Here is a 70,294-nt window from a genome sequence, read left to right on the forward strand (position 1 = left end):
CGGTCGATGAGGCCAAAGCATGTCTCGCGATTATTTTAGGCTCTATAATATCCATCGGCTGTACGTGCATCGGATAAGTACGCATGCAGCACAGCTGCATGCACAAGCAACAACTCCATGCAAAAGGGTGAAAAGGCAGTGCCAGGAGAGAAACAATCAAGTGTGTGAATGATGTGGATCTGATCAGTATTTTATGCCCCAGTTGTTGACCATTGTCATTACCCTCGACACCGTGTCACTCTATGTCGCCGCTGCCGGTAGTAGTTCAATGTACTCCAGTCTCTCCAGATGTTTTAGACGAGATTTTTAATAAAGGAATCCAGATGTTCAGAAGACCTTTTGCCCAATTTTCTAAAAGAAAAATGCCAAAATTGAGGGTCAATAAGTTTGTGTGGACTATGGACGCAGCATGGCACTGTCCAAAGTGTGCAGCTTTAACAGCGAGGACCTCTTGCACATCCACGCAGCAAGCTGCTGGCGGCTCCATGCATGCCAAAAATATGGCAAGTTAAAACAACCAAGTACGTGGTGGAGATTCTTCAACCTCCGGAACGAATCGATCGGTCCAAGAAGAAGGGCCAATCAATGTTCTTTCCTGTCTGGTACATGTGTGCTGGCAGTTGATGGACTCTAATTTCATGTTATGTTTAAATCTAGAGACTGAAATTTAGAGATGTCACATTGGGTTAGGTGTCACATTGAATATTCGGATAGTAATAAAAAAATAAATTACAGAAGTCTTCAGTAATTCATAAGACGAATTTATTAAAAATAATTAATCTACTATTAGCAAATGTTTACTAGCACCATATTGTTAAATTATGTACTAATTAGATTTAAAAAAATCATCAGACAAATTAGTCACAGTCTATGTAATTAGTTATTTTTAAGTCTATATTTAATATTTTATGTATGTATTCAAATATCCGACGTGATGAAAGCTAAACTTTAGAAGGAGGAACTAAACAAGGCTAATCCAAGGACTACACTCTCCGTCCCTACATCTCGTATTTCTCATCCCTACATCTCGCATTCGCATTTTGAGAAAACGATCAATCTCAAATTCAATAAAATATATAAAAATATTAATATTTATGATGCCAAATAAATATAATTAAATTAATTGTGTAACATATTTTTAGAATAAACTTATTTGAATGTACAAATGTTGATATTACTTTTCATAAATTTAATCAAGTAAAATTTGTTCTTCAAAATACGAGACATGCACTTATTTTAGGACAAGTACAATTCATTTTACACACCTCAATTGTATCATAGCTCAGTGCGGCAGCTGAGGGCACTCTCTGTGTGTTATGAGATAATTACTAGCTCTAAAACAACTTCTTCAATAATATTAAATTTAGCGCATAACTCCATATAACAACTTCATATGATTTTGGAGTGTTTGCATAAGATTGGTATATTTTTTCTCTCTTCTATCAAAATATGTTTAGAGACAACTCACAAGTTAATAGTGGGAATTTTTATTTTTAACACTTTTTTAAACAAAATTTAATTTTGATACCATTTTTTTAAAAATAACACTTTGGTCGCGCGCAAAAAAACAAATGGCTCGGCTCTTGAACGCTGACACACCATGCATGGTGGCGCGGCTATGGTGCGAGTCCGGGCCGTGGCCACTGACGTGGCATGGCTTGCCACAACGTAGATCTTGGTGTGGCTATGCCGCACCACACATCTTAGCGCGGCAGTGCCTCACCATAGTCCACTGGCCAACGCTGACGATGACGTTCACCACCCTCCTTCGTCGCCATTTCCCTTTCTTCCGTGGTCGCCACTTCTGGTGCCCAACCCCGCTGTTCCCTTCTGTTGCCGGCCTTCACTGCTCCCTCCGCGTTCATTGGCTAGCCATTGCATTGTTGTGGAGGTACTCGCCTTCTCTTGTCTTTTATTGATAGGGAACATTGTTATTTGGGGTTAAAATTGACAATTAGTTGTTAAGGTACTCTCCTCTGCGGTCGATCAAAGATGGAGGGCGCGGCCGACTGGAGATGGAGGGGTGCTGCCGGCCAACCAGGGGAATAGGGGTGTCACCGGCAAAAGATGGAGAGGGGGAGGGGGGCGACACAGGAGGGAGGCACGACCGGTGATGGATAAGCAAGGGAGGGGGCAACGGGCTGGAGTGAAAGAAAGCAGAGAGGGAAGAGGAGGCCGCGCTTGGGCTGGTATTTGGGCTTGCCATGCCGTGGGATAGGGCGCGGCACTGTTGCGCCAAGATCTACGGTGTGGCAGTGCCTGCCAAGTCGGTCGGGCCCTGTGCCACGTCAGCGGCTTTGTCGCGCCACCATACATAGTGCGTTAGAGTTGGTATGCCGCGCCAAGATTCATGGCACGGGCAAAAGTGTTAGTTTTTTTTTAAAAAAAAATCAGTGGTAAACGTAGAATATGTTTAAAAAACGTGTTAAAATAAAAAAAATCATAGTGGAGGTACATGAGTAGTTGGCGTACTAGCCAGATCTAGACCTCCTGGGTCCGTGTATCGTAGCCAGCATTTTTTTTTGGTCAGAAACTTGCAAATTTGGGGGGTTCTCATCTCACAATTGGAATGTTGATTTAAGTTGTGATATGATCCTAGTGTTTAGACACTGACAGTAACCACAAGCACTATCCCAATTCCCAACCGCTAACCCCCTTTAATTTGGTGTAAGTGCAGGTATAGCCAGGAGCACACGTGCATAGTGGGAAGTTCAAAATCCACTCAAAGTCTCAGACTATAAAAGGAAATCCTCTCTGTCTGATAATTTTGTCTCCTTTTCGTAAAAGAAAAATATAATGTTTTCTCCTTTGCATAAACAAAACGTGTGAAATATCAAAGTATGACACGGTCAGTTCGACTTCGACTTCGACAAGGTGGGAAAATATGAGACATGGTGATGGTACTGCCACCTAAGAATGGACATCCAAATTTTACATGTGAAAAATGAAAGCCTCGGTATTTCAAAAACTCAAACCAAAAGCACTGTGCCACCAAACTTACACTTTATTCCTCATTAATTTTTTAAACGAAATTAAGTAATCGTAAAATCACTGCTGCACAGTACTATATATTCCAACCAGTGGTCCAATATATATCGATAAGCAACAAACCTGTAGCTAATCTAAGCTAAGCTAGCTTCTCTCGTAAGTGAGCTTAGTCTCAGTCAGTGATCGTGATAGGCCCGCAGCACACCTACGTACGTGTAGGGCGAAGGACGACTAGCAATGGCTTCCTCCGATCAGCACGACACCAGCCGTCACGGCACGCCGCTGGTGTTCGACGAGGTCCGGTGGGTGGTCCAGATCCGGCAGTCCCTGGAGGAGGACGCCCCCGGCGACGACGACGACGACACGGGCATCCCGGTGTCCGTCTTCAACGTGCCCAAGCCGCTGCAGGTGTACAAGCCGGAGGCCTACACCCCTCAGTTCATCGCGCTGGGACCCTACCACCATTGGCGGCCCGAGCTGTACGAGATGGAGCGCTACAAGCTCGCCGCCGCGCGCCGCGCGCAGAAGCGGCTCTCCGCGGCGGGGCTCAAGCTCGACGCGCTCGTCCAGCAGTTCGCGCGCCTCGAGCGCAAGATCCGCGCCTACTACCACCGCTACCTCGACTTCAACGGCGAGACGCTCGCCTGGATGATGCTCGTCGACGGCGCGTTCCTCCTCGAGTTCCTCCAGGTCTACGCGGTCGCCGCGGCCAACGACGGCGGCGACGTCGCCACCGCTGCCGGCGACGGGAAGGCTCTGCGGAGGGTGACGTCGAGGATGCAGCACCTCGTCGACTTCGCCGGGAGGAAGTCGGCGCACAGCCTCATCCTCCGCGACATGCTGATGCTCGAGAACCAGGTCCCGCTCTTCCTCCTCCGCAGGATCCTCGAGCCGCAGTGCGCGTCGCCCGGCGAGGCCGGCGAGCTGCTGCCGCGGATGGTCACCGGGCTCATGAAGGAGCTCTGCCCGTTCAAGATGCTGGACAAGTTCCCCGCGATCGACGTCGGCAAGCACGCGCACCTGCTCGAGGTGCTCTACTACCTGCTTGTGCCCAAGCCAGCCGGAGCCGATGACGGCGCGGCGGCGGAGGCCGACGCCGATGCCCACGGCAGTCGCCGCGAAGACGGCTACGACATCGAGGAGCAGCAGCCGGTGGACGGCGGCGCCGGCGACGAAGAGGAGAGACCAGCCGCCGCCGGCTGCGAGTACGTGAAGCAGCTGCTGGTCACCGTGTCGAGCATGGCGTCGGGGCTCAACAGCGGCCGGATGCGCTACGTGACGAGGCCGCTCGCGTTCGCCGTCAAGGCGCCGTGGAAGATGCTCACGGTCGTGCCGGGGTTCTCGGCGATGAAGCAACCCGTGGAGGCCTTCTTCACGTCCGGCGCCGACGGGGGGAGCACGCATCCCCACGACGCGAACGGCGGCGGCGCGGGGTACCTCACCCGACCACCTCTGATCGAGGAGATCATGATCCCCTCGGTGTCGGAGCTCGCCAACGTGGGAATCCAGTTCTGCCCGACCTCCGGCGACCTATCCACCATCGCGTTCGACGCCAGGACGGTGACGTTCCAGCTGCCCGTGGTGACGCTAGACTCCAACACGGAGGTGGTGCTCCGGAACCTGGTCGCGTACGAGGCGTCGGCGGCGTCGACCCCGCTGGTGCTGGCGCGGTACACGGAGCTGATGAACGGCATCATCGACACCGACGAGGACGTGGCGCTGCTGCGGCGGCGCGGGGTGGTGCTGAACCGGATGAAGAGCGACGGCGAGGTGGCGAAGCTGTGGAACGGGATGTCGCGGTCGGTGCGGCTCACCAAGGTGGCGTTCATGGACAGGGCCGTCGAGGAGGTGAACCGGTACTACAACTCGCGGTGGCGGGTGAAGACGAAGCGGTTCATGCGAAAGTACGTGTTCAGCTCGTGGCAGCTGCTCACGTTCCTCGCCGCCATCATGATGCTGCTGCTCACCACGCTGCAGGCGTTCTGCTCAGTCTACACCTGCTCGCGGTGGTTCGGCACGGTGACGGTCGCGACGGCGGAGTGATCCATTGCTGATCAGATGATTCTTGTCTGCGTCTTTTCTTGATCTGGCATACGGTTCATGGATAATGTGGTCGGGCATGCTCTTTTGTGTTGCTTGCTATTTGTTCTTGTTCTGATGTGTAAAGGGATTCCTTGCTTGTTGATTGGTGACTGGTGAGATTAATAAAACTTGCGCGTTCGCGAGATTTGTTTGAGAGTGTCATTATTGTTGTGTTCATGTAAATCTTATGATAATAATCAAAACACATCTTCTGTACTACAGGTACTTGAAATCAGACGCTGGTATCCACGGAAAGACAATGAGTTTTGGGTTTGTCTTTAGAATTGCATAAAATTAAAAACCATATTACTTTTTTTTAAAAAAATTGTGCAATCCTGAACATTTTAATCCATGTGCAATATTACTCCAATCTAAATTTAAAACAGAATTTCTTTTTGCGAGACACAACTAGAGACGCAGAGGCTCTGCACTTAAATTCAGACAAAATGGCCATGCAAGGAAGACATAGCTTTTTTGAGGCATACTTAAGTTATGTATGAGCTCTTGTTGTAGTCCATTGTTATGAATCTAAATGTTTGCTGGCATATTTTTATCTTCATATTACGCTGCAGTTTCTTGATACGCATCATAAGTGAAACAAGCTATAGTGCTCATTATATGTTTTATTCAAAACCTCTTTTTTGTATTTAGTAAAAAAATAGTTCTAATCTTAGATGTACTCTTTGTTACTATAATAACTTAAACAATCGTTTGGCAAATTTGCTCATGAGAGTTACTATGTCTGTATAAATATCTTTTATCAATATATTGCACAAACAAGTACACTAGGAACATAGATATGTGATAATATGGTGTTCCGGTCATGCAAGTATATAAGTATATATAAAGTAATGATTTACATAAATAATTTTCATTGAGTATTAATATAATTTAAAATAATTAGCAATGTTGTTAGTATTGATCCGTTAAGGGGACATTTTTCATAATTGCTAAACTACAGGGGGGTATATATCTTTATCACCCATGCATGGATAAAGTGCTTAGAGCTAGTTTTATATATACTAAATGTGGTGGAAGGGAGTGTCCATAAACATATATGATGTTATTGGTTGTTGTTTGATTTTTCCATAATATAATTTGACAAATTAAAAGTTAATTTTTGAGGTATATCTTAGTTTATTTTTTAATAGTGGCATGACTGTTTAATTTATATACAAATTTAGGTGCTCACAGTCACTTTAACGTAGATAACTTCATCCAAATGTCCAATCAGAAACAATGATAGTCAACCTAACAATAGGAAACAGATTAGTCTAGTCAAGATGCTTAGCTAGATAGCTAACAATTCATCATGACATGGACAATTTGATCAGAGAAAAGTTGCTAGAGAGTTATTCCCTTGTGTCCCCACGGGAAGTGCTGGGCACTAAAATGATTTCTGCATGCTCCACACATTGTTTGGACTACAGGGTTGAGATGATGTGTTCCTCACTAAATAATTGTCCACTCTGTAAAGAAGCAATAAGAAAATTTTGTAACTACTACCCATTCTTTGCTTCGAACCTCACCCGTCAAGTAGGAATCCTATCTCCTATCAAACTTAAATCGTTTTTGGTGTAAATAAGTTCGTGCTTTGAGACATTAAAATGCATAAATGAGAACAAAGTGCATGAACAACTCAAGTAATGATGCTTGCTATACAAGAAGATGTCTCAAGAAGAAGGGAACTCTATTGCTGAAGAACAAGGTAGCAGATGCTGATCCCACCAGCATTTTTTTCAAACCCAGTATAATGTAGATGTTTACATACAAGCATGAAGCATGCATATATACTAACTTTTTCCCTTTCCAAATGGCTTAACCCCATTTCCATTAGAATATGGAAATCACTTATGCAAAGTGAGAGAAAAAAGGTCCGAGAAGAGAAAGAAGCCAAAGTCCTTATCATGTATACACGTAGATCAAAGTGCCTATTATTAAATAAGTAGGCAATTTCATGATTAATTCTAAACATAAGTCATAGCGAAAATAGATAATAGTATTTAAATCTATAACATACTATCTAAACCGAACAACATCAACATGAATAGCGACATGATAGAAACAACATGCATATTGAAATAATAGATCAGATCATGGTCTAAGTATACTTCTCATTCGTAGATGAAGATGACATGGCTTGTGGTGAAAGAATTGTTATTAGTGGAGGAGCGGCGATGTTGTTGTAAAGACTAATTAAAGCAGCCAGTGATAGAGAGATGGCATACAACACATGACTTGAATGGAAGACAAGCTATCATGAAACTCGTGAGAAGTCATACAAAGGCGCTTCCAAACAGCATCTCCACTAGCTTCAGGAAAACTAATCCCCTTTCCCTATATTGAAGGAAAAAAAAGCATGTTGCAACAATTCCTCTTTTCCTAATTTGTTTTCTCAATCCCTCAAATAGAGGGAGCAAGCAACATTTTTCCTCAATCGCCCCTTTTCTCCCCCTTCTATCACTAGCATCTCGAGCCAATAGACCCAACACTAGTCATCACCGAGCCACTACAGGCATGCGTGTGGGCTACACCAGCTGCGTCGGACAAGTAGCGAGAGAGAGAGGAGAGAGAGGAAAGAGAAAAAAAGAGAAAATGAAATTGACATGTGGGTCCATGTAATAAAGGGCATGGGGCCAGCACTCTCACAATGCAATTGAACAGCACAACACACCAAAGAATTGGTTGGCTAAGCTAGCCCAAGTTTGAGTCACGACACCATCTTCTTAAGATGAAAACCAGAGGGCATCTCCCCCCCTAATCGAGTCTTTATAAAGGGGATGCAGTTTATGTAATCTGCTGTAGCAGCCTTCCCCTATACCCTAAAGCCTTATTTGTTCTCTCCTGATGTAGAATCGCAAGGACAATTGGTTGTAAAGACTTGCTCTCCCGATTGCTGCTCCCATGGTATAGGATCACAAGGACAATTGGTTCTAGACACCTGCTCTCCCAAACACCACTCCCATAAGGTCACTAGAGAAATTTTGGACCATTCATGCATAGGTGCCCTGTGCCCGTGTCCCATCCTACCCAACCTCGGTGAGGCAAGGCGAGGAAGCACATGTGGATGTGGGTTCCATCTCTCTTTGTGCACTAGACTTGGAGAAGTGGAGGGGACTCTGTATTTAAGTATGACAATCTCTTCAACTAGCAAAAGTGGGACTAAAGTTCTCCACTTCCCCTAGGACATATGAATGGGCCTTTACACATTGAAAAACACCACATATGCCTCATTATTGAGGCACATTAGCCTATTGTTGAAAAAATAGTGTTGATAAATCACAACTTTAATATTAAGATAGTCTACTTTCAACTCATGAACTTAGGAGATGTTTGGTTTGAAGAATGAGTTAGTTCATTTACTCATTCCTCACTTTATTTGTTTGCTTTCTAGATTGGAATGTGATGATGCATCATCACCTAATTCCTCATAAGTCACTAATTAATACTAGTACGAGGAATAGAGCCATTCCACCAAATTTGAGGAATCAACTCATGATGCACCACCTCATTTAGGATGGAGTGGTTTCTCAAAGCAGACACCCTATTAGTGAATCCATGTTTTCTGGATGTCACCTCCATCTTCGATTTCAATTTAGGAAACATCATATTTAAAATACGAAGTTTCAAGTTTTTTTAGCTAGGATAGCCAAAACCATCTGTTTTAATTTTTTTTGTCTTCTTAGACATATAAACTTTTAGCTGGGAAACCACTCAATTTCAAAAATACTCGTCTTCCAACTCTAGGACTTTTCTACATTGGGCTTGCTTTCCTTTCGCCTTGTCTAAACTCACTTTCAAAGATTTTTGTTCCAAAATTCCTTGTCCAAGCGGAATGACCCAAAATTGGGCCCAGGCAATCCCGATGGTGACTACGGGACTTGTGCTAGTTTGGATTGGAAAGGCACATGCATGCTAGAGTTACAATGCTCGGGGAGAATTTTGAGTTCCCAAATACAGATGGCTAAGGGCTCGTTCGTTTCTCGACAAAATTGTTTCCTGGAAAGAATCCAGCTGGATTGGTTATAAGCTTTAACAAATTGGAATGATTCTTGGGCTCAAACCAGGTCTACCAAACGGGCCCTAAACGAGTGGCACGACCCTACACGAAATAGGCCTAGGCACAATACGGGCATGCACAAACTATCTAATTGTCCCATATTGTGCGAACACACAGTAGGAACCTAAGCATGGCACAGTTGTAAGGACCATGTATCCGTGATCTTATTTAGTTTTGGGGCTTTAATATGACAACACAAGTATTAGACTAACATGTGTTAAAACATGTGTTAGATAGGTCAACAAGTCCTAGAGATACAAGAAAAAAGTGGCACAAAAGATTGGCGAAGAAATGGAGCAAAAAGGACTTAGTGTGTAAAAGCTGCACTCATCGAATGATATTGTGTGTCAACAAAAATGCATGTCATGGACAATTTGGAGGAGTTGTCTAGCTACTCAATATGGATCAACGGGTGGTCGATGAGAAGAAAAGAAAAGTGTCAACAATTAAAAAACAGAAGCGCCTAAGGGAATATTTTGTGGCAAAATATACACTGGAATATTCAACGTGTGGTTCGGCGTGAGGACTTATGTTCAACATATCATCTAACGATTTAGCGTGGGAAATGTGAAGGTAGTGTATTATCTGGTGTTGTCCAGAGAGGTGGCCAACGAACACATGCACTGGCGGTCCAACAGAGGCTAAGACCCTGTTTGGGCGATGTAGCGTAGTTTTCAGAAATTATGGTACAACAAACTGTAGCTTTGTAAGCCATAGAGACACAAAACCATGGTTTAGAAAAAAGAGGTCATGAATGGAGTTTTTAAAACTCCAAAAAAAACTATAGTTTTGAGAAAACTATGGTTTTAGAAACTACAAGGTTTATTGTATCTAAACACCCAATAGCTTTTAAAAACTAAAGTATTTTTTTAAATCATAGTATTTCTCTAATACTATAAAAATATTTTGTATCTAAATAGGATCTTAGGCTAGGAGGTGGGCTCTTAATTGGTTGACCATTTTACAATCTTCTGGTGATGGCACTATGGGCCAAGGGAGCGGTCCAAGCATGGACTAGTAAATGGACCATGCCAGTCACACCACAGTGTCAGGCCATTGCTAGTATCATGCTTATATGGGACATGCTCTACATAAATCACTATGGGTGTGTTTGGTTTGTTGCCCCAGTTAGCCTGGATAGCCCAAACTAGCCAGGCCAGCTCAAACATAGCCTCAGGTAGCTAAGATACGGTGTTTGGTTGTTAGGCTGACCCTGGCCTAGTTTCAAGATTGAAGTGTTTGGTTTGATGTAATTCTCCTTGGCTAGCCTAGTGTAGCTCACTTATGGGTGTTTGGTTGCTACTGATCTTGTTGGGTGGCTTCACCAAAAGACTGAAGAGGTAGCCTTACCCCTGCCCTTTCTTCGCTGTAATAAAAAGGACGGCAGACCCCTCCCACTCGTCCCTTCCCTTTCGCTCACCTCCCGACGCCTCCCACTCGCCCCTTCGTCTCCTCTCGCTCAGATCCGCTGAGCCCTCCGTCCTCCGTCGTCTCCACCCACGCTCGACGATGAGCAACTACCAGCCCGCCGCAGACGCCGAGATCCGCCATGGCCTACTCCGGTGCCAGGGGGGTCTGGTTGCGAGTGCGTCTCGCATTCTGCGACCGAACGCCGCACCTCGGCAACTCCGTCCGGCAGCGATTCCGTACGCAGCCACTCCGAGCCCGTCGGTGACTCGTCCGACAACGGCGACTCCGACCACGACGCTTCTTCGGAGGTAGGCCGCTTCAACATCGCTCCCAATCCCTCTATCTGCTAGGGTTTTAGGTTTAGGAACCGAAGAAATTGTTCCCCTTTTCATGGGATTGAGCGATGGATTAGAGTTGTACTTTACTCCGCTTCCGAATCAGGATGTATTGTGCAAAACCGTAACCTACGAACCCTCAATTTCATGATTTTGATACTGGTTGTTTGGTCTGTGTTGTTTGTTCGAGCACGAATCGTAGGAGGAGAGCGACTCGTTCGTTCCCGATGCTTATCTGGAAAGGGAGTGGTCTGGCCTCACTGATGTTCATCTTCCAAAGTGCGGCTGTGGTCTGAATGCTCTTGTGAAGAGAGCCTGGGGAGGCAAGAACACAGGCAGCTTCTTCGGTTGCTGAAAGCCCAAGTTTAGTTTTGGTAATTAATGACACCAAGTTGCTAATGCCTTGTGTTTAAGTGATTTGAGTTAGGCATAGCAACACATGTGATGAAGGTGCATGGTGGCATGGAAAGGTGGCCACATGATCATAAAGGGATGAAGCATGAAGTGGAGATCATGGTGATAGACGAGGAGCAAAGTTATCAAGGCAAAGGTATAAACATAGGGTTTTACTTTTGCCAGTCTAAGATGAGTAGAGAAGTGATTGACCGGGTTTAGGATAGATAGCCGACTATCAAGAGGGGAAATCACGGTCATCTCTCGAATCAAGTGCTACTAGGTCCATATCTTGAGCATATGCATTAGGATCTAGTAAAGTGCTAACTTAACTCCTTTGGGAAAATTATTTGTGAAAAGCTAACACACATGCACTTTGGTGGTGGACACTTGTTGGTGTTAGCACATTTGCAAAGGAGGTGGAGTTTCTAGGGTTGAGAGGGGTTTGGGTTCATCGGCGGGATTCGGCGCTTTGCGACCCTCTCTGCGCATGGGTCCGGTGGTTAGCGTCTGGTGTGCGAGCGTTTTGCGACCCTCTCTACGCATGGGTCCGGTGAGCACCGGACGCTACCGGTGCTTAGCGTTCGGTGACCCGCAGGTTTGCGGAACTCTCTGCGCATGAGTCCGGTGTGCACCGGACGCGTCCGGTGTGGACCTGCAGAGCGTCCGGTGGTCCGCAGGTGACTGTTAGAATCTGACACGCGGGATTCAAGAAGGACACGTGGCCAACCCCAGTGCACCGGACGCAGGGGGTCGAGCGTCCGGTGCTCACTTGGTAGCGTCCGGTGCCCCCGTTTTCAGCCCAGTGAAAACAACCAACGGCTAGTTTCTTTGAGGGGCTTATAAATAGAAGATGGCCGGCTTTGGGAGGTTCACTCTTGCACATTTGAATACTAGAGGCATACTTTGAGCTAGAGAACACTCTCTCCACTCATCTCCTTGCTTGATTGCTAATCCTAGTGAGATTGAGTGAGATTCAAGTGCATTGCTTTGAGAGTTGCATTTAGTGGCACTTGATTCTTGAGTTTCCTGCGGATTTCTTGTTACTCTTGGGTGTTTCCCGACGCCCTAGACGGCTTAGAGCAGCGGTGGTGTTGAGCTCGTGATTGGAGATTGTTTCGAGCCTCACCAAGTGACTTGTGAGGGGTTCTTGAGCCTTCCCCATGGGAGATCGCAATTGGCTACTCTAGTGATTGCTCGTGGCTTGGAGGATCCCCATCTTGTGAGTGGATGTGCGGTACCTGCTGAGGGTTTGGCTTTGGATTGCCAATTAGCTCGCGATCCATCAAGTGGGTGTATCGCCACAACGAGGAGTAGCTTGCCGGGAAGCAAGTGAACCTCGGTAAAAATCTTGTGTCATCTCTTGCCGAGGATATTCTATTGTGATTGTGATTGTGAGTGATTGGTTGGATATATCTCTACTCTACAAACGTTGGTATAACCATCACTCTCCACTCCCTTACTTACTTGTATATCTTGCTAGTTGTGTAGCTTGTTTAGTTTAGTTTTCTTGTTTAGGAGTGTAACTAGCCTTCTCTTGTTGTTGTGCTTTAGTGTTTAGCCTTGTACTAGTTTGTATAGGTAGCTTGCATAACTTAGTTGAGCTAGTGCTAGAATTGCTTCGCCTTTTGTTTTACTAACTCACTTGCTTAGTGAAGTTTGTAGAAATTTTAAATAGGCTATTCACCCCCCCTCTAGCCATTTGGACCTTTCAGTTGCCCAGTGCAGGTGACTCTACAACACATCCATGTTTCTTTTTTGTGTATTTAACCCTCAAAGATCTAATCAAAGCATGTTATTTGTAGGACAACATTGAGTGTTGCCAGTTTGTTGAGTGGATCGATGCCCCCTGGCCACAGCGCCTGCAACATTCCCTCAAGGAGCTTTGGAAAGAACTCAAGACCACCAGGCGCTGTGAGGCAAGGGCAAATGAGGAGTTGATCGAGGCGATCCGCCTCAACTACGCCGTGAACAATGCCAAGGTCGAGCTGGAGCAAGAGGTCAACCGCACCAAGTGCATGGCCGAGATGATCTATTCGCGCTATAAGAGGAAGGCTATCAGCATTGCAGTCGAAGCTGGAAAGCTCAAGTATCTGGTGTACTGTTTGCTGGCAGTGATTGTCGTCTTGGCGCTGGCCTTGTTCAGGAAGAACTGATGCTCAGGTAGCTGGGATTTGCAGGACATTTTGCTCATGTAGGATCGTAGGAATGTTGATCCACTTAGGACTCAGCTCTTAGTAACCATAACAGCTTGTAGTCTAGGTCTTTTGGTTTAGGCTAAGTTAGCTTCACGCATAGCAAATGGTGCTAATATGGTAGTATATCCTACTGGTGTTGGGACTTTGTACACCAATCTCTGGAACTTTGGTGAAAACATTTCAGTGCTACTGAGAATGATTCACCGGCCATGTTGTTAGATGGCACCTTTTGATGGAACCCATGTCAGTTCAACTGAATGCTGTTGTACAAATCTATGAAATGGTGTTTGTTCTACGAAATGGTGTTTCTTCGAGCGAACCGAATGGTGTTTGCACTCATAATCTAGTTTGAATTACACTGTCTTCATGACGAAATGTACTAGTAATGAAATAGGCTTCCTACATTAGAGCTGATCATTAATCTACTTAAACATGAAATAGACTTGTATGATTACAATGGCTATCAGAAAACCCAGCAGACAGTCCTTCACATTGACTTGGAAGACCTTCTTCTCGATTGGAAATTCTTCTGGTACCCTTTCATGTGTCTTTGCCATGCTTGCATTTGCCTAGAATTGAAGCAAGGCCTTTTCAGCATCATCCCGAGAAGTAAAACTGCAATGCAGATTGCCTGGGTACCCTGACACTTCACGGTTGCAGTCCATCCAAGTCGTGTACACACTTGGGTTACGCCCAACAAAAACGACATAGAATTTGGTCTTCATCACTGCAAGGATACAGAATTGTAACTAGCCAAGACAAACATACTCAGTACATCACACAAATTAGAACATATAACTAGCCAGCATAAACATCCTCAGTACATCACACAAATTATAACATGGTGTTTATGACAGCAAAATGTAGCAATCAGACTATGATAGCTAACTACAAGGATAGTTAACTATCATGATCCACCCAGGACTACCCTAAAATGATAGCTAACTACGTGCCAATGGTCATCAAAATGGGTTGAACTGCTACATTGCTTGAGCACCAACTGCCCTCACTGGAAGGCCATGTGAGTCCTAACTTTAGCAAGATGAGTACTGATCCACAGTTCCTTGTCCTCTGCAGTCATCCCCACAAACACCAATGCTAACGCCTTGTTCTGCATGAGATAGTTGAGGCAAATCATCAGATCAGATCTAGCAAAGTTGGGGCACGTCATGACAGCTTTCCATTTGTTGAATGAATGTCCTGCAGGTTGTCGTTAACTCCTTCTGCCTCAAGATCAATGGTCTCTGTTGCTGCAGGCTGGCCAAGTGGTTCATTGGATCCCATAGCAAACTTCCCAGTTGCGACACCACTTCCAAACATAGTTTGCATGTACTGATAATGCATGATGGGCACATTGAGGAATTCTGCATCTTTGGGATGATCCTGCAAAGTAGATGAGTTAGCAACAATTAGACAGTGCAAAAAATGTGATGACTTTGAAAACATTTACCTTGACATGTCCATGGTAGTGTTCAGGATCAAGGGTTATCATGCACAGATCTTCATCCCAGTTGGCTCCACTGAGCTCCTTCAGTTTGCACAGTCTTTTCCACTTTGCACTCCACTTACGAAGATGGTTGTACACTTGTGATGCAGTCACTAGGGCATTGATGAAGGCCTACAGGTCCTTTGCCACACCCTGAACATGGATGTCTTTGAATCCTTTCTCAGTTCTGACCCCATCTGCAACCAGCATCGAGAACTTCTCTAGCATTCTGGCTGCACACTGGCTTGCTGAACAGGTTGCACCTCTGCCACCTCAGCAACATTGGGCCCTGCAAGATCCTCCCCAAAGATGTGGAAGGCATCCATACCCTCCATAGCTACCAAAACCATGGAAAAGTACATAAAAACGAACAAATGGATGGAACACTTTGAAAATTAGACAAATGGATACACAAACATTTCAAGCACAACATAGTTCAAAAAACAGAGTTTGAATTACAAAATACATAACCAAACAATAGAAATGAGACTTAGTTCTACAACACAGGCATCATAGTCTTAGGGATTGGTCTCAGCATTAAATAATACATGTTCATTGGATCTACAAAACATACTGCTGCAGCAATGTCAACTAATTAGCCCCAGTCCTAGTAGCCCACATCTGTGATGCCCATTCATCTCTCTTGGCAGCCCAAGTGGTGTTGTCATAGCCATTGTCATGGGGTCCATGGTGATGAGGAGGGTTGGGCTCCCCTCCAGAGGAATGATCTCATCTTGACCAAACCTAAGAATCCAATTGTGCAGGATGCAACATGCTAGGACTAGCTTAACCTGAGTCTTGTAGGGATGGAATGGTTTGTTGTATAGGATCCTGAACCTATTCTTCAGAGAACCAAATGCTCTTTCAACAGTAACTCTCAGCGAGGAATGCCTCAGGTTGAACAACTCCCTTGGGTTCTGGGGGCTTCTAACACCGAACTCCCTAAGATGGTATCTTGTGGCTCTGTATGGGGGGAGGAACCCAGGCTTGACAGCATACCCAGCATCAACAAGGTAAAACTTCCCTAAACATGAGGGGACACAATATTAGATCTTAGAAGCAGTACCTAGTGGACCATGTCTAACAGATTGTCAAAGTAGGAAAACTATCTGGTGGCACTCTAAGGCCATCCTCCCTCTCCAAGGCATCTCCAAGGATCCTAGCATCATGTGCAGATCCCTCCCAACTAGCCAACACATAAGTGAATCTCAGATCGAAATCCACTGCAGCAAGGACATTCTGTGTAGTAGAATGCTTTCTCCCCATGAAAGCAGCCCTATACTTTTCAGGGACTCTGGCAAGTACATGCGTTCCGTCAATAGCCCCCACACAATCCTATCACAATATGCAAGATTAGGAATAAGGACAACCTACATGATAAACAGATATTGGGTGTAGTGAAGAACTCCAACCTTGAAGAAAGGGTTCCACCTCCTACTGTTGTTAATTTTTGGAGCGACAGTAGTAGATGGTGGTAGTATCATATCATTCCTCAGCTCCCCTACTGCATACAGGACTTCTTGAAAATATCTGCTGATGGTTTCTAAAGACCTCCTAAATACAGGAGTGAGAACCCTGAATCGCTGGTTATGACCAACAACCATCAAGAACATGCTACCTGTTCTTCAATACTCATGTGGATGCTGTCTCTAAGAAGGGCTCGGTTGCGAAACAGGTCACACAGCTGAAAGAAGGGGGCTTTCCTCATCCTAAGAAGCTCAACACAACGACGATCGTCGCTGTGATAGATGAAACTAAGATTCCTGTTCCTCTCTTCATCTCTGGCACTCAAAGGTCCATAGGTAATACCTCGCCTAGAGGAAGACAACCTCCTAAATCTGACAAAAAGCCATGCAGTGATGACTGCAACCAAGGCAGCACCCCTACTGACAAGCTGACGGCGCCTAGTTGAACGAACCATGGTGCTAAACAAGAAATTAGACATGAATTAGAAACCAAGGACCCTGTCTCCGAGGATCAGCTGCACCACCACTAGGTGTGCCTCCCAGATCCGAAAAGAACACATGACTTGAACATGAGAAGGACTAAACTTTTGCTGGGTAAACAAAATTAGGGACATTTGCAGCAGTATGAGTACAACCCTAACAGATTACTCGAATCGGCTGCGTCACCAATCGGTGCGCCACCCAGATCCGTAAACATCATCGACCAAATCCCTAAAGCTCAGCGCAAAAAACCAGGGAAATCGCCATAACAGTGTTCGCGCAACACAAGAATACACGGAGAGGAAATAAAGGGGAAGAGGAGGAGTGCTGCAGCATACCACCGCCACGGGGCCTTACCAGGAACACCGACGAACTTCGCCGCCTGGGATGGAACGGCCAAGAGGAGGGAAACAGGGGGGACGCGAGTGAGAGCGAGGCAGCGAGAGAGAGTGGCGGATCGGGAGAGGGAGAGTGAACAGTAGCCTGAAACCCTAGCCAAGCGGTGAGGCTGTGCCTTTTATTCGGTGGCCGTCCAAGGCCAAGCGGGCCTCGCGCGGGGAGCCGGACGGAGCCTGGCTCTAGAAGAAACACCAACCCCGTGTTTCTTTCTGGGCCAGGCTCCAGCTGTACGGGTGGCCTCCTGGAGCCTGGCTAGATGGGCTGGCCTGCAAACCAAACAAGCGAAAACTGGCCCAACTGAGCCAAAACCCAGCCTAGCAGCCCAACCAAACACACCCTATATCTTGGCCATGCTAGTGCCGAGCTTATATACCATGCTAGTCACTACATTTTGGTCTCTACTACATAAGTCATACACGATAAATTTCATTGCAAAAACTGTTTGGTTCATCTTCCGTTTTTCTTTCTTTTTTTTGAGACAGGGTTCATGTTATTCGCTTGTCTTATAAGTCGTACTTTTTTCTGCCAACCAGCAGTGTTTTTCTCTCTGAAAATCCATTGCTGAAAGTATTGTTCGCTGATTTATTATGAGAAAAAACACTACTACCTAACAGAAAAAGTACGGCTTATAAGACACTGCTGACTAGCTACAATCACTAGCTTTGAAAAGTATGTCTCGTCTAACATAACACATAAAGAAGACTAATAGAATGTACTTTGGCGAGGAACACTGCAGCATATCCGGCAATGCTCAGCCATACGTGACACCGTCAACTGAATCTACGCATACATTGTTGGAGTAAGTACACGAGGCCACACATATTCTTCTGCTCCATAAAGCCGGCCAAGTGAACTACCAGTATCTTTTATATTTGCCCCAATATAGAAGTGGGATATTTTTGCATTTAAAGAAACTGCTAAATAAACTTATGAAGTGTTTGATCTAAAGAATCACCTTATCAAAAATGAAATGCTCCATCATGGAGTCATTGCATCGGATAAATCCATTTCTCGTTATTGAGCTAACTCGGGGGATTATGTGGCAATAGACAAATAGATTTCATTCCTCAAACCAAACAAAAATGTAAGGAATGAGAAGCCCCATTCCTTAAACTAAACAACTCCTTGGACCTTGGTGAATCAAATCCACTTGGACAGTAACAGTTACCCTTGTAGAACTTACCACAGTTGGAACCTGGACACCCAGCTGCAGTTCTTTAGTAATCCTGGAATTTGCTATTTCTTGATTGATCTTTTCCTTCAAGAAGTTTGTACATCAGTGGTGTTTCTTCCCCTCTTCAAAGGGGGCAAAATGAAAAGGGGGAAACAATAAATGAATTACATCTTGGGTATTACACTACACTACTATCTGCTAGAGTAGGCAGTCTCAAGTGACGCGCTCACTAGTTTAAGAGGGTTCATCTAAAAATAGACAAAAATAAAAAAGGAAAAAAACTGAACAGATGAGGAAAATTTTGCTCAGTGGTGTGTAGGCCTATGACCCCTTGGACCATAGTAATCCACATGAATCTCTGGCAGACTGTGGCCAACTCTACCTTTCTCTTCAGAAATGCTTTCCTCCATTTTCCCACCAGATGGCTCATTGTCAGTGTCCCTCACTCCCATCACCCCAGGTTTCTGAAATAACCAAAGAATGCACAACAGTTAGGAACTGCAGAAAGAATCACTGAAAGATCAGTATGAAATGCGCTTGCGAATAGCGGTTACTTACATCAACCATCTGCTTGTTGAATGCCTCATGGCTCTCTGCATCCAGCCGAATACCCTGCACCCTTGCCGTCACCAGGAACAGAACAATGACAACCATCACCAACGACAAGGAGTTCTTCATCATATCTCTGTGTGAGGATCTTGGAACAGTTCAGTAGTGAAGCTCAGTTGGAATAGTGAAGACTGAAGAGCTATGGTCTTTGTTGCTTGGAGCTGAACCATTTGACTCAGAGATGAATATATACATCTTTGCTATGGAACACTACCCTGGCCCCATCCAGTGATTGGTGTACTCATGTCTGCAGCAGAGGGGTTACCTGAAGTACCAATGCAAGATGTGGCCATAGTTTATGTTCTCTGTGCCGGCCTTTGCAGAGGTATGTCTGCCCAAAATATGGTCCTTGTTTAGGCCACTGGCCCCTGGATTAGGTGCTAATGCCATGCTTGAAAGTACCAAAGAGAATTATAATTTTGCCAAGTACTCTGCCTGGTCTCAGGTATGACATACATCTACCCCTAGAGGCCTAGAAACTTGTGTGTTTGTCTGTAGAGAAATGTACACGAGTGCGTATATTTGTTCGTGCATTCCTCCAATAAAGTACAAGCGAACATGCCAATTCGGTTATTTTACTGGCATGTCGAAAAGGCAGTATCTTGACCTTGTTGCAAACAGACAACACTAGTCAGGCGACAACGATCGGTGTTTGCGCAACCTAACCATTTTTGCTTGCATTGTTCTCAACTGTGTTCAGCTCCATAATTTTTGTATCACGAGAGCGAGACCACACAACTGAACAATCATGTGAGAACAGGAAATTTGACCCAGTCTTGACACATTTCAGTCAAGAATTGTTTTTTACATGACGAAAGGCCAATTGCAAAGGCTAGGCAGTGACATTTTTATTTACAAAAAAGGGGGCAAACATTACACAGTGAGCTGGGAACTCACAGCTTCTTTGCCAGATTTACTTTCATCTGCTTAAAATCTCTCACACGATGGAGCTCAAATTTGTTGGTTCAATCACCAACAAGAATAGTATCAAGTTTGTTGGTTCAACTACCAACAAGAATAATATCAAGTTTGTTGGTTCAATTACCAACAAGAATAGTAACCTGTGTCGTAGCAATGGGTAACACCTAACAACAATGAGGAGCCGAGATGACTACATACAATTACAACTCGGCAATGCAACACAGTACCTAATTGTGACAAGAATGTGGTTACTGCCTTCCCAGGAGTATCCTGAGGCTATTGAGCCCTTCAGCTGATATGCTCCGTGCCACCCTACCGGGACGGTCCACTTTGATCTGAGGAGGGGCCTCCAGGTGGAACGTGACCAACACTGCAGTTAAGTTGTCAGTGGCCCCTCGCCTTATTGCCTCCTCAACGATTTCCTTGCAGCATAATTTCACATCGTTGTGCTCTTGGAGGCGCTTCCGTGCAAAGTCCACGGAGTTTTGATTTGAAAAGACATCCCAGATTCCATCACTGCCAATTATCAAGAACTCATCGTCCTTTGTTAGTGTGATCATCTTGAGCTCTGGATCAGCACTCAGGGGACCTCCTGGTTCGCCGACTTCTTTCATACCCTCAAGATGCCAGTCACCAAGCGCTCTAGTGACTCCTAGCAAACCATTCAGATAGCCATCATCCACATAGCCACCAAGCGATTCTACGCGCAATTTTTCACTGAGGCTACAAGGCCTGTGGTCCATAGACATTTCAATTGCAGTGCCACACCGGGAAAGAACTGCCCTACAATCACCAGCATTAGCGACCAGAAGAGACCTGCATGAATCATGCAAATTTTTAGCGTTGACCATAAAGGTTCTAACAGATAACAAGTGCAAATAAATTTAAATGTATAAATAAGTTAGAAAGTGACACATCATACATGGTGTGTGCCTGCTTGGCAATTCTAAAACAAGATTACAAATCTGAAAAATTCTAAAAGAAACTAGTAGATATTGGGTAGCTGCAAACCTTTACCAACCTATGAGGATCCATCAATGGTCTAAAGTTTAAACCATAGGCCTCTAAGCTTCCGAATCCCAAATTCTCATTAAATGGTCGCAATAATGATCAGGTGAACAAACCGTGATTTATGTCGAGGACGAGGACAATCAGTTCAGTTTAGATATCAACTGAGTATCTAAAAGTCAAATCATCTTTTCTGGTTCACAATACCTCACCTAATATTAACTACTTTGCTTAAGTATTTGCACACTTTTTAAAAAACAAGAGCAAGCACACACCATCACACGTTGGCTAATTTTTTACAATTTGATTTAGAATTGTGTTACTTGGCATAAATAGAAGTCAATATTCAAATGTTTGCAATAAAGATTAGAACGCGTTGAAGACTAGACCTAGTACAGCATAGTTGCTGAACAGCCATGGTACTAGCTCTATACAACTTTAAAAGGTAAAACTTAGGGCCTGTTTGGATCACTAGGGCTATTTACTAGTTGGGGCTAAAAAATAGCCCCAATTAGCTAGAGCTAGCTAGCTATTTGGCTTACAACTAGTAGAAACACCTAGTAGCCTTCCTGTTTGGATGCGCTAGAGCAAATTTTTGCTAGCTAACAATTAGCCCTTGTATCCAAACATGCCCTTAAAATGAGATGAAATATTGTACAGACATGATTGAACACTGTAGCTTCAGTTCAGATACATTTTCACCAGATGTCCACTAAAATATTTAATATGTAATCCATCTGGTAGACATTGAACAATAAGGCTTTGTGAGGAAACCAATTATATTACATATACAGCTCATGATATATTAATGCAGAACTCCTAAATATACTATGAAAAGCTGGGGATCATCATACTTATGACAGGAAAGTACCTTCCAAAAATCATTGCTGTAAGTGCAGTTGTGCCAGAGGATGTTGCTCTATGGAGAGAGCATGTCTCAGCAAACTGGCAATCAGTCTGCATAAAGGACTTCCTCACAACTTTTTCAAGCTGAAGAGGGAAATCTGAATCTTCCACAATCACCCTTGGTAAATTATCACGAACGAAATGGGCAGCATCTTTTCCACCGTGACCATCAAAGACCTGATTATTGAAATGGAGAAAATAGATACCTAAGAGGAATATCAAGTTTTTGTGAACCATGCATGCAGAATGACTAATGTGGTTATCTAGGTTAAGCGATGATGAGCAAGCGTGCAACTCAATGAAATTATTGAGAACACAGATCTGCAGATTACTAGTTGTACTTGTACATATGTAGAATAAGTTTACTAAGATATGAATTTGTTCCATTGAACTTAAATAACTTGCCAAGGAAAACAATTGCATACATCGTAAGAAGCAGACTCATTTTCTGAAAGGAGAAAAAAAGTTATAAGCCTATCTTCAGCTTCTGATATTGCAATGAACTACACATATGAAAATACTTGACTCAATGCGGACCAAATTTGTTATTGAGTCCTCTTCTTTGTATGGGGTATTCTAGTGATGTAGTCAGAACTTACCATCAGCATAGACTGCTTGTTAATTTGCATGTTTGGCAATATGATTGGTCTATCAAACTAGGAAAGGTAAAATATAAGTGGGCAAGACGGCAAGTGTTTACCCCATAGAAGGAAACAACTTCATTATCTAATGATGGGAAGCCAAAGTTCTTAGCAAGGTCTGGAATGCACACGTGGGTATCTTCCATGTATTGGCGACCTCCAATATGAGACCAATCACCCGATCGGATTACTGGAACAAAATTGCTTAACTTCTGCCTGAAATCAGCAGAAGTAGTGTTTTCGCAAACTCTCTCCATCTGCATGTAAACAGGATCAGTGCACAAGAATGCAATACAGGAAGCACCAAATGTGAATCTATAGATAAGCTGATCTAAATTACATGAAATCACAAAGTCAAGTTAGCGCAAGTAGCATTGCCATAACTAACTTGAACATACTAATATAAGGAAACTCCATTACTTCAATTGATCATAAACCCAAATCCAAATGCCTATCAATTCTACTTTGGTGCTTGCACTCAAACAAATTCAGAAGTTACTGTCACATCTATTTTAATGAATCAGTTTCCACCTTAGTTGGAACAGTATTTTTTTTAGAAATAATTGTCCTTGATATGCAGAGCATCAATGGCTAATATGATACAACAAGCAGAGCCTGAGTTCGTAAATTGATAAAAAAAACATCTGAAACTACAAGCTTCAGTACTATTTGGTTATTCCTTGGCACAAATTAATGCTGGCAATCGACATTACCAGTCTATAAAAGGACAATCCACCCATGACAGCAACACCTAAAATCCAATTACAGTAGCTCACAAGCCAAGGAAGAAAATCTAGCAGTTTCTATCACGATGTGGGTAGCAAGCCTTCAAAGTCAGTAGTAATCACATGGACCACTTCAGGAAAATGATGCCTTAACTGGTATCAGCACGGAAAAAACACGTTTTGTTTCATTACATTTCCGTCTTGATAGAGAAATCAAGTACATGTGCCCTTGGCAAGTACGTACTACTCTGAAGAAATTTCAGCTACAGTCAGAAATACACGAAAAAAATATGCTGTCCTTGAAATATCCTCTGAAGAAATTTCCGACTTTTCCTGTTTGCTTACGTACAATAGTCAGAAATTAGTTGTACCTGTCTGTCACAGCACCTCAGAATGAGCAAGCAAATGATCGGACAGTTTGACAAATTTAGTATATACAGTACAAAATCGAAGCAACTTGAGAAATGATGATGAAAAGCATGGGCCAGCCGCAAACAACAACTGCCACCGTTCACCAGGAAACAGCTACCGAACATTCCAGCCCCAATGCAAGATTAACTATACAATGCAAGAAACCTACCTCTGCCATATTGAACAGTTCAAATCACCTTCTGATCTACACCTTCATTAGCGCCAACTAAACATGAAATCGCCTAGATTCTTGCAGAATTCAAGAAAAAAAAAAGAGAGACAGATGGATGAACAGAGGCGTGTACTCGAAGCAAAGACAATCATTGTTTCCTTTTGAATCCATCCTTTATACCAGGATCAATCACTCAAACGAACCGACAGAAAAGGGAATACCAGATTCACAGATATGCATCGAAAGTTTCATCCACGCAACAAAAATAACCACCCGAAATCGAATCTTTAATTTTGCACCGAGCAGTCAGACACGAACCTGAACCAAGGGAAACTTAGCGGGCTCCTCGACGCCTGCGTCTCCAAAACCAAGCCTTTCCGCGTCCTCCGGCTCCTCCACGCACATGGCACCGCCGTCCGGAAATCTCTGCTGCCGACGGCGGGCGTTCCTCTAGGCACGAGGCACGCACAGCGCGCAGCTGGCGCTCCGCTGGTGGTATAGGGAGAAGAAACACGAGGTCGGAGGAGAGGACAGAGATAACAGAGAAGCAAAGCAAGTGAGTAGGGAGAGGAATAATTGGAGTGGGAGGCGAGGAGAGGAGGGGAAGAGGAATCCGAGGAGGAGAGCAACGCAGAAGATTCTTTGGGAATATCTGTGGGGAAAGAAAGAAAGAAATCCTGCAGTGGAAAGGGAGATGGTGTGTGGGGGAAGGCAAGGGGATGGAGGTTGCGGTGGTTGTTTGTTGGAGCTCGGATTTTTTTTATGGAGGCAGTCGGGTGAGGACTGTGGGCAGTGGCGAGCGAGCCAAGGAGGAAGAAAGGCACGTGGTGAACAGGCGTCAGATCTGACATGTTTGTAGAGTTGGAAGGTTGTCACAGTTGTCGCTCCCGCCCGGAGTGTCTTCCTGAGCTTTCATCAGTTTGGATGGTATAAATAATAAACTCTAATGACTGTTTGACCTTTAAGCAAAATTCACAATTGGGTAAAAAGTCAAAAATCAAATTTGGTCGTTCAAATCTATCAACCACTGCTTTCGAGTCAGAAGACAATATTTTTCTCTCGCAACAAATTAGCATCAACATCAATGACAGTCTTTTTTCTGCTGGCCGAACAGAAACAATGAAACATCCTCCTGTTGAAATATTTTAGTTTTTTTCAGTTATTTAGTTTTACTATATGCTTATATATACTACTTCTGTTAAACCTATTTTTCTAGTAAAATTAATTTTCCTGTTAAAACTAATAAGCAACATACTTTAGTAAAAATAATATATCTAAAAAAATAAAAATATTTTATAATTTAGAACAGAGAGAATGTTACAAGTTGCTTTGTTTGGATCGCCTAAAGTTTAGAAAAATTTATTAGTTGGTTCAAACAATACATAAAGTAAAATGGTCACATGTGGGGTTGACGTATGAGCCCATCGGCTAGGCTCCACTGTGAAGCTCGTTTCGGCCGTCTCCATCAAGCTAGGATCAGACTGTATTCTGCATGCATTGGTGGATTAAAACTGAAATAGTAGTGGAGTGATGCAACCAATCGAACTCCCATTTTTTTGCATATATAGATGAGGTTAAGGATCAAAACAGATCGGATACGATATCATCGATATCATATTTGTTTTTATATTTTTGGTCAGATCCAAATTCGCATATGGATAATGTCAATTAGGACTAAATAGATCCAGTCGACTCCATATCATGATGCCATGTGCCATAACGATTGGATCCACCCCTTATTATTTGACCAGGATAAGAACTTAATGGCGAAGCAATTGTTCACCTATCTCTTCTGTCTGAGGAGCACTAACTTTGCCCATGCCACCGCCATTACTGATGATGTCATGGTCTTTGATGTGAAGAATGATGAAGACATGAGTTGAGGATGACAAGTTGGTGACTCAAATAGATTGGTAGACGAAGAGAGGGGAGAACATGGAGATGAGGATAGAAGAGAGAGAGGAAGAGTATGTAAATAGAGCGCTAAAGACCAAATGTTGGTTGGTTAAAGCTTGTTTAGACCTAGATAGCACTCGAAAATAAGCTGTATACCTAAAAATGCATTTTGAGATTTACGGGACCTAATTGACACCACTGACATATTATACATTTTAAAAAGAGCCTTGATATATATCGTCCGGATTGACGCCGCCTTTCATCACACGGCCACAACCCCACGGAGGGTCCTCTCGAAGGTAAAAGAATCGGCACCAAGATCGTATCAACCACCAAGTTCGTGCAAGACGTGATGGCCCTGAAGCGATCACGATCTAGGTCACGTGAGCGGTGAGCCACCTGCACCGCCGGCGAAGCGCCAGCTCCCGTGGCCGACGGGGAGATCGCCTTCCGTGCCCAAGGTTGGCTTTATCGCTGCCAGGCGGTCCGGTAGGCTGCGCGGCCCCGCGGCCTCACGGTGGTCTTCGGCGGTCCCGCGGCCCGGGACGCCACCGCCCTCTCAGCAGACCTTGTTCCGGTCGAGTACGTCGCCGTCGCCGGAGCCAGCCGACGAACCCGCATCGCCTACGGAGCCATGCCGCGACGGCGGCCGCCACCGCAAGAGGAAGAAGGCGCTTTATCTAGTCATGCAGGAGCACGGCCACGGCCACGGCGTTGTCTCCACGTACGCCGTGCACCGCGTCGACTTGGCGCGCTCCCAGCACGGCATCTCGGTCTCCGGCGAAGAATTCCAAGAACCGCCCGTTTTGCGCTTCAAGGCGGCTCCGGGCATGGCTTTTCTCAAGGCCAGATCGATGGTCGTGGGCGTCACTGACAGGAACGCCGGCGTCGTCGAAGCCGAGAGCGTCATCATCGACGCGAGCACGTGGGAGGTGTCCACCGGCCCTCCGCCGCCGTCGACCGAGTACGGCCTCGTCGAGGTCTCCGGCAAGATCTACGCCGCTGAAATGCTCACCGAGGATCCGCGGTGCGTGGTCCTCGGCTCGTCGACGACTGGCGGCGAGAGACGCGTCCGCCAGGTGTGGTCACCCCTGCCGCGGCCTCCGTTCCGCGACCGCATCCTGACGCTCGCCGCGTACCCGCCGCGCCGCGGCCTCCTAGCCTCGACGGAGAAAGGCGAGACCTTCCTCCTCGACGGCCGCCGCCGCCGGGGCGGCCCGGCGTGGATCGCGCTGCCCGGGTCGGCGCGGCTGCCGTGGGAGGAAGAGCGCGCCGTGTACTACGCCAAGGACCACGGCCTGTGGTTCGAGGTGTCGGCGAACGACGGGCGTCTCCGCGCGCACGAGCTCGACGTCGTCCTGGGCTCGGGCGCTCCCAGACTGGAGCACAAGACGACGCACCGGGTGTCGGACCCCATACCGGTGATCACGCCGAGCGCGCGCGGCGGGGCGACGCGGAGCGCCAAGCTAGTCTGCCTCGGGAGGAGCATGTTCTGCGTCGTGCAAGCCGACGACGGCATAGGAGCTGACGGCTGTCCTGTCACCAGGCCCGGCCCTGGAGGCGGGCAAGCGGGGCGGCCGCCCTGGGCCCCCAGTTGGACAGGGCCCCACCCCCAAGTATGCAAACTATACAATAATTTTTAATGTATTTGTATATTTATATGAATTGTTGCATATGAATATTGCTTTTGTATGTAGAGTTAAGTATTTATGAGTATATATATACAAGTACTATTTTACACCTCCAAACTATTATATTGAACAGAATTTAGTATCGTTTAGTATTTACGTTTTGGTGTTGTTCAGTTTTTTTTTTTGTCATGGTGTTGTACTGAATGATATTCAACGTTGTTCAATACTATTCGGCATTTTTTCTGCTTAGTTTTGGCTTACGATGTAGAATATTTAGGCCTTATTTGGTTTCTCCTGCTAAATTTTAGTCAGCTAAAACTATTTTAGCTACTCTTGGGTGACTTGTGTAACTAAACTATTTTAGCTCTTTTTTAGTCAGTGTGTTTGAAAGTTTAGCTATTAAAGTGACTAAAATTTAGCGAGGGGAACCAATCAAGCCCTTATTCTATAATAACAACAACTACAACCTTGTTAGTTCCTAATTTTTTTAACATTTTTCATCACATCGAATTTTTAGACGCATGCATAAAGCATTAAATAAAGATAAAAGAAATAACTAATTACACAATTTACCTGTAATTTGCGAGACGATTGTTTTGAGCCTAGTTAGTCTATAATTGGACAATAATTGCCAAATATAAACAAAAGTGCTACACTAGCCAAAATCAAAAAATTTTCCTTAGGCCTTGTTTAGTTCCTAACTTTTTTTGGTTTTAGGTACTAAAGCACTTTCGTTTTTATTTGGCAATTATTGTCCAATCATCGACTAACTAGGCTCAAAAGATTCATTTCGCGATTTATAGGCAAATTGTGTAATTAGTTTTGATCTTGACTATATTTAGTGCTTTATGCATATGCCGTAAGATTCGATGTGACGAAATTTTTTTAAAAAAATTTGATTTTTGGAGAACTAAATAATGTATAAAGGGTCCCAGATTTTTTTCGCCCCGGGCCTCAAAAAATTCAGGGCCGGCACTGCCTGTCACCGTGACGGTGTTCAGGGTGATCGACTCCGAGATGCCGGCGGTGACACCACTGGTGGAGAGGAGGCGTCGTCGGCGCCGGGAACGCGGGATGAACGCGAGATGGGTCGCCGCCGAGCTGGAGCGGGCGTGCGCGGACAAGGCGTCCGGATCTGGTCGGAGGAGGAAGCTGTGCAGGGTGAACCTGTGGAGTCACACGTACATTGCACGGTGTCCATCTCTTCCTGGGGTGCTTTGGATGTGAAGCTCGTCAGTGTTTTAGTGGTCGTTTGGGTTCAAAACGGTAAGGGTTGGCGAGTTGGATTAGTAGTAATGTAGCATGGTCTATAAACATGGAACATGGGACCTGCTGGTTATTCATCATCAAAGAAAACTTCCTACAGTGAAATATCTTGGGGAACTTGAGTTCTAGTAAAACTATCTTTCAAAGTTTCCAAAGAAGTGATAGTCTGTTATTTTGGGTTTTTAAAAATCTTGTAACTTTTAATTCATTGGAAAATAGTTTTGCAATTTCAGTTTTACCTTCATGCCTGATCCAGTTCAACAAGTTTACCCTTGTGGTCTAGTTGGTTTGCACGACCAGTGATCCATAAATAGTAATACAGAGTAAAGTAAGATCCACAACACAGTAAAGTAAGATCCACAACACAGTAACCAACTTTCTCAATTGTGTTCATTGATCTCTAAAATATATTTATACATATGAATGTGTGTCAGACACATTTGAGAGAACAGTTTGGGAAGAGGCAATGGTTGGATGAATGGACAGTTCCACCAGAGACATGATGGTTAACGTATCCTATCTCCAGCTGCTCCTGCTGTGAATGGATGTGATCATCATCACTTGAAAAGGTGCCTGTTGAGAACAGATGTCGTTTCACAACAAATTGCATATAACATCTATTTTCCGTGTTGCAAATTATATGTTATACTTTAGTTTTTTTCGAAGTCAAAAAATTTAATCATGTTAAAAATATTAACATATATAATACATAACTAAAATAGTTTCAAAATATATTTATGGTAGTTATGGAATTAATTTTACGTTTAGATGTTATGTACTTTTTTTGATAAATTTGGTCAAAACATAAAAATTTTGACCTGTGAAAAGTCAAACTGACATATTTTGCTAGGGACCAATATGCATCCACCTATAAACTAGAAATACTCATGATATTTTTATTCATTACTTTGCCATGAATAAAGCATGGCATAAAAGCAAACAAAGTACAGGGTTATTTTTATTATTCTTCCTTGGGTTCCTGCATCATGAACATAGATCCCCTTGGTTGTGAGGGATATATAGTCAATGTCCAACGGTTTGAGCTGAGGAAAAAAAAAGTTAATATCAGATTTCACATCTAAATTGTACCAAACATTTTTGTAACAATAAGAACATGAATACTATCAAATACTTACATCCACATTTACTTCCCGCTGGCACTGGCCTGTTGCACTCTTCTGCAAGACGAAGAAGCTTAGGTACACTTATTTCCTTCTCGTCGTCAGTGGTGAGAATACGGCAAATGCAAACCATGTCAGATAGTTTGACAGCACCAATGCACTCAGCTGTTGGGGGGTCGTAGGGATGATTAATTTTGATGGTTTTCTTGCAGTCGTGCTTAACCGAATCTCTCTCGTGATAACAGTCTTTCTCACCCAAAGCTTGATGAGTCGTAAACATGGTAAAGACTAAAGAAAAAACCAGGAGTTGAAGCATTACGTTTGGAGACATGAGTACCACTACAGCTAGCGTTGATGATATAAGGACAAATTAAAACTTCTTTTCTACCACATAGCTTATGATATTGTGAGTCATGTCTGCACTGTGCAGTTCTATTTATAGGACATATGATGTAGAGCAGGAGGGCATATTAATGTCAAGTATCCTCAATCAAATGCATATTATTGCATTAAAAAAAAGTTGTATGGCAAATATAAATGTTCAGAAATCTTGAATAAACTATGAATAATGCTCGAACTTGAGTTATGAAGAAAATTAATAATCAGAAATCGTTGAACCAACCTGTAGGCAACATGGATATGACTAAATTAATTTTGATATCTTAGGAGCACGCCCTCAACTAACACATTCATGGGTCATTTAGCTTTGATATCTATGGAGTATCTCTTTACTTCTCAATTCATAATCTAGCACTAATAATGCAAATATATTGCAATGCAACTCCAAAGTAAAGCCTTTCGTAGTTGTAGTGTAATTGCCAGAGGACTTGATTGCCGTCAAAAACTGTGGGCTTCATGTATTTTTCACATGATCCAATGAGCAAGTTTCCTTAGTTGCAGAACTGACATGACATTATAAATGTCGATGCTTATCTCTTGTATTTTCGGCAGAAATTGTGGTTTGGTAGAATCATCCTGGTTCATCCTCATGTTCGAATAATAGCCGCACATATCAATGAATGTCGATGCTTATTTCTTGTATTTTCACGAAGGAAAAGAGTTACAGTAGCCAGGTGACGGCTAAGTTCCAGTCTTATACTACTATGTTGTCTTGGCATCATTAACCTGCTAAGAGCAACTTCAAGTGTCTATCTAAAATTTGTAAAATTAAATATAACTATTATTGGGCAAAAAGGAACATCTCAGACGTTTCCTCTCCAAATTTAGTCGCTATTACAATTGGATAACCAGCGTCGCTTGCCATTGGGGCTTTTGGCATGCTTAATGGCCCCTCCCGCACTAATTTGGCATCCCCCTTTTGATGATTAGGGAATGATGGTTAGGTTGATAGGTTGCTCAACTATTGCAATTGGGAAGAATCGAATTCATGTTTTCATGTACTCCCTCAATTCCAAATTATAAGAATTTTTATTTTTTATATTTATAGTTTTGCTATACATTTAGATATACACTATGCCTAGATATATAGTAAAAATAATATATATATATATATATATATATATATATATATATATATATATATACGTCTTGTAATTTGGATTTGAGGGATAGATTACAGTTTGGTAGTCTACTAGTCTCCGATGCCAAAGCATTTCTAAGAGTATTCGATTGCATGCCGTGTTTTCTTGTTGCAATAGTTAAAATTGCTAGGATTTGACCATCTTGAAATTAAGAAGCAATTTAAATATTTTGTATCGAATGATCAAAAGTTCTAAAATGAATTTTATGTTCTACACTATAAATATGCCTTTGCATTGAGCACAAAGGTATTTGCATTAGAGTTTTTAATATGAAACTTTATATTTTTCACAAATTCAAATGCATCTATTTTCTCATTGCAGTTTTCTGAAGATGAACATGACAAGGGGGAGGACGATGATGAAGAATTGTTGAAAAAAGCATTACTATTCCTTTATAGACACGTGCATGTCTACTAGTGACAACAAATAACCAATCTAAATGCATGCCGCAAGAAATGGCCTAACTAAGCTCCTGCTAAGTACCTACAATCTGACATCTGAAGCATCCCCAATTCAAATTACTACTTTAATTTCGTGTGCTAAGCTTGGTTACTATCTCATTCTTTGCCAGCCGTATCAAAAATAGGATGGCAAGTGATATGGAAACAATCAACATGAAAAATACACTATTCCATCCTCTAGTTGAAATGTAACCCGTAAGCAAGGGGCCCAGAGCTGCACCAACAGAACCAGTGCCATCAATTATAGCAGAAACTGTCGCCAGCGCCCGTGAATTTCCCTTGATCGCGTCTTGGGTGCCAAGATCAGTTGCTACAGCTGTGGTGATGAGAGAGTATGGACCATTCACAAAGTAACCAGAGAGGAACATGAGACCAATGTTGTGGTGCATGGATATGCTTCCATATGTCCTGTACACAATGAGTGCTGGGATTGACAGAAAGAGGAAGAGAACTGATGTTATTGCACGGGCACCTATTGCATCGGAGAGAAAACCAGCCGAAATCCCTCCTAAGACGCCTCCAATGTCGAATACAATTGATAAAATTCCTGAAGCCTTGTGTGACAAGAACTGACCTGCTACGGCTGCAAAATCAAAAATAGGTTGGCATCAAGCAAAAGTAACTCCTCCATGATGTTTCATGCTAAATCGAAAATGACTGATACTCTACAGAAGCAATACATCCAAGCAAAAGCAATCCTCTAGTTTCTGAAATTATACATTTCAAGGTTTAACCTTGGAATGGAAGGACAGGTATGTTGAAAGTTACTTGTATCGAACTCTACTATCTCTACCAAGAAAATTAGGTACCCAAGATTTTTTTAAAAATAAAGGTACCCATCATTATAGATGTACACAAGAACAATTCATTTCAAATTTCGATCAACAATTAAAACAGTTCAACATGCAAGCAAAATAATGTTATCAACAATAATGGGGTGTTTGGTTTATGGAATCACCCCATTCTAGTTTCTAGATGAGGTAATGCAACATGAGCTCATTCCTTTGATTTTAGTGGAATCGCCCTATTATTATCTTGTCCATTCCTCAAACCAAACACCCTCTAGGTTGGCATCTTATTATAAACTTAAGTCATTCCTATGATTTTAGTGGAATCACCCTATTATTATCTTGTCCATTCCTCAAACCAAACACCCCTCTAGGTTGGCATCTTGTTATAAACCAAAGAACAAGCTAAAGCTGGTTCATATTGTCAACAGATTTGCTATGCTTAAAAAAAGGGAGCCCGAAAAATAACTGAACGTGATGCTGTTCCAACTCACAATATATAAAACAAAGTTTCGTACAAAAACAAATTCAGACTGTTTGGTGATTGCATCTACCAATTCAACTGATTGAAACCATAAGAATCATCTATCCGTCTGAAACATGAAACTGCAATTGCTCGCAAGAACATAATTCATTGACTGACATTTCAACAGCCCAACCCTTGGAAATACAGTACCATCAGATTGAAGTGTGAACAATGATCAAGTAACAAGCCATATACACTACCATTGTTTATGACATCAAAAATAAATGTATGAACAAATGAGCACATACCATTGTTCCTGATATAGAATGGCAACCAGTAGAGGAAGGTGTAGGCAACCAGCTTGGAGAAAAATAGGCAGAATGCATATGGCGCCACGCCAGGCAGTTTCCATGCCTCCACGAACCCGATTGCTCTCGGCAATTGTGATCCCATTTCCAGCTCGAATTCATCTTCCTCATTCCCTTGAACCTCTTTCTTATCCTCCCCAAGGAGCCCTACCTCCTCCCCACCATCCCCATTCATCTCAACATCCATTACCTGCACCTGCAAGCCAGCCTCGCTCGGGTGCGCGACCAAGAACACCAGCACGACAACTCCGAGCGCGGTGATGACGACCGCAGGAACCAGGAAGGACCAGCCCCATCCGAACTCGAGCACGGCCGCGGCGAGGACCGAGCCGGCGATGTTCCCGACGGAGGTGTGCGAGTTCCACACCCCCATGATGGTGCCGCGCTTGGAGGCGTGGCCGAACCAGTTCCCCACGACGGCGACGACGCAGGGCCAGCCGGCGGACTGGACGACGCCGCTGGCGACCTGCGCGGCCAAGAAGAAGGCGAGCGCGTGGACGTCGAGGAAGTAGGCGGCGCCGAGCGCGGCGCACGCGGCGCCAGACGCGAGCATGGCCGCGCCGAGGAGGCGGCGGAGGTCGGCGCGGTCGGCGAGGTGGCCCGCGGCGAACATGGCGAGCGCGTACGAGGAGAGGAAGGCGACGTCGAGCTCGCCGAGACGGTGCGGGCCCCGGGCGCCCGTGAAGGGCGCCCAGTCCGCGGAGAGCACGGCCTTGACGATGCTGGGCGGCTTGCGGGAGGCGTGGAACGACGCGTACGACGCGAAGGTGAGCGCCAGCACCGCGTACTCGTGCCGCCCGAGGCCCCGCGCGGGCGCGGCGGCCGCGGCTTCCATCGGAGCGGCGGGGATGCTAGTGGGAAGAGAGGTTTGTGGGCATGGGAGGAAAGGGGGAGGTGAGATCTGGCATCGAGGGGAGACGAGTAGAGACGACGACGACGACCCTGGTGGGACACACAGGATTGACAAGCAAGGAGCTTTGACTCCGTTACGCTTCTTTGAAACCTGAATTTTTCCTGCCTTTTTTCTTCAGAGATTAGTGATCTGAAGTTTGAAAAACAGGAGGCAAATGATGTTCAGATTCAGACTTCGCACATCCAAATCCAAAGTTTCCAACCCAAGAGCACATTGTTTCTGAAGCCTGACGCACATTCACTTCACTTTGGATTTGAGCAAATAAACGAATAACTACATAAACAACAAATAAGTATCTGACAAAACGTGTTGGTAACTTCAAAGTGCAAGCGGCTTACATTGCATATTGAGTTTGATCAAGGCCTTGTTTAGTTCCGAAAAATGAAAAGTTTTCGGTACTATAGCACTTTCGTTTGTTTGTGACAAATATTATTTAATCATGGACTAACTAGGATCAAAAGATTCGTCTCGTGATTTCCAGCTAAACTGTGTAATTAGTTTTTGTTTTCGTCTATATTTAATGTTTCATGCATGTGCCACAAGATTCGATGTGACGGGGAATCTTGAAAACTTTTTGGTTTTCAGGGCGAACTTAAACAAGGCCCAACACAACTTTTCACAGTTTCATTCCAAATAGATAACCGAGTAAACTGTGCATTCAGGAAAAACCAGTACACAGAAGGTTTGTGTGTGTGTCTGTAAGAGCAGTGCCTGAGCCTGACATCTTTCTTTTTTCCCCTAAAGCACGTTCAGAACCAGACAAGAACACACACAAACATCTCTCAGTCATCTACATTGCAACTTTCACCAAAGGTGCATGTTTAGCATACAGAGTAGTGTGTCATGTGCAGATGTGCATGTACTTGACAAGAAAAAAAAATGCGGCATTGCGCCAGACATTCTCAGGAAAATTCAAGCAGAAAATGTAAGGAGCCGGCAGCCTTGGGTAAAAACCTGTATCTGTATGCATCCAACGGTATCATCCACTCACTTCTATGTTTGGCAATTATCATTATCATGTATCAAAGTCAGCTGGAATGGAAATCTCTGGCAAACTAAATTGTCAGCCAAATTTGTAGAAAGGTTAATAACTAGCGGCATAAGAGTCCCAGTTTGGTATGCTGCCTGTTGCTTCATTGACCATTTTCACAAGCGTCACCTGTGCATGACACAAAAAACCATCGCATGGGTTAATAACTATTTCAAGAGCTGAAGAGTATAACAAACTGGGGCAGAAGCAAAGAATCATATCCATGTTCTGTATCACTGAAATATCTGAACAATAGAAGAAAACTGTTGGGATTTATGGACAAACAACTTTTTATCATAAGGAAATGCCTTTATAATTCTGCGATAAAACATACATAATGTTTAATTATCTCATAGTAGCCTTAAGTGCTTCAATGATCCTCCTTGTCTTGCAACTTCAATGGCTAATTGACTGTAATAATACTTTTTTCCTTTCATTTTTTATGTACCGTAATATACTAACAATTTGAAACTAGCACTAGAAAGACTAGATTGCCAAGGAACATTGTTTCTTTTTTTTGGCAAGGAGGAACATCGTTTCACATCCAATTATCCAAATGAAATGGTACAGAAATATTGAAGCAAAAATGTCAAATATTTGCAAACAGAGCAGAACCGTACCACACTCTGAGGCACACCATTTGGCGGTAATGGCAAATTTCTAGGCGGAGGTTTATCATCATAAGATCTCTTGTCAAATCTCCATTCTCCAATTTTGCCATAAGTCGACTTACCCTAGTGCAAAGAAGAACATGCTATAAGAATAGAATCATGAGTCAGATTCCCTGAAGTTCTGCATCATAATATGAATTACATACCTTCATGTCATAATCACACCCATAAGTATAATGTATAATAAAAGCATCACCAACTTCCAAGTCCCAAGGTGGCTGAAAACAGAACCAAATTATCATCTAAGAAGAAACTGCACAGCTTCCTGATATAGATGACGACATGATATAATCAACAGTTCAAAAAAAAATTTACAGTTCAAAAAAAACATGATATAATCAACTGAACTCCAAACCTGAATCATAAACTCCTTGTGTAAGATGTTGCCCACTCCATGAAGAGCAGATGCCACAGCATAGGCATACCTGTTTCCCAGAAACACAATACAAGAGATAATTAGACACCTACTCACATTACGAATAAAATAGCATAGAACTTGGAATGCATAAACAAACCAAAAGCTTTAGACAATAAGAAATTGATTGACAGGACGTTACATTTCAAGAACCCAGCCAAAAGATTTATCAGCATCAGGATCATTTTTCATTGCTATTGAAACATTCATCCATGTTGGGGCAATTCTTCCAAGAGATTCCTAGTAAAAGAAGGAGAAAGTAATAGGATTAGTTCTGTAATTTCAAGTAGATGCTTTGGGTGCATTCAAGAAGAAAAATAGCTCACCTTCTCAATAATGACGGGAGAATTTCCTATAGGATCAATCTTAGTGATTGGCCCCTTGTCTTCAGGGAAGAACTTACGCAACACATTCTCATACTTTTCAGGCTCAATATAAAAGAAATGGAAAGCTGCTGCCTGACCATCTCTCGACAAGTTTGGGATAGGCTTGACAATTATATGATCTGGCTCTGCCATCAAGATATAGCTGCACATAGTATGAAATTAACTAGCTTTTGAGTCTGGACTCTGGAGGGTGATTATTGCTTCTCAAATAAACTTACTCTTCCTTTATGTCTGCCTTCTGGAGCCACTGAACAAATGCCCATGGCCTATTGAGAACAATGTATCCCTGAGATTTAAGATGAACACTGTTAGTAGAAAATTCCAGCAGCATCTTGCTTCTAGTAGTAAAATTGAGCCACAAATTCCTGTATGCTCTCGAATTGCTGATTCTTTTTTGAACAAAACTCGATTTGATAATTCATCAAATTACTTTGCAACAACCAAAAAATGAGCAATGGACAGGATACAGAAAAAGCAGCAATGGTTGCAGTTCACAATAGGCCGCCATGATGGCATGGCTACAGCTGACAATTACTAGCAACTGGCATACTACACCAACAATGGTTTTTAACTTTCTTCAGACGCAATATGATCCCCATCAACAGCAAACCAGAGGAGAGCCAACGAACAAAGCAATGAATATGACGAACTTTGCCGTTTCGTGAAGCAAAAGAAACAACAATACCTGATCCCCATCGGGGAGTGGGTCGGCGACGAATGTGGGGATCTCGTCCATGAACTCGTCGGGTTTCCCGGAGTGCAGGACCCTGGTGAACCCACCCATCTCGGCGCCGCCGGGCGCCCGGCGCGCCTCCTTGAACCAGTGGTACATGACGCGGCATTGCCACGTGTTGTACGCGTTCCCCGACGCGGTCACCGCGGTGTGGAACGCCCTCCGCCTGGCGGCGCCGAAGCGGCGGGAGGAGGAGGAGGAGGAGGAGGAGGAGGAGGAGGAGGCGGTGGGGAAGGAGGAAGGGAGGGGCTGGAGGGAGGAGCGGAAGGAGACGAGCACGTTGTAGGTGAGGAACGCCGCGGAGAGGGACACGAGGAACAGCGTCAGCGTGCCGCGGCCGCACGGTGCGGCCATGGCGCGGGCGCGCGGCGAAGGGACGGGCGCTCTTGATGGAGGGAGAAGGCGGCGAGAGTGAGACGTCCCCGAGTACCGAGTGACAGTGACAGCGAGTGTCTGGCAGTTTTGAGTGCGCGTCTCGTGATGTCTGTCGAAGACTTCAGCAGGTGAGATTTTTATTTATAATTTGATTCAGGTCCATAGAGAACAAACATATCTTCATTACTTTTTCAGCAAAAACTACTTATTCGAGTGTGTTAATCCATATTAAAGAGCGAATTCTATTTTGTTTATCTTTCATGTAAGTTATTACAAGCAATATATCAGTGTGTTGTAGTTAAACATATACTAGCTTGTTTATTTGGACGATTTGCGGCTCAGAAATTTATTCAACGGTCGTCATATGTTCCAATACATATGTTTTGGAATAAAACTTTGTATTGTGTGTCTTAGAATCAGAGTTCATACTACTGATGGACACATGCACAAGTAGAATAAGCAGGGACGATGAGTCTAGATCAGATAAAGGTCGATAGAAAAATCAACTCAATTTTTAATATTAGATATAGACATAGATATAAATATAGATATAAATATAGATACAGATATAGATATAAAATACAGATATAGATATTTATTTTATTCCTAACCCATGCATCTCTCCTGCTCTAAATAATCCTATTCTAAAGGTATGTTTTGCACGTTTCTAGCTCTAAGTTAAATATGGCCTTGTTTAGTTTCCAAAAAATTTTGCAAAATTTTTCAGATTACTCGTCACATCGAATCTTTAGACACATGCATAAAGTACTAAATATAGATAAAAATAAAAACTAATTGCACAGTTTGGTCGGAATTGACGAGACAAATCTTTTGAGCCTAGTTAGTCCATGATTGGACAGTATTTGTCAAATACAAACGAAAGAGCTACAGTGTCCATTTTGCAAAATATTTTGGAACTAAACAAGGCCTATATATAGTTTGTAAAATAAAACTCTTTAAATGTTTAAATTTGATCTAAAATATGGATAAAACGGTTTGCTTTAGATACTCCCTCCATATTCAAAAGTTTTTAGAGTCAGAGTTCCACCAACGAGGCGTAATCATCATCTTAAACCCTTCAACAACATTGTTTGCCCAATGCCTACCGATAACCACCTTGTCAATTGTGCAAGTGAAGCCCATTGGCAGGCTCTTTCCTCCGCAACCTTATTTTCATGATGTTAGCTTTAGTCGTTATTTACTCTCCTTTTTAGCGCTTCATTGGTCATCCTACTACGCCACCATCAAACGCTAATCCTTACATGGATGCCATCATCGTACAATCACTACAATACATTTGGTGTTTTGTAATGTTCAAAAATTGTCCTGAATAGTTTTTCATCACAAGACAAAAACTCTGTCATCACAGGTGTGTCAGCAAACCCCTTCTATGGCAAACTAGAGAGAAATGTCACATATTCGAAGCCGAGGCTATTTTGTCACAAACATACAAAACGGCATAACCTGTTGCACATGTTCTTGACACGTGGATGATGACATGTCAGTTGACGTTGCAGATGAGGTCCATTTGCATGTTGGGCCTAGGTTGGTTACTAAACTCGGTAATTAATGTGGACTTAGCCCAGTTTTTAGGACCAATTTTCTAGCTCCACTAATCCTATTTTAGTACCCAATTCAGTTCAACCTGACCCCGGGGCCGGGCCCAATGACAATGATAGTGACACCAATTTTTCGTAAGATATTATTTCAAGCCAAAATACTCATTGTTCAAGAGATACACGATGCAGAGCAAAGGTGCCAATGCTTGGTTGCGTTTTATGCAAATGATTGTGTAATGATGCACACAATGGAGAGGGAGCCACCCCACTCACGCCTTGTTTGGATATTGTCGTATTCACTTCAATCCATGTGTATTGACGTGGATTGGAGTGGAATTTAGTTCAAGTTTTACTCCAATCCACCTCAATACATATGAATTGATGTGAATCCGGCTACATCCAAACAAGAACCTCATTGTTCAGCATCGTCACACCAGCGGCGGCGGGGGCACGGGCATCGTCCCAGGCCTGTTCCACAGCGGCGACGGCGGCGACGACCACGGCGACCTCTCACCCAAAGACCGCCTGTCGTTCCACGTCTCCCTCTGGCCACTGGAGGCCCCGCCGCTGCCGCTGCCGTTGCCGGCCGCCTCGACGGCACCGCCCGCGGTGCATGGCTCGTCGTCGGCGTCGCCCCTGGCGTCCCTATCCGCAGCAGCTACATTTCAGACATGATACATATCACAACATTAGTTGACGTCGTCGCCTAGAAATCCAAAAACACGGAACTTGGTAGTCGCCGGAATAATATACCGAGAGGACGCGAGGAGCAGCAGACTTCTGCCGGTGCAAGACCACACGAGGACGACGGCGACGGCGACAACGAGCATCCAAGCAAAGAAAAACCTGCTGCGACTCATGGCGTCCAGGTCGTCGTCGTGAGCCGGCGGCCGGCCTGGAACCTGGAAGCGTCTGCGTCTCAGCTCTGGGACTGGGAGCCTCGTCAGCTAGCTTGGCCTGTTTAATGTACTTGCCGATCGGATTCGGATCGTTGCGAGGGTGTCGACCACCGAACTGCCGAAGCCGATCTGGAGCTAATTAGCAGGCTGGCTAGTAGGTGATGGTAGTGTGTGTTTACATTTGTATAACACCCCTAGCTGCCGATGTATGTGGCTGGTGACACGTATTAGTCAATAATTGCAGCTCGTGCGAGGGTTCTTAATTGACATTATATTAGCTAAATGGTGTTAGATTCATCAGTTCACCTGCTGGGGGACGCTTGAGCTGTCCGTGGATGTGGATTACATAAATACAAATAAATTGGCACAGGAAGTTTAGAAAATACAGATGCGTTTTTACAATTTTAGATAGACTAACTCTGATAAGCTACGGCAAAAACTATTGTTCGCTGATTTGTTGTGAGAAAAAAAACACTGCTGAATGAATGACAGATTCAGCTATAAGCTCAAGCGAACATGCTCGACTCCTAAATCTGGTTTCTTGTTTATGTAGGAGAATGAGGGGAAGTGTTTTGGTTCTCACGCTGAATCCTAAAACTGTTCGTAGGGATTCCTCTATTTTTCTTTGGTTTTTATTTATTTGGTAAGTGATTTTTTTGAGAGAGAGAGAGAGAGAAACAGTTTGGATAATCATAATCTCTATGAAACACACCGTACCCTTAAAATATCACGGGATTGTAATTGTAAGACAGTACTATTTTGCATGTCAAATAAAGCCCAGATGATTGTTACTGTCAAGTTCTTTAGACTGCAGTGTGACAACCGTGACTGATCATTTGTCGGTTTAAGAAATCCGACATGCCATATAGCGACAGATTCATGGAAAGCCATCCATCATTCATCGGCTGTTCATAACGTACGTAAACAGGTGTAAATGTTTTTATAAGCCACGCAAATGATCGATAAAATTAGTCACAATAGTTTACTCTATGGTGGACTTTGCTGCATGATGATCATGTAATTCTCTAATATCGGTTCCATCATCTAGGGGAGTGAAAGAACAGAGCTAGGAGACGACAGAGGAATGATCTCGTTCGTTCCTTCATTCTTTCATTCATTCTTTACGGCAGAGTAGCTAATAGAGCTATATATTATTATGGGCCAGGCCCTTTAGACGCATGGAGGCGTGTGTTAATCCATTCGGAACGCATCACATGTATGTTGGGCCGAGGTATGCAAGAACTATGACGAGGCCCAATACCAGGAGATGACGGAGACGACAGACGGACAGAGCTTGCGCTAACATATCCCTCCTGCTGGAGATGCCGCTTTTGTCCCCAAGCATACGAGTATACGACGATGGTGGTTTCAATTTGTGTAGGTACAGTACGTACTAACACGAAAGGTGGTTTCTTGTACCAATGTCAGGATTAATTAATCAAGGCTCAGCAAAAGAAACTCGAGAACTTTCCAACAATAAGATCACGAAATTGCATTTCGATTATTTGTGAAAATATATATATCAATTGCTAGAACCATCGACAAAAGAAAGAAGAAATCTATGTTATGTGATTGTAATTTGGAACGGAAGGACTCATATGTATGCAACTATATATGATCTTGAAATTGAAGTATATTTACTGACTTTCTTTCTTTCTTTCTTTCTTTCTTTCTTTCTTTTGTGAATAAAATTTCAAAATTATAATGGCTTTTGTGTGATATATAGTAGCACTTTGACGTGTATGTAGCTGACATTACAGACGCACCGGAACGGAACGGAACGTGTATGTTACACGTGTGATAAGTGTAGCAGTACCAAACAGTAGCACCGTTACAGACGCACTAACGACCAGATTAGGCGTGTACGTGTAGCTACTAGCTAGGGCTGTATAGCCTGTAGGCACAGATGGACAACGCCGAGCAGCCTGCTCGAGGTGCCGGCATCCATGGAACCCTTCAGAGCAGAGCATGTCCAAGGGATATATGGGAAGACACACGCACGCACGCGAACAGTATATGCTGGTTGGGTTGGTCTTGGCGTCCGTCACTGGAGGGGCGGCGGCGGGGACGCGATCACCGTAGCCTTAGGCTTGTTCGGCAGCGGCGGTGGCGGCGGCCGCCCCGTCGTCGTCGTCCTCGTCCCCAACAATCGCCTGGTATGACTAGGGTTACCCTTGCTGGAGGGAATACGCCTGTAGCGCCTGGCCGTCGCAAAGCCGGCGGCAGCCGCCAGTACCCGCCTCGTGCCACCGTCCTCTGCATTGAAATTTTATTATGCCGATTGATCTACTACGGCTACCAATGTCAGGATTAATTGAATCAAGGGATATATGTTATCATGCATCAATCAGTCAGTTAGCAAGTCGAAGTGACGAAGTGAAACGTACCAGTAGGGCGCGAGGAGAAGCCCACATGGACAGAGCACGAACACACGAGGAGGAGGAGGAGGAGGAGGAGGAGGAGGACGACGACGACGAACAACCAGGTGACGAGCCGCGGGGTGCGGCGATTCATGCTGGCGGCGACGGCGAGCTCTTGCATGCACATTAAGTTGCTTCTCGGACTGCGGGTACCCTTCCCTTCCCTTCTCGTCAGCTCGTGCTGTAGGTATCTATAGACGTCGGCCGATTGATCGATGATGATCCATCCTCGACGACGACCTGGATCGAGCTGCCGATCGAAGCTGATCTGGAGCTAACAGCGCAGGGTTTAGGTGGTAATTAAGCACTATACTAATCCTACTAGCTGCTTGCTGGTGCGATGATATCGATGTATTGAGAGTGCAATAATTGTGGTACCTCGTGCAGAGTAGTGGACTTCTCATCATCGGGGTTTGGGACTGGCTTATGTATGTTACAATTTAGATTCAATGGATGGCAGGCTGGCCGGCTGGTCTCCTGATCGATGCGTGCATATAATTGGAGACGACATCGACGACTATGTTTTTCCTTGTTTTAGAAATTCATTCCATGTAAATTTGAAGCCGAAGCCGACTTCGATGGATGGATAGATAGATTTGTAGCCGTAGTAGCTCAGTAGCTGGAATAATGCTGAAGCAGAGACAGATATCCTAATTAAGAAAAACAAAGGCGTTTTTTTTCTTTACAGAGATATATGTCTTCGCTCTCCCATCTATTGGATTTGTTTTCAAAAGTGTATAAACACATATTTCAATGTAGTTTCGCATTAAGATGTTTACTTGTACATTTCTCAATATAAATTTAATGGATAGGAAAGTGACGACACATGCCCTCAAGAGCAAAATAAACTTTACTAACAAAAACTATGTGGCCTCCGTCGGCGGTTGACGACAGGCGGTACGTCCATGGAACAATATATACGCGCGAAGCTAGCTGGAGTACTAGTTAATCGCTGTTTATTGATGAGAGTGGACTTTGCTATCACGATGATCATCAGATCATGTGCATTATTTAGGTCACATTGCATGCGATCCAGAATAAATTTGCTTCGTAAACAGGTATAAAAGATGTACTGATTCGCGGATCTGGAGCAGTGCTAGCTGTCTCTCCTGCTACCGAACCATGAGCAACGCCAAGCAGGCAGGTGCAGCATTGGTAGCACAACGGATAATTGAGTGAGGAGAGGGAAGCAACTGCTGCCTGTGTGTGTGTGTGTGTGTGGAACGTCACTTTTCCTCAACAGTTGTTTTCAGCAGATCAATCAAATAGCAACTTTTTATGATTCATGCATGCACTAGCAACGGCTAGACCTTATCGAGAGTCGCTGCTCGTCCACACTCATGCATGTTAGGGCCGGGGCGACCTCATATTCTCCTCAACGAAGTTGGGACTTGTACTTGGGACTTTGGGAGGCAATGCAATGGTCCAAATGATGATTTTTTTTTTGCATATATATAAAATACTCAACGAAGTTGGGACTTGTACTTGGGAGTAAGTTGTACCTATATATAAGATTCCATCGTAGAACACTACTGTCACGGCCAACCACAGGTAAGCTTTACATAGAGAGATTTCTACAGAATGTCCAAAGCAGACGGTCAAGTACACATGCGCGGACTGTGACAGATTGATTCAATGCTAGCTAGCAGCACTTTGCGTATGCATGCCCAACAAGGAATTGGACACATCAGGAGAAGTCGACGACGACGAGACATCACATTTTCTTTGGCGGCGGCGGTGGCCCAGGCATCGCCGCGGCCTTCATCTTGTTCGACACCGGCGCTGGCGGCAGCGTCGACCTCGTCCCCAAGGAGCGCCTGTTCCAGTTCACCTTCCGGCCGCCGCGGTAGCCGTAGGCGGCCCTGCCGTCGTCGTCGTTGCCCGCCGTCTCGACGCCGACGGCGCCAGCGGCCCAAACACTCCTCCCATTCCCATCCTCTTGAGAGGAGCGAGCTGGGGCAGCGAAAGAACCCACGACGAACATGGCCATGAACAGCCAAGCTAGGATTCTGCGACTCATGGCGGCTGCTAGGCCGGGCTAGCTCATGAATGGTTTTGGCTTTTGGGAGTCTGGAAGTCTGTCCAAACTCATCAACTCGTTTTGTATATATAGTACTAGCAGACAACATGCGATTTTGCGACGGATGCGAGGGGGTCTGCGAACACAAGGTCGAGAAGTACCTTGTGGTACGTTTTGTGATGAGTGATTGTCAACGTGATCCACGAATAGGTTGAGTTGGTGACTAACATTACCATGGCGAAAGCTATGTGTGCGATATGTCCCTTGGCTTGTGGTGTTCAGATGTGGAGCTCGGACACAGTGGTCGACGGCGAGGAGAAGGTCAAGTAGAGACGTGCCGTGCCGATGGACCTAGAGCGGTGAAGGGCGGACGTGAGGCTAGACTGACGGACCAGGAGGCCGGGTGACCGGCTGTAGTGGCTGACATCTGGGACATCGACAAGTGCAAGAGTACATGGGAGTGACCGTGTTGACCAAGTCAGGACGGCGGACGCGAGTCGAGCGAGGCTCAGGAGGACTTAGCGGGCCGGCCGGCCGAGGACGGCGGTGACACGTGTCGAGTGGCGGGGAAGCGTATGGAGTACGCTACTCGCGGCGGGTTTCGCGGGTTTGGGCCTCAAAACCCGGGCGGAGGTCCCGATGCGGACGGATGGCACGTGGCGGCATCGGTGAGATCGCTTCGGAGCGAGGCTACCGGTGAGAAGGCGCGGTGGCCGTCGGATTTAGGTCATGTCGAGTTGGACTAGAATGCCCTTGGGGCTAGCTAGTTCGCTCAAAAATATCTAGGGACATTTGGGAAATATATAATATGCCTGATAAATAAACCGGAGGTTTTCCCTATCCCCCTAATCCTCTCCATCTCTCTCTCTCATTCCTGTCTTTCTGTCCGTAGACTCCTCCTCCTCCTTTCGTTTTTGTTAGTAGAAGGCTATGAACTGAAATTTTTAGGAGAGTTTTTGTACTGGATTTTGAGTTGGGAATGGAGGCCCAAATCCTCCAGTTGTCCTCCGGGATTCATCACTTCTTCTTGTGATTTTGTTTCTGTGCTGTGCTGTGTTCTTGTCTCCTTTTTCGTTCATGGGTTCGATCTCGATTTCCCGGAGTTTGGGATCATCCCAGGCAATAATTTTTGGGGAATAGGTTCGTGCTTTGGTGAATTGCATCTATGCAAAATTTGAGCTCAGTAGCTTTTGAATCCAGAGAGATCCATTCCTTTTTGTGTTCGTTTCTTTTTGTGTTCTAGTGCTCGCGGCTCTGTCTATTTTTCAGTTGTGTGTTCAGGTCCTGTGTTGTAGGCCTGGTGGATCCAAAGGAGAGCACCGGTGGTGTTTGGGAGCAGTTCTGTGCAAACCCTGGTCATCTGGTGGCTGGAGTTCAGTGCATCCCGGCGTCCACCAGTTGGGCGGCGTTCAGACACCAGGTGCTGGGTGAAACTAACTCTTTCTGTCTGTTTTGTTTTTGCTGCTAAGCAATGAATGGACTACAGCTGCTGCAGATAGTTGTCCAATCGTTCATCTAGCACAAAGTTGTTTGGTTCTTTGATCCTGGTGCACAGCAAGCAGCAATTTCAGTAGCTCGTGCATGACCTGAGTAATCATTTTGTGTTTAGTCACTCTCATTCTACAGGAGCAAATCTTTGCTTGGTTCTGTGATTTACTTTAGTCATGTACGTAGTAATCTTTTAGCACTTGGTTGCTTTATGTTGTTTTGTTCCTTGCGTGATTGACTGGTGTAGTTCTCTAGCAGTGCTTCTGTTCTGGAGCCAATCACAGCAGCTTGTTCTCGTGTTTTTTGTGATTGGTCATCGATTTGGATAGTCAGTGCCCTGCCGATGGCATCCAGTGGGAGCTCCGATGCAGGTTGCAGGCAGCCTCTGTGGGGATACTAGTTCATGCTCGTACAGGTTTTTGGTTGATTCTCATCAGGTGTTGGTTAGTTAGAAATCGCAGCAGTTTGTGATTACCTAGAGCCATCATTTTTGTTTTTTTGAGAGTCTCGTTCCTGACTGTGAGTGGCCATAAAATTTCCTACCTACAGGCTTGTGTTTTTAAGTGATTTTCTTGTCTGTCTTTTTAGGTGTTTATCTGTCCAATTTATTCTTCTTTGATTTCCTGTTTCGTTCGTATTTTGGTCGTTCGAGCTCCGATTTGATTTCCGTCAGTTGCGTTCGTCTTCTATCATTGTAAGGAATTTTATCAAATTGCTCTTGTCACCAGTTGACTTGAGTAATTCAGTTTCGGGTACTTATTTGTGTTTGGCGGTGATTTGGGACAGTGGCCAAAATTATTTCGAAAGAAAATTTACGGCTCCCATTCACCCCCCCTCTGGTCGCCGCTTTCGGTCCTTCAATTGGTATCAGAGCCGGTTAAGGATCATTCCACCTTAATCGGTTCGTGATCCACGAAGGCGACATGGAGCGTGGTTCCGGTAAACCACCATTTTTCGATGGAACAAACTATCCCTATTGGAAAATACGCATGTCTGCCCATCTCCAGGGTATTGATTGGCTTGTTTGGGAAATTTGCGAGGATGCTACTTTCGTTGTGCTTGAACCTCGTGCTCGAACCACGCAAGATCAAAAAGATCGGCACAACGCAAATAGCAGAGCAAGATCTGTTCTTTTCTCGAGTCTTTCGCTTCCTGAGTTTGAGCGTGTCTCTGATTGTGCTACTGCTCGAGAGATCTGGGTGAGGCTTCAGAGCTATCACGAGGGTACAGCCCATGTCAAAACCAGACTCTATGAGACGTACAAAAGAGAGTATGAGAACTTCACTCAGCTTGATGGCGAGTCCATCGATGCCATGTTTTCTCGTTTTCAGACGATCATTAACAAGATGCGAGCAAACAAGGCACAGCTACCTTATGACGATCATGAGAGGGCTCTCAAGCTTCTATATGCCCTAGATCGGAAGGTATGGGATGTGAAGGTGTCCGCCATTATCGAGTCTTCGAACTACGACACCATCACTGTGGACGAGCTGTTCAGCAAGCTCAAGTCCACCGAGATCGACTACCAGACTCAAGCCAAGCTTAAGAATCCCTCTGCACCGACTATGGCTTTAGTCTCAGGTAACAGTTCAAGTTCTTCAGCTAACCCTTCACAGATGTCGTTTGCCTTGTCTTCTTTGGTGTCTGTTTCAGAGGAGCAGTTGGAGACCCTTGGGGATGACGAGCTCGCGTTGATCATCAGCCGGTTCTCGCGGTTCCACAACAACCGCTTGAACCGCCGCCGGGGCGGTGATCAAAAGGTGGGCTGCTACAACTGTGGAGATCTCGACCACTTCGTCGCCCACTGCCCCAAGAAGAACAAGCACTCCTCCGACAAGTACGACTCCGGCAAGCGCAAGGACAAGCGCGACTACACCTCCAAGAAGTACAAGTCAAAGAAGGGCTTCGACAAGGAGGCGCTTAAGAAGATGTACCGCAAGAAAGCCAAGGCACAAGAGCGTGCCTTCCTTGCTTCCCTCAGCGACCTCGACAACGACTCCGGCGATGACCGCTCCTCTTCTCCCTCGAGTGACGATGAGTCCGAGAGGAAGATGGAGGAGAAGCTGACCGGTCTTTGCTTCGTCGCTGACTCCACTCACGGAGGCTTCTGCACCATGGCGATTGATGAAGAGGTGAAGGCCAGCAAGGATGAGGTCTCCTTCGACGACGACACCTCCGAGGTACCTCCTTCTGTCGATGACCTTGTCGCTGAGCTTGATAGCATGAATATCACCTTGATTAGTCAAGATAAATTGCTTAAGCGTGCTGCCCGTGAGAGGAAAGAGTTTAAGGACAAGCTAGAGTTGGCGCTTAAGGAGCTTGAGGTTGCTAAGGAGTGTGCTGTGGTTGTGTCAGATGAAGTAGAGTGCGATGAGTGTGCTGTTCATATGTCTAACTTCTCTGAATTGCAATCTAAGTATGCTACTTTGCTTGATGAGTATGGTGAGCTGAAAGCTAGGCCTGTCTTGTTGGGTGCGTGCAAGTCCTGCTCAGGCTTGCAATCTGAGCTGGCAGAGAAGAATGCCAAGATCTCTATTCTTGAGAAGGCCAGTTCAGATAGCACTATTGCTAAGTGTGCACGTTGTGAGAGTTTGGTGCTAGAGCTTGAGTCTTGTAGGCACGATAAGATGAGATTCGAGGAAGACAACACATACCTTCGGTCCATCTTGAGCTGGGTGTCTAGCAGTGAGCCACAGTTAGGCATGATGATGAGCCAGTTCAGGCGGGGAACTTGCACATCGGGTGTAGGCTTTGCTATAGGTGGGAAGGGTGAAAATCTTTATGGCAAGGTTGGTGAGTTTAGTGGTTTGAGCCCAAGTGAGAAACCATCCACCACTCCCAAGTTGATCAAATTCACTCCACCTGAGCCTTCCAAACTCACTGTCAAAGATGGAGTGTTTGAAGAACCTCCAAAATCCCCACCTCAGAAACAAGTGTGGATTCCAAAACCTAACCATCTCAGGAACCCACTTGACACTCTACCAAACATCTCTGAGGATCCCCTTCCTAAAGCCAAAAAGCCACCAAGAGTGAACCATACCCACAAGAGAGTGAACCAACAACCACCCAAGAGAGAGGTAAGGTATCACTGTGAGTATTGCCATAGGGATGGTCACCTTGTTGAGTTTTGCTTTAGGAGGAAGAGAGATGAGCGGCGAGAGTACGAGTTGAACAACCGGAACATGTACCGCCCACCCCATGGCGTACATGTGCCGCCTGTTCAGAGGCGCAGTGCTAGGCCTAGAGGTGCAATGCCTCAAGGTGCTAGGCCTCAGCTTGCGAGACCACGTGGTGGTCGTGCCCGACGTGGTTCAGGTCATGATCAATATGACTTTGAACCTCGTGGCGGTGGCTTTGCTTCTCAGTCCCACAGCTCTAGCGGACCACGTTTTCCCTTTCGTGGTGATTGCTTTCCTCAAATGGGACATGGCATGCTTGGTGTTTTTCCTAACACTTTTCCAGGGCAAATGACCCAACACTGGTATCCTTCACAGTTTACTAACCCCAGTGTTGCGCCATTTGCTCACCCCATGTCTTTCTATTGATGCAGATCGGAGGCCTGGAGAACACGTGGCTTGTTGATTCCGGTTGTTCGCGCCACATGACCGGAAGTTCAAAATGGTTCTCCAGCCTCGACCCCGTGCAATGTAAGGAATACATCACATTTGGGGACAACAGCAAAGGTAAAGTGCTTTCTCGTGGGACCATTCGGGTCAATGAGAATTTTGTCTTGAAGGATGTTGCTTTGGTTTCGAATTTGCATTTTAATTTGCTTTCGGTTTCGCAACTCCTTCAGGATGGTTTTGAGGTGCGTTTTAAGACCGGCTTGTCTCGAGTTCTTGATTCTCAGGGAAATCTTGTTTGCCAGATTGTCCCTTTTGGTCGTGTCTTTCGAGCCGATTTTTCTTACTCTTTTGGCTCTTCTCGTTGTCTTGTGGCTGGATCCTCTTCTGATCTTTGGAAATGGCATAGGAGACTTGGTCATTTGAGTTTTGACTTACTAGCTAGGTTGAGCTCACTTGACTTAATCCGAGGATTGCCCAAATTGAAATTTGAGAAGGATTTGGTTTGTCACCCTTGTCGTCATGGGAAGATGGTTGCCGCTTCTCACCCTCCTGTGACTCAGGTCATGACCAAGGGACCCGGTGAGCTACTTCATATGGACACAGTTGGTCCGGCTCGGGTTCGGTCAGAGGGAGGGAAGTGGTATGTTCTAGTGATTGTGGATGACTTTTCTCGCTACTCTTGGGTGTTTTTCATGGAGGGTAAGGATGAGGCTTTTTCTCATGTTCGAGACTTGATTCTTCGGTTACAAACTGAGTTGCCTAAGAATGCCATGAGAGCTATACGCAGTGACAATGGCACAGAATTCAAAAACACTCAGTTTGATACCTTCTGTGCTTCTTTGGGCCTCGAGCACCAGTTTTCCTCTCCTTATGTTCCCCAGCAAAATGGTGTTGTTGAGCGCAAAAATCGGACCCTTGTTGAGATGGCCAGGACGATGCTCGATGAGCATAGGACTCCTAGGAGATATTGGGCCGAGGCGATCAACACCGCCTGTCATGTCTCCAATCGCATTTTTCTTCGAGCCTTCTTGAAAAAGACTTCTTATGAGTTGCGATTTGGTAGACTACCCAAGGTAAGTCACTTTAGGGTGTTTGGTTGCAAGTGTTTCATCTTGAAGCAAGGTAATTTGGACAAATTTGAGTCTAGGTCCTCCGACGGTATTTTTCTTGGTTATGCTTCTCATTCTCATGCATATCGTGTACTTAACCTTGAAACTAACCGAGTCGTGGAGACCTGTGAGGTCACATTCGATGAGACTATGCCATGTTCTTCTCCTGTCTTTGAATGTGCAGGTGATCAGGAGATTGGTGAGAGCATCTTTGTTGAGGATGATGCAGAAGATGCTGATTGGGGTGATCCCGAGCCGACACCACTGGCTGCCCCTCTCGCGTCTTCGACGACTACTTCGGCTGACGGCCCCGATCCCTCTTCTTCCACTACTTGGGGTCCGTTCGAGCAGCCTCCTCAGCCTACACCGGCTATTCCTGAGGAGGCCCCAGCTGCAGTTGAGGGGGAGGCGACTTCTTCAAGGGAAGCACCTCGACACATTCAGCGTCGCCATCCACCTGAGACCATGATTGGTGAAATTGACCAGCGAGTCACGCGGTCCAGGTCATATCACATCTCACACTTCGCTCACTCTGCTTTTGTTGCTTCTTTTGAGCCTCGAGATGTTGGACACGCACTATCTAATCCTGATTGGGTTAATGCTATGCATGAGGAGTTAGAAAATTTTGAGAGAAACAAGGTTTGGGTTTTAGTACCACTTCCACCAGATTGCCATCCCATAGGTACCAAGTGGGTTTTTAAAAACAAACAAAGTGAAGATGGGGTGGTAGTGAGGAACAAGGCTAGGTTGGTAGCTCAGGGTTTTTGTCAGAAAGAGGGGATAGACTATGAGGAAACCTTTGCTCCTGTTGCTCGTCTAGAAGCCATTAGGATCCTTTTAGCCTTTGCAGCTTCAAAAGGGTTCAAGCTGTATCAGATGGATGTGAAGAGTGCTTTCTTGAATGGGTATATAGAGGAAGAGGTCTATGTGAGACAACCCCCTGGCTTTGAAAATCCTAAGTTTCCTGACCATGTTTTTAAACTCCACAAAGCCTTGTATGGTCTAAAACAAGCCCCGAGAGCCTGGTATGAGCGTTTGAAAACCTTCTTGCTTGCAAAGGGTTTTAAAATGGGTTCGGTTGATAAAACTTTGTTTCTCCTCAAGCAAGGCACTAACACTCTTTTGGTTCAGATATACGTGGATGATATCATTTTCGGTGGCTCTTCTCATGCACTTGTTGGCAAGTTTGCAGAAACTATGAGCAGGGAATTTGAGATGAGCATGATGGGCGAGTTGACGTTCTTTCTTGGTTTGCAAATCAAGCAAACTAGAGAAGGGACGTTTGTGCACCAAGGCAAGTACACCAAGGACGTACTCAAGAAATTTGATATGGGCGAGGCCAAGCCTCTCTCGACGCCCATGTCGACCACGACGGCCCTGGATGCAGATGAAGAAGGAGAAGCTGTGGACCAGAAGGAGTACCGAAGCATGATCGGGTCACTACTGTACCTGACGGCGACAAGACCGGACATCCAGTTCGCGGTCTGCTTGTGTGCGCGCTTTCAGTCTTCGCCGCGCACATCTCATCGTCAAGCCGTCAAGCGGATCTTGAGGTACCTTCGTTTCACACCTGAGTTTGGTCTTTGGTTTTCAGCTTCCTCCTCTCTTTCTCTTTGCGGCTATTCTGATGCGGATTATGCCGGCTGCCGTGTTGAGCGTAAGTCCACGTCGGGGACTTGCCAGTTTCTTGGGACTTCTCTTGTGTCTTGGTCCTCTCGCAAGCAATCCTCAGTTGCCCAATCCACCACAGAAGCCGAGTATGTTGCTGCTGCTGCTTGCTGCTCCCAGTTGCTTTGGATGATAGCTACTTTGAGAGATTTTGGGTTAGAGTTTAGGCGAGTGCCTCTGCTTTGTGATAGCACCAGTGCTATAAGCGTTGCTAAAAACCCAGTTCTCCACTCAAAAACCAAGCATATAGATGTCCGCTTTCACTTCCTGCGTGACCACTATGAGAAAGGAGATATTGACCTACACCATGTTGATACCCAAAATCAGCTTGCAGACATCTTTACTAAACCCCTTGACCAAGCCCAGTTTGCTCGCTTGCGAGGGGAGCTTGGAGTTTGTTTCCCTTTTTAGTTGAGGGGCACTTTTGTTTTTTTTTGTACACTAGTTTTGTTTTCCTTTAGTTTCGCTTTTATTTTATTTTTGTATCATATTGCATTGCATTTCATCTCATCATGTATATTAGAGCATTTTGAGCTTCATGATTATAGTTGTTAGATTGAGATTATGCTCTTTGTGATATGTCTTGTATGTACATGATGGTGCTTGTCGCTTAGGCTCTTTTTGATCACTTGATGCATGTTATGAGCTAAGCATGTTTTATAACATGTGAACTTGACATAAACTTGTTGAAACCTGAAAATTGTTCACCATTGTGATTGGCAACTAGCATGTGTAGGATGTGTTGAGATCACTTGAGCTATCATTTATATGCTAGGTTGCTATGTCTCATGCTTTGAGTTATACACTTGCTTTGACAACTTGTAAATTCTTGTGCTAAAAATTGAAAATCAAGCTAAGTGAAAAGAAAAGATCGAGATGGGTCTGTACTGTCCTACGTCAAGGTATCGAGACTGCTTCCAATTGCACTTATGGATGAACTTGAGCCTTGTAGTGGATGCCGAGATCATTGTCTTAAGCTTGCGATTGTCTTTGACATAGGCTTGGCATGGTCGATAAGTTGGTTTGATGGTACAGATAACCTCTTGCACTCACACATGTTTTTGACTAAACCTTGTGATATGCTGCAAACTCCGATAAAATGAAAATTTGATGAAAACACAAGTCTAAAGTTAGTCTTTGACATGATGTATGAACGCTGCTTGGGGTAGTTCACCTTGTATACACTTGTTAGCACTAGGTTGATTTCCTGCTTATACCTGCTATGTGCTACTTTCAGTGGTGAACTCCTTCTTACAATTGCTTAAAATTGATCAAAAATGCTTAAATGTCATATTTCGTTTCACTTGATCAGTTTGAGCATTTGCTAGCACTTGTACTTATTGCTATACACACATGACAGCACCACCTAGAGCATCTTTTCAATCTGATTGCTATACTCCTGAAGCTTTTGTATATGTGCATTTCTTGCATTCATAGCATGTTTTGAGGGGGAGTTGCACTCCTTTGGGCAAATCTTGATAAGTGCATGTGTCAACAAGGGGGAGAAAGTTACACACAAAAAGAGAGACATGCATTCATTTGAGAGAGATTGCATTTGCTCAGGGGGAGTTGCATTTGAGTTGCATTGAAGTTGCTTTTGCTAGATGTGTTGAGCCCGTTTGCCTCTTCTTGAGGGCTAGCTGTGTTTTACTTGGTTGTGTCGAGCCTTTGCCCATGTCTTTGGGGACCAAGTTTTTGCCAAGTGTTGCTCACTTCAAATGACCCTGTTTTGGTTTTCTCCGGCTTTTGGTCATTTGGGTGAGTTCTTCCTTCCTCTTTCTCTATTTTTTCTTTTGCTCAAGCTGTTCGTGTGAGGATGTTGACAATGCACTCATCAAGGGGGAGATTGCGAACACAAGGTCGAGAAGTACCCTTGTGGTACATTTTGTGATGAGTGATTGTCAACGTGATCCACGAATAGGTTGAGTTGGTGACTAACATTACCATGGCGAAAGCTATGTGTGCGATATGTCCCTTGGCTTGTGGTGTTCAGATGTGGAGCTCGGACACAGTGGTCGACGGCGAGGAGAAGGTCAAGTAGAGACGTGCCGTGCCGATGGACCTGGAGCGGTGAAGGGCGGACGTGAGGCTAGACTGACGGACCAGGAGGCCGGGTGACCGGCTGTAGTGGCTGACATCTGGGACATCGACAAGTGCAAGAGTACATGGGAGTGACCGTGTTGACCAAGTCAGGACGGCGGACGCGAGTCGAGCGAGGCTCAGGAGGACTTAGCGGGCCGGCCGGCCGAGGACGGCGGTGACACGTGTCGAGTGGCGGGGAAGCGTATGGAGTACGCTACTCGCGGCGGGTTTCGCGGGTTTGGGCCTCAAAACCCGGGCGGAGGTCCCGATGCGGACGGATGGCACGTGGCGGCATCGGTGATATCGCTTCGGAGCGAGGCTACCGGTGAGAAGGCGCGGTGGCCGTCGGATTTAGGTCATGTCGAGTTGGACTAGAATGCCCTTGGGGCTAGCTAGTTCGCTCAAAAATATCTAGGGACATTTGGGAAATATATAATATGCCTGATAAATAAACCGGAGGTTTTCCCTATCCCCCTAATCCTCTCCATCTCTCTCTCTCATTCCTGTCTTTCTGTCCGTAGACTCCTCCTCCTCCTTTCGTTTTTGTTAGTAGAAGGCTATGAACTGAAATTTTTAGGAGAGTTTTTGTACTGGATTTTGAGTTGGGAATGGAGGCCCAAATCCTCCAGTTGTCCTCCGGGATTCATCACTTCTTCTTGTGATTTTGTTTCTGTGCTGTGCTGTGTTCTTGTCTCCTTTTTCGTTCATGGGTTCGATCTCGATTTCCCGGAGTTTGGGATCATCCCAGGCAATAATTTTTGGGGAATAGGTTCGTGCTTTGGTGAATTGCATCTATGCAAAATTTGAGCTCAGTAGCTTTTGAATCCAGAGAGATCCATTCCTTTTTGTGTTCGTTTCTTTTTGTGTTCTAGTGCTCGCGGCTCTGTCTATTTTTCAGTTGTGTGTTCAGGTCCTGTGTTGTAGGCCTGGTGGATCCAAAGGAGAGCACCGGTGGTGTTTGGGAGCAGTTCTGTGCAAACCCTGGTCATCTGGTGGCTGGAGTTCAGTGCATCCCGGCGTCCACCAGTTGGGCGGCGTTCAGACACCAGGTGCTGGGTGAAACTAACTCTTTCTGTCTGTTTTGTTTTTGCTGCTAAGCAATGAATGGACTACAGCTGCTGCAGATAGTTGTCCAATCATTCATCTAGCACAAAGTTGTTTGGTTCTTTGATCCTGGTGCACAGCAAGCAGCAATTTCAGTAGCTCGTGCATGACCTGAGTAATCATTTTGTGTTTAGTCACTCTCATTCTACAGGAGCAAATCTTTGCTTGGTTCTGTGATTTACTTTAGTCATGTACGTAGTAATCTTTTAGCACTTGGTTGCTTTATGTTGTTTTGTTCCTTGCGTGATTGACTGGTGTAGTTCTCTAGCAGTGCTTCTGTTCTGGAGCCAATCACAGCAGCTTGTTCTCGTGTTTTTTGTGATTGGTCATCGATTTGGATAGTCAGTGCCCTGCCGATGGCATCCAGTGGGAGCTCCGATGCAGGTTGCAGGCAGCCTCTGTGGGGATACTAGTTCATGCTCGTACAGGTTTTTGGTTGATTCTCATCAGGTGTTGGTTAGTTAGAAATCGCAGCAGTTTGTGATTACCTAGAGCCATCATTTTTGTTTTTTTGAGAGTCTCGTTCCTGACTGTGAGTGGCCATAAAATTTCCTACCTACAGGCTTGTGTTTTTAAGTGATTTTCTTGTCTGTCTTTTTAGGTGTTTATCTGTCCAATTTATTCTTCTTTGATTTCCTGTTTCGTTCGTATTTTGGTCGTTCGAGCTCCGATTTGATTTCCGTCAGTTGCGTTCGTCTTCTATCATTGTAAGGAATTTTATCAAATTGCTCTTGTCACCAGTTGACTTGAGTAATTCAGTTTCGGGTACTTATTTGTGTTTGGCGGTGATTTGGGACAGTGGCCAAAATTATTTCGAAAGAAAATTTACGGCTCCCATTCACCCCCCCTCTGGTCGCCGCTTTCGGTCCTTCAGGGTCCAAAGGCTTTTATCGAACTGATGATCGCCAATCTCCTAAGCAGGCTATTATTAGTCAGCTGGATTATTATACTGCACCTACTGGCTGCTGAGCTGCTGATGCAACGAACGAGTGTACTGGGACAATGGTTGTAGCTCGTGTGCTGGGGTTTTTTATTGACTCCGATTTATGAACATGTTTTCATTGGTTGACCTCACGAATGGCCAACAGATTTTGGTGGCTCATGCGATTGAGGGAGGCAGTACTGTTATACCCCGCCAGCTCTGCCTTCAATTGTCACCAAAAACCATTTCTGAGGATACTATATATTTTCTCCATTCCTAATTACAAGACGTCTCTGGCTTTTCTAGATGGAGTAAAATAAACTCTAGATCCTTAAACTTTTGAAGAATCCAATGAAAAGTTTAAGTAGTACCTATAATACTGCATTTTACTCTTTTAAATACACTTAGGTATATACTATGTCTAGATAGCTAAAAAAATCAAAACGTCTTAAAATTTGAAATGATGGGAGTATTAGATAAGCATCAATGCTGTCATTTTGGAGCTCGCCAGGAAATGAAACAACTACTAGCTAGGAAGCTTTCACAATTTCGAATTACAAGAAAAAGGGTTATTTTGCTTCTCGCAAATCTGACCCATATGAATGCCCACCAGGACACCGATGTTTTGCACGACGCGGAACTGCAGAAATCTAGTACTTGAGACGAGTACATCGTCAAGACTGGAGTGCGGTGTCAGCACGCGGTGTTCACCTAAGGAGCAACTTTAGACAGATACTCCCTCTGTCCCCTTTTGTATGTCGTTTTGGGAGTAAAAGTAAATGTCTATATCCTCCGAGTCTAGATAACTATTGTTGTATATGGTTAAGAGCCCTAACGACTTACATATAGGGACAGAGAGAGTATGTTTGATCTAGGCATTCGCGTGGCTTTGATGCCTAGCCTAGGCTAGGTAAGCGTGTTCCCCGGGTGGGAACCAAACAAGCCTGGAGTCGACAAGTGCCAAAGGGAGATCATAGGCGGTAGCCTTGCATAGCTGTATGCGGATTGATGATGCAGCCGGTGAGTGATCGGACTAATATGCACACGAAGTTAGGTGGGACAATTGGGTCTTGAGTAGTGGCTAGCACATGAAACTCTAGGCAGCCCCAATGGAGGTGACAAGTGGCCAAGGGAAGGAGAGGCGAGGAGAGTTACAATTAGAGAGGGAGACTAGTCTATTATGGTGAGATGCAACTCTCGGGGATTGCTGGAGCAAGAGAAAAGGCTCATCTCTCATAATTTATTTTATAAGAATGATCGAATGAGAAGTGGTATATTGATATTGAGGGACTATTGGAGATGTCCTAAGTAGAATTTTACTTGGTTTTAAGTTTATTGCTACAAAAGTTTGGTGAAATAAAAAGTAGTGTCTTTGTTATTGGCTTCTAGTTGTTGAAGAGAGAGAGAGTTTTGTAACAATACCACTATAAGTAGGTCTTAGTCTTTCGGAAGTACTCCTAGTCGTAGAGATAGGGTATGGCCAGCCTCCTGATGCGCCCATATAATTGGAGATGACATCGATTGTGGACTTCGATGGATAGATAGATATGCAGCCATAGCTCAGTAGCAGCTGGAATTCTGAAGCAGCGACAGATCCATGGAAAACTATACGTGGCCTCGGTCGGCGGTTCACGACAAGTCCTTGGAAAAAAACGCTGCAGGGTACGTTCTAATTAATCACTGTTTATAATTGATGATGAGGGTGGACTTTGCTACGCCATGATCATGCAATTAGCATTATATAAACTTTCTTCGTAAACAGGTACAATATAAATAAAGATGTATTAATTCGCGGATCTCGAGCAGTGCCAGCTGTCCCCTGCTAGCGAACCATGAGCAACGGCAGTCAGGCACAGAGAGCCTATTTGGTTGTGTCCTCGAGCATACCTGCTCTTCTCAGGCGTTGAATTTTGGTTACCTCGTCAACTAGCTGCCTGTCACTGTCAGGGTATGATCCAAACAACCCACAGTCCTATCAGCAATGCGGCAAGGTGCTGCATTGTTAGCAGAATGGGATAGCAGAGGAGAGTGAAGTAATTGGTACAAGATTAATATGCTATGAGCCGGCCAGCGGGTAAAGGGTGAGCGAGGGGCAAGATCGACATTTTGCATGTCTAGCTGGCCACGTGGTGAGCCATCAAGGGGGCATGGACGAGATTGAGGTCAAAATCAATTATTTAAGGACGAAAATGTACTATTTAAATATTGAGGGACCAAAATAACTATTTTATCATTAATTAATACTTGAAAAACTTTTCTTCCAGTCTTAGTTTTGAGACCGTCACTACCGGAGAGCCGGCCTTTGCCGTGTGTCCACCCGTTTGCCGTGAGCAACACACGGCAAAGGTCGAGTTTGCCGTGTGTCTAATCAAAGCACACGGCAAACGCTAGGCACACGGTATATCTGTCCTCTGCCGTGTGTTGCACACGGCAAACACCAGGCACACGGCGAACTGAAATTTTTACACACGGCAAAAGCTAACCCACGCTGACGTCCACCTCCAGCCGTCAACGTTTGCCGTGTGCGGCCGTTAGGCACACGGCAAAGCCTGGGTTTGCCGTGTGCTTGAGGCTGGCACACGGCAAACACAAACTTTGCCGTGTGCCAGGGGTGCGACACACGGCAAACAATTTATCTTTTTTTCAGTTTTTGCCCTCCAAATTTTTTCTTCTCTACACATTCACCATTTGTAACTCCATACTCAAATTTCATAAAATTTGAAACATGTTTGCTATATTTTTGCAATTAACATTATTTATTTTCATTTTTCCGGTTACGTTCAAATTTGAACTACGAGTCAGTGAAATAGTTGGAAAAAAATATCCAAAAAATGATATTTATGTTACCCAACCCTGTCTGAGAACACACATTCGAAACGGAAATGACTTTTGAATGCCGTGGTTAGGAGACACGACGAGCCCAATCCCAAGCCCAAGCCAGCTTCCAAAACGCAACAGGTTAGGACAAATTCCTACTTTAGCATTTATAAATCCATATAGATCAATGCTATTAGCCATTTTTTAATTCCCTTGGCTTTCAGGTGCCACGACGAACAGGAAAGCAACCAGCTTCCAAAAACCAACAGGTTAGGACAAATCCCTAATTTGGATCGTTTATAGATCCATTAAAATCAATGCTATCAGGCATTTTTCTATTCCCTTGGCCTTTCAGGTGGCAGGACAACAAATTCGACAACAAATTGGATTTCTGTCTATGGAAGATCTGCTCAATGAATGTGAGGTTGATGAGGATAGTAGGGGTGCTCTTTTGGGACAATTAAACAAGAGGATGGAGTATGGTGAAGCCATGGCAGAGGAAACTCTTCAAAAAATAAGGGACGAAACTAATGAACATTTAAAGTTCATTGTTGCAGAACATTCAAAATGGTCTCGGCTGTATAATGAGATCAAATACAAGGCCCAAATTGAAGACAGTAAAACAAGAAAACAGATGGCTAAAACTGTTGTAGTGCAAATACATGACATTCAGATGAAGGAGTTACAGTTTGTGCAGACTTTCAAACCGGGTGGTCACTTCTGCGATGATGTCCTGGAAATTTTCAGGTTAATTTGGAAGGAATCATGGAAACCTGACACGATTATGCTTTCTAGGGGTGCTGTGGTAAGTGCCAATTAGCAATATTACTACTGCTTCCTATATATGTTGTTTAGTGATCAACTTTCACCATGCTTTTTTTTATAGGACCAATTGTTAGGGGTGGATAATAGATCTGGTTTTCTTGAAAGAGAATTCAAAGACTGTACCATAGCGGAAATAAAAACGGTTTGTACCTTTTCCAATTCTATTTATGATGTGGGCTAGTTGGACCCAATTGGCCCGTTATGCCATAAGCATCAATAATTTGATTGATTCTTTTTTTGCAGATTTTTGTCCCATTCATTTCATCAGACCACTGCTCCTTGGTTGTGGTGGAACCAGATATACGTCTTATAACTGTACTTGATTCCTTGTTTGACTTGGAGGAATCAACAAAACGTCATGAAAGACTGGTTAGATATTTTCAACATCAAATGCCTTGCAAAGAAAATATTTCATTACACCCTAGCTGCCGCAACTGATCCATTGCACTCATGCAGATAAGCGCACTGAAAAGCTATCTTTCTTCACTAGGCCTAGAATGTACTGACTTCTTATCTTCAACACCACGTGTTCAGAAGCAAAAAAACCTGTAAATCTTCAGCTATTTCCTAATGTCATACTTTATCAAGTTATTTGCTAATTTCGTACCTCAATTCGTGCTCATGTTCTTATTTCTGCAGTGATGATTGTGGTTTTCATATGCTTCTGTTCATAATGAGATATAAGAGTGGAAACTACAAGAACATTGATGAGGTTAGTCCTTCCTTTTCTGTAGCAAGTCACAAGCTTTGGTAACTGGGCAGCTGTTATCATATTTCTCTTGTAGATTAGATTCTGTTGATTGTGCTCATTGTTGATAAAAATGCAGGACGAAATCCTCATTTGCCGCCAACACACTGCATGGTTCCTCCTTGAGCACGAAGATAACGTGTTGAGGGGCACATTTACAAAGGGGCATTCAAAAAGGAGGTTGGAAGATAAAGATAGAGGAGAGAACAAGAAGCAAAAGGTTCACCAAAAGGAAAAGAATCAAGAGGTAGGAGTTTACTTCATGGAAGCTTGTCTACCTGCCTTGAACCTTTCATTTTACCATTTTACTTGCCTGTAGCCTGGGTTCATTGTTTAATAGATTTCTAAAATTGAACATGAGACGCAGGCAGAAAAATCAAATGAGGATCAGGATCAGGATCAGCAGGGCGAGGTCAGTGATCAGGATCCTGATCAGGATCAGGATCAGGATCAGCAGGGCAAGGGCAATGATGGGAAAAAGGAGACTACGAAAAAAGGCAATTCAAAGAAGAAGAACAAGTCGTTGGATGGAAGAAGTGTCAAAGATGCATTGCTTGCTCCGATAAGGAAAGTTGAGGTAGTCAAAGGAGGCTGCTCAGTCGTCTCCCCTTTCACGAAAAATGATACTTGGACCCAGAATCTGGGTGATGAAGAATTGCGATTGCAACTCTGGAAGAAGATAGTTTTGAATGACGAGTTCAAGAGGTACATTCTTTGCTTTGCTTTTAGTTCAGTATATGAAACTTGCACTGATAATGATTTATTTCCATTTCCAACAACAGTGTTACTCTCATGAGGCTTCATAAGGTCACTAGAGTGACTGATGGATGGCATTTATCGGGACATGATATTTCAAAAAGCTTTGGGGCGAAATCTTGTTGTCAAGACATATTGGTGTCGTTTTTTATACAGTGTCTCCTTGCTGATGAAGTTTCTCATGGAGATGATACTGTGGGCTACAGAATCTTCCTGGATCCTAAAATTAGTGTAAGTGAAAATTTTGTGTGCACTTATAATGTGTTTTTATTCTCATTGATCTTTTTTGTTGCTTATAGGAATTGCTGTTGGCTTCCAAGGATGCATTTAATATTAATTCAGTTGTTGAAGAACTCAAGCTACAATACACTGATCAGCAAATTTTGAAAGCGAGGCATGTAAGTATTTTTGAAAACTTCCCTCACATTTACTGAACTGTGATCAACATTAACCAAATCCTTGATATCATCCAATTTGAATTCTTACATAGTATCATGGTTATTTTTTGCATAGATATTATTGCCCGTCTGCCATGATTCGCACTGGACAGTATATGTTATCAACAAAAACTTTGGACAAATCGATATATTGGACTCCTCATGGGCTACGGTGGAGGTGAAGCGCAAAAATCACAGAACTATCGCGGGGGTTATAAGGTCGAAGTTGAGTGATGCTATTTTGTTGATCACTGATAAACACCCCAAATTCTCAGAATGGAGCATGCCAATTATACCTGCTTCTTCTATCGCTCAGCAGAAACAAGGAAGTGTGGACTGCGGGTTCTTTGTGATGATGTTCTTGAAGTACTATAATCCAGATACTCATCAACTTGAGTTCTGTGACTTGAAGGAAGATTTTAAGTGTAAGATTCTCTGGTACTTACTCCATCACAAACTCAATGCATCAGCTGATTCACGACCTTGGGATATCAACCTGTGATCTGTGTATCCAAACCTTGGATTTTTTTTGGTGAGGAGAGGAACTTAGAACTTTATGTCTGTGACTTGAACTTCTGAACTTGGTCTGTAAAACTTATTCTGAGCGCCTGAACGTGGTCTGTAACTTGGTGAGGAGAGGAACTTTATGTCTGTGACTTATTCTGACCACTTGATGATCTGTAGCCTTAAATATGGTATGGTTACTTAACGAACTGATTGGCTTGGCAGCCTACTTGTTCTATGTGCCTTGCACGCTATTAAGGCAGTGCTTTCAAAATTAATAAAAATATTTTGCATGTATTGTACATTTAGGACTGCTCACATGCACTTGCGGTTTAGGACTGCTTCGATCACCGAAACCAGGCGGCTAGTACATTTTTTAGGAGTGTGTATTACTTACCAGCATGACTCTTGCTGCAGCGCGTCCGCCTTGCGCTCCCTCGCCGCGAGCTTCTCGAGCTCCAGCACGTAGCCCAACGAGAACGACGTGTTATTCACAACCTGTGTCGCCACATCGTCCACGACCACGACATGAGAGCGAGTGGGTTAGAACTTGCAGTAGCAAGATTGCTTACGCGACCTCCGGGTCCATCCGTACGGCCTCTAGGCCAACCCACGCGACCTCTAGGTCACCTACGGGGCCTCTGGGTCGTCTATGCGGATTCCGAGCCACTACACGACCTCGGGGTCCATTCGCGCGACCTCCGGGTACCGAGTTGGTCCGCTGCCTGAAGCCACTACTACCACTGTCCAAAAAAGAAACTATTCCTGAACAACAAATAGTTTCTTCTCAATCTTATCGAGGATAGACATATTTTAGGGAAGATGCTAAGTTCAAGACTCTTATGCACATATGCACGACCTCCTTTACCTGTAAGAAGAATGACAATCATTTGGTCGATCATCTACTCTAGACCAAATGCAACATCGAGACTCTTCAGTTGTCCCGCTTGGGCGAACCCCTCGTGTAATCCCATTTGCCCACTGCCCAGGTCGTCTCGCTTGGGAGAGCCCCTCGTTTCAAGAGCCGAATTAGGTCACTTGTTGTGATTGCGGGAATCGAAGCGTGACCCTAGAAAAATGAATGAACAACTTGTCCCCTACAGGAATTCGTAAGGTTCATGGGCGGGCCACTCATTAGGCTCAAGCTGGGCCCATGAGTTGGGTTGGGTTGGGTTGAATTTGATTCTTATCGGTGATGGTGGTACCATGCTTACATAAGCCCGGTTATTGAAGGTACCGTTGCGACGTGTGATAGAGGAATTACCGAATCTAGTTATAATCGATATCAACTATAACCTAGGGTGCCTGCACATATCTTTTGGATAAAATCCCGGTAGGTGGCGGTACCGTGGTCGTGTATAATAACGATAACAGGAAACACCTACGGTTGCCACACATACCATATTTACATAGGGCCGGGAAATGCAGGTACTGTTGTGACGTGTGATGGAGGACTTACCGGATTGATTCATAATCGATATCAATACAACCTAGGGTGTCCGCACATACCTTTTGGGGACGAGGGGTGAAGCCACCTTGGGATGAAGCCACGATCCTCCCAAAAAGTCTTGGGGGCTGCACGCCCATGGCCCACCGTGCTCCTAATGGTGAGGACACGGGCGGAAGCGAGTGGAGCCAGAGCAACGAGGAGAGGAGAGCGCTCCGGTCGGATTACGCCGGCGTGAGGGCCATGATCTAAACACATAATTTGAGAATGGAGCGAGGGTATATATATGCAAGTACTATAGTAGAACCCTGCAGCATAGCACATCTTGGTACTTATTATGCGAAAGGGCCTGTAGCTTAGTGGTTATAGGAGCCTCAGTAGGATCACTTATTATTTTAAATGGGGTGGGCCCACATCACCGCCCAATATATATACCCCGGCTGGGCTGTTCTCCATCCGTAGCTGCTTCCTTCTTGTGCAAGTGTGGGGGTTTCCTTCCACATCAGTAGATAGCGGTGCAGTGCTTCAGCTCGTTTTCTATATGAACTTCCGTTTATCAGATACCTAGTCGCACTAGTTCAGTACTCTATTCAACGGCAAGGAACAAGAGCCAAGCGATTTAGGGTAGAAGAGGAAAATATTGATTTACTACTTTAGGATTTTGAAACTGAAACTCCTAACTTGTAGTTCATCAACTACTATTGATATTGTACCTTTCCACCTCTTCTCTTGGATTTAAACAATAAAGTCCATTAGAAAACACAAATTTTAGGTCTTTGAGATTTATTAAGAATTTCTAAATTATTATTAGGCCAAGCCCATATACATAAACTCCATTTAGCCGTCGGTTGGTAGAATCAGGGAAATGAAGCAAGTCAGGGAAATGGAGCACAATCAGGGAAATGAAGCGGGTCAGGGAAATGCAGCAGCCTCTGGGAAATGCAGCATATCAGGGAACTGGAGCATAACGCACGGCTAAATGCAGCCTCTGGGAAATGCAGCATATCAGCCTCCGCCTTTTGTTTATGCCCCTTGGGTTTATGCCCCTCCGCCTCCGCCTCCGCCGTTTCATTTGCCCTGACCAGGGTTTCATTTTCCGCCTCCACTCTCCGCCGTTTCATTTTCCGCCTCCACTCTCCGCCGCCTCCGCGCTCCGCCTCCACTCTCCGCCGCCTCCACGCTCCGCCGCGCTCCTCCGCCGACGAAGCCCCGCCGTCGACCAGGTGCGGACAGGGGCGGACCTCCTTTAATTCAATGGCATTCACTTGAATCGAATATATGTTGTATGTATTACATGTATGCATATGTATAAAGCAGCCCATTTTCTTCTCACAAAGCACCACCCTTTGCACAACTCAGTTAATTCATCTGCTCTATATGACACCCCATAGGATGGTAATCCCGACCAGATAAGATGGTAATCCCCACCCCATAGGATGGTAATGCCCACCAGATAGGATGGTAATCCCCACCCTATAGGATTTGAGGCCCATTCTAACCCGTCGATGAGGAAGTGGAAATCGATATCAATACAACCTAGGGTGTCCGCACATACCTTTTGGGGACGAGGGGTGAAGCCACCTTGGGATGAAGCCACGATCCTCCCAAAAAGTCTTGGGGGCTGCACGCCCATGGCCCACCGTGCTCCTAATGGTGAGGACACGGGCGGAAGCGAGTGGAGCCAGAGCAACGAGGAGAGGAGAGCGCTCCGGTCGGATTACGCCGGCGTGAGGGCCATGATCTAAACACATAATTTGAGAATGGAGCGAGGGTACATATATGCAAGTACTATAGTAGAACCCTGCAGCATAGCACATCTTGGTACTTATTATGCGAAAGGGCCTGTAGCTTAGTGGTTATAGGAGCCTCAGTAGGATCACTTATTATTTTAAATGGGGTGGGCCCACATCACCGCCCAATATATATACCCCGGCTGGGCTGTTCTCCATCCGTAGCTGCTTCCTTCTTGTGCAAGTGTGGGGGTTTCCTTCCACATCAGTAGATAGCGGTGCAGTGCTTCAGCTCGTTTTCTATATGAACTTCCGTTTATCAGATACCTAGTCGCACTAGTTCAGTACTCTATTCAACGGCAAGGAACAAGAGCCAAGCGATTTAGGGTAGAAGAGGAAAATATTGATTTACTACTTTAGGATTTTGAAACTGAAACTCCTAACTTGTAGTTCATCAACTACTATTGATATTGTACCTTTCCACCTCTTCTCTTGGATTTAAACAATAAAGTCCATTAGAAAACACAAATTTTAGGTCTTTGAGATTTATTAAGAATTTCTAAATTATTATTAGGCCAAGCCCATATACATAAACTCCATTTAGCCGTCGGTTGGTAGAATCAGGGAAATGAAGCAAGTCAGGGAAATGGAGCACAATCAGGGAAATGAAGCGGGTCAGGGAAATGCAGCAGCCTCTGGGAAATGCAGCATATCAGGGAACTGGAGCATAACGCACGGCTAAATGCAGCCTCTGGGAAATGCAGCATATCAGCCTCCGCCTTTTGTTTATGCCCCTCCGCCTCCGCCTCCGCCGTTTCATTTGCCCTGACCAGGGTTTCATTTTCCGCCTCCACTCTCCGCCGTTTCATTTTCCGCCTCCACTCTCCGCCGCCTCCGCGCTCCGCCTCCACTCTCCGCCGCCTCCACGCTCCGCCGCGCTCCTCCGCCGACGAAGCCCCGCCGTCGACCAGGTGCGGACAGGGGCGGACCTCCTTTAATTCAATGGCATTCACTTGAATCGAATATATGTTGTATGTATTACATGTATGCATATGTATAAAGCAGCCCATTTTCTTCTCACAAAGCACCACCCTTTGCACAACTCAGTTAATTCATCTGCTCTATATGACACCCCATAGGATGGTAATCCCGACCAGATAAGATGGTAATCCCCACCCCATAGGATGGTAATGCCCACCAGATAGGATGGTAATCCCCACCCTATAGGATTTGAGGCCCATTCTAACCCGTCGATGAGGAAGTGGAAATCGATATCAATACAACCTAGGGTGTCCGCACATACCTTTTGGGGACGAGGGGTGAAGCCACCTTGGGATGAAGCCACGATCCTCCCAAAAAGTCTTGGGGGCTGCACGCCCATGGCCCACCGTGCTCCTAATGGTGAGGACACGGGCGGAAGCGAGTGGAGCCAGAGCAACGAGGAGAGGAGAGCGCTCCGGTCGGATTACGCCGACGTGAGGGCCATGATCTAAACACATAATTTGAGAATGGAGCGAGGGTACATATATGCAAGTACTATAGTAGAACCCTGCAGCATAGCACATCTTGGTACTTATTATGCGAAAGGGCCTGTAGCTCAGTGGTTATAGGAGCCTCAGTAGGATCACTTATTATTTTAAATGGGGTGGGCCCACATCACCGCCCAATATATATACCCCGGCTGGGCTGTTCTCCATCCGTAGCTGCTTCCTTCTTGTGCAAGTGTGGGGGTTTCCTTCCACATCAGTAGATAGCGGTGCAGTGCTTCAGCTCGTTTTCTATATGAACTTCCGTTTATCAGATACCTAGTCGCACTAGTTCAGTACTCTATTCAACGGCAAGGAACAAGAGCCAAGCGATTTAGGGTAGAAGAGGAAAATATTGATTTACTACTTTAGGATTTTGAAACTGAAACTCCTAACTTGTAGTTCATCAACTACTATTGATATTGTACCTTTCCACCTCTTCTCTTGGATTTAAACAATAAAGTCCATTAGAAAACACAAATTTTAGGTCTTTGAGATTTATTAAGAATTTCTAAATTATTATTAGGCCAAGCCCATATACATAAACTCCATTTAGCCGTCGGTTGGTAGAATCAGGGAAATGAAGCAAGTCAGGGAAATGGAGCACAATCAGGGAAATGAAGCGGGTCAGGGAAATGCAGCAGCCTCTGGGAAATGCAGCATATCAGGGAACTGGAGCATAACGCACGGCTAAATGCAGCCTCTGGGAAATGCAGCATATCAGCCTCCGCCTTTTGTTTATGCCCCTTGGGTTTATGCCCCTCCGCCTCCGCCTCCGCCGTTTCATTTGCCCTGACCAGGGTTTCATTTTCCGCCTCCACTCTCCGCCGTTTCATTTTCCGCCTCCACTCTCCGCCGCCTCCACGCTCCGCCGCGCTCCTCCGCCGACGAAGCCCCGCCGTCGACCAGGTGCGGACAGGGGCGGACCTCCTTTAATTCAATGGCATTCACTTGAATCGAATATATGTTGTATGTATTACATGTATGCATATGTATAAAGCAGCCCATTTTCTTCTCACAAAGCACCACCCTTTGCACAACTCAGTTAATTCATCTGCTCTATATGACAATGATCACTTGCTCAATCTTGCTCGGTTCTATCCTATGAACTTCTCAAGTATAGATTTATTGTTATCTTAGGAGCCAACTAAATCTCTTTATTAGAGATATGCGTAGGGATAAAAAGGTTTAGCAAGCTGAAAAATGTTGGGGACCTTTCAGTCATGCTTGTTAAAACAGAAAAGGAGAAAAATGTTCCATATTTTAGTGTCATAATGTGATTTGGGCGCAAAAGAAGACAAGAGTTTCTGATGTGCTTGAAAATTGAATGATCTTTTACATTTTTATGTTCCTACTAAAACAAATTGTAAAATATGCAAAGGCCGAGAACGAGGATCACAAGAAGAAGGTGGACGCTAAGAACTCGCTCGAGAACTACGCCTACAACAGCGTAACACACGCTGTGCCAACAGTGCCTTCCCACTTAACCCATTAGTTTTCTTGCTTTTAAGAAATCTCATAGGAGTCGGTCAAGCCGTGTTGTGTAGTTGCCCTGGTCATTGGCGATGATCACCCATGTGTGATGATCACCCATGCCCTGCCCCTCCCCACATTTGCTCCTTGGTCGGGATGGTGGTGCCCCTTGGATGATGGGGTTCATGGCAAACTGGTTCTTAGCGATGTCACCGATGGGCCTCTCAGAGTTGGTAAATATGAGTACGACGGTGTTGTGCGGTTGCCTTAGTCATTGGCGTTGATCACCCATGCCCTGCCACTCCCCACATTTGCACTACCTCATTCCTCATTGCTTTGATTATCCTCAATCACGAGGAGCACAGGAAGAAGGTGGACGCCAAGAACCCACTCGAGAATTATGCCTCCACGCTTATATATTTCGTTTATCCTGAGTATCCATATCGTTTATCCACTCTTTTATATTTCATTTATCCTGAGTATATTTCGTTTATCCTGAGTATCCATTTCATTTCGTTTATCCACCCTTTTATATTTCGTGTACTAACCCTAAAGCATGCGATGTACGATGGTGTTGTGCGGTTGCCCTGGTCGTTGGCCCTCCGCACATTTGCTCCTTGGTCAGGATGATTCCGGGAGGACTGGAGTGCGGTGTCAGCACGCGGTGTTCACCTAAGGAGCAACTTTAGACAGATACTCCCTCTGTCCCCTTTTGTATGTCGTTTTGGGAGTAAAAGTAAATGTCTATATCCTCCAAGTCTAGATAACTATTGTTGTATATGGTTAAGAGCCCTAACGACTTACATATAGGGACAGAGAGAGTATGTTTGATCTAGGCATTCGCGTGGCTTTGATGCCTAGCCTAGGCTAGGTAAGCGTGTTCCCCGGGTGGGAACCAAACAAGCCTGGAGTCGACAAGTGCCAAAGGGAGATCATAGGCGGTAGCCTTGCATAGCTGTATGCGGATTGATGATGCAGCCGATGAGTGATCGGACTAATATGCACACGAAGTTAGGTGGGACAATTGGGTCTTGAGTAGTGGCTAGCACATGAAACTCTAGGCAGCCCCAATGGAGGTGACAAGTGGCCAAGGGAAGGAGAGGCGAGGAGAGTTACAATTAGAGAGGGAGACTAGTCTATTATGGTGAGATGCAACTCTCGGGGATTGCTGGAGCAAGAGAAAAGGCTCATCTCTCATAATTTATTTTATAAGAATGATCGAATGAGAAGTGGTATATTGATATTGAGGGACTATTGGAGATGTCCTAA

At 44.8% G+C, this 70,294-nt stretch overlaps 6 protein-coding genes, 1 long non-coding RNA gene and 1 pseudogene across 7 annotated transcripts; 2 read left to right on the forward strand and 6 right to left on the reverse strand.

Annotated features, from left to right (window-relative positions):
- LOC8065400 (putative UPF0481 protein At3g02645) lies at positions 3,088–5,295 on the forward strand. Its single transcript, XM_002436553.2, has one exon. The coding sequence runs from the start codon at positions 3,226–3,228 to the stop codon at positions 5,029–5,031; it is 1,806 nt and encodes a 601-aa protein (XP_002436598.1). The 5' UTR covers positions 3,088–3,225; the 3' UTR covers positions 5,032–5,295.
- LOC8076195 lies at positions 14,634–16,873 on the reverse strand (annotated as a pseudogene).
- LOC8065402 (probable protein phosphatase 2C 54) lies at positions 19,832–24,689 on the reverse strand. The gene is made up of 4 exons (XM_002437910.2): positions 24,183–24,689; positions 22,616–22,813; positions 21,881–22,092; positions 19,832–20,817 (listed from the first exon to the last, which is right to left on the reverse strand). The coding sequence occupies exons 1-4, from the start codon at positions 24,267–24,269 to the stop codon at positions 20,250–20,252; spliced, it is 1,065 nt and encodes a 354-aa protein (XP_002437955.1). The 5' UTR covers positions 24,270–24,689; the 3' UTR covers positions 19,832–20,249.
- On the reverse strand, positions 29,529–30,171 carry LOC110430732. The gene is made up of 2 exons (XR_002448099.1): positions 29,794–30,171; positions 29,529–29,700 (listed from the first exon to the last, which is right to left on the reverse strand). It is a non-coding gene; the product is annotated as an uncharacterized LOC110430732 (long non-coding RNA).
- Positions 31,674–34,362, reverse strand: LOC8065403 (putative glycerol-3-phosphate transporter 5). The gene is made up of 2 exons (XM_002437911.2): positions 33,343–34,362; positions 31,674–32,363 (listed from the first exon to the last, which is right to left on the reverse strand). The coding sequence occupies exons 1-2, from the start codon at positions 34,235–34,237 to the stop codon at positions 31,846–31,848; spliced, it is 1,413 nt and encodes a 470-aa protein (XP_002437956.1). The 5' UTR covers positions 34,238–34,362; the 3' UTR covers positions 31,674–31,845.
- On the reverse strand, positions 34,973–38,154 carry LOC8065404 (hydroxyproline O-arabinosyltransferase 1). Its single transcript, XM_002437912.2, has 8 exons — positions 37,503–38,154; positions 37,036–37,103; positions 36,758–36,959; positions 36,574–36,671; positions 36,372–36,441; positions 36,163–36,234; positions 35,966–36,079; positions 34,973–35,474 (listed from the first exon to the last, which is right to left on the reverse strand). Exons 1-8 carry the CDS (start codon positions 37,902–37,904, stop codon positions 35,400–35,402), a joined length of 1,101 nt encoding a protein of 366 aa, XP_002437957.1. The 5' UTR covers positions 37,905–38,154; the 3' UTR covers positions 34,973–35,399.
- On the reverse strand, positions 41,758–43,147 carry LOC110431367. Its single transcript, XM_021450444.1, has 2 exons — positions 42,771–43,147; positions 41,758–42,639 (listed from the first exon to the last, which is right to left on the reverse strand). Exons 1-2 carry the CDS (start codon positions 42,928–42,930, stop codon positions 42,428–42,430), a joined length of 372 nt encoding a protein of 123 aa, XP_021306119.1. The 5' UTR covers positions 42,931–43,147; the 3' UTR covers positions 41,758–42,427.
- Positions 55,666–63,070, forward strand: LOC110431037. Its single transcript, XM_021449560.1, has 13 exons — positions 55,666–55,785; positions 59,669–59,720; positions 59,804–59,848; positions 59,935–60,384; positions 60,466–60,546; positions 60,648–60,773; positions 60,861–60,952; positions 61,044–61,116; positions 61,232–61,399; positions 61,514–61,857; positions 61,935–62,139; positions 62,208–62,306; positions 62,422–63,070. Exons 4-13 carry the CDS (start codon positions 59,977–59,979, stop codon positions 62,845–62,847), a joined length of 2,022 nt encoding a protein of 673 aa, XP_021305235.1. The 5' UTR covers positions 55,666–55,785; positions 59,669–59,720; positions 59,804–59,848; positions 59,935–59,976; the 3' UTR covers positions 62,848–63,070.

This window comes from Sorghum bicolor, chromosome 10 (genome assembly GCF_000003195.3).
Source record: "Sorghum bicolor cultivar BTx623 chromosome 10, Sorghum_bicolor_NCBIv3, whole genome shotgun sequence".
In the NCBI taxonomy this organism is placed as follows: Eukaryota; Viridiplantae; Streptophyta; class Magnoliopsida; order Poales; family Poaceae; genus Sorghum; species Sorghum bicolor.

Bases quoted from the DNA above. Each gene is read 5' to 3' on its own strand.
- LOC8065400 (XM_002436553.2), top strand. From the start codon at position 3,226: ATGGCTTCCTCCGATCAGCACGACACCAGCCGTCACGGCACGCCGCTG.
- LOC8065402 (XM_002437910.2), bottom strand. From the start codon at position 24,269: ATGTGCGTGGAGGAGCCGGAGGACGCGGAAAGGCTTGGTTTTGGAGAC. The intron at 22,814-24,182 runs GTTCGTGTCTGA...GTTTACATGCAG, and splicing joins CTAAGTTTCCCTTGGTTCAG to ATGGAGAGAGTTTGCGAAAA. The intron at 20,818-21,880 runs GTACTTTCCTGT...TGATTCATGCAG, and splicing joins ACAGCAATGATTTTTGGAAG to GTCTCTTCTGGTCGCTAATG.
- LOC8065403 (XM_002437911.2), bottom strand. From the start codon at position 34,237: ATGGAAGCCGCGGCCGCCGCGCCCGCGCGGGGCCTCGGGCGGCACGAG. The intron at 32,364-33,342 runs GTATGTGCTCAT...TTGATTTTGCAG, and splicing joins ATTCTATATCAGGAACAATG to CCGTAGCAGGTCAGTTCTTG.
- LOC8065404 (XM_002437912.2), bottom strand. From the start codon at position 37,904: ATGGCCGCACCGTGCGGCCGCGGCACGCTGACGCTGTTCCTCGTGTCC. The intron at 37,104-37,502 runs GTATTGTTGTTT...CTTAAATCTCAG, and splicing joins CACTCCCCGATGGGGATCAG to GGATACATTGTTCTCAATAG. The intron at 36,960-37,035 runs GTAAGTTTATTT...TACTATGTGCAG, and splicing joins AAGGCAGACATAAAGGAAGA to CTATATCTTGATGGCAGAGC.
- LOC110431367 (XM_021450444.1), bottom strand. From the start codon at position 42,930: ATGTGCATGCAAGAGCTCGCCGTCGCCGCCAGCATGAATCGCCGCACC. The intron at 42,640-42,770 runs GTACGTTTCACT...ATTTCAATGCAG, and splicing joins CTTCTCCTCGCGCCCTACTG to AGGACGGTGGCACGAGGCGG.
- LOC110431037 (XM_021449560.1), top strand. From the start codon at position 59,977: ATGGAAGATCTGCTCAATGAATGTGAGGTTGATGAGGATAGTAGGGGT. The intron at 60,953-61,043 runs GTAAATCTTCAG...TTATTTCTGCAG, and splicing joins GTTCAGAAGCAAAAAAACCT to TGATGATTGTGGTTTTCATA. The intron at 62,140-62,207 runs GTAAGTGAAAAT...TGTTGCTTATAG, and splicing joins TCCTGGATCCTAAAATTAGT to GAATTGCTGTTGGCTTCCAA.